This window comes from Populus alba, chromosome 5 (assembly GCF_005239225.2).
Source record: "Populus alba chromosome 5, ASM523922v2, whole genome shotgun sequence".
NCBI classification, from domain to species: Eukaryota; Viridiplantae; Streptophyta; class Magnoliopsida; order Malpighiales; family Salicaceae; genus Populus; species Populus alba.
The window spans coordinates 13,227,251-13,299,339 of record NC_133288.1 but is presented as its reverse complement, the minus strand read 5'-3'; the positions used below and the strand labels follow the sequence as shown (position 1 = coordinate 13,299,339).

At 34.1% G+C, this 72,089-nt stretch overlaps 1 protein-coding gene and 2 pseudogenes across 1 annotated transcript in view; 2 read left to right on the top strand and 1 right to left on the bottom strand.

Annotated features, from left to right (window-relative positions):
• LOC118042941 (uncharacterized) overlaps positions 1-4,703 on the bottom strand; it is a 5,300-nt gene extending 597 nt beyond the window's left edge. Inside the window, 2 exon segments of the mRNA XM_035050711.2 lie at positions 1-1,899; positions 2,298-4,703. The exon segment at positions 1-1,899 is cut by the window's left edge and continues 597 nt beyond it. Of these exon segments, the coding sequence (XP_034906602.2) occupies positions 1-1,899; positions 2,298-4,703 (4,305 nt within the window).
• A 19,317-nt stretch (positions 4,704-24,020) lies between these two features.
• LOC140955628 (uncharacterized) lies at positions 24,021-36,650 on the top strand (annotated as a pseudogene).
• Positions 36,651-58,205: 21,555 nt separating this feature from the next.
• Positions 58,206-61,397, top strand: LOC140955627 (uncharacterized; annotated as a pseudogene).
• Positions 61,398-72,089: the final 10,692 nt, after the last annotated feature.

The window sequence follows — 72,089 nt, the reverse complement described above, 5'->3', positions numbered from 1 at the left end:
AGCTGTGTTGTTTGTACAGCTAAAGTGTAGCTTTACTGAGATAGGATATTGCTTTTCTTCTGGGGAAATTATTACAGCACCTGCCCCGTTGCCTGATACATTTACTACGCCGTCAAAATACATAGACCACCAACCACTCTTCTCCTTCTTTTCCGTTACTAGCACATCTTCATCAGGAAAGTCAAAGTTCAATGGCTCATAATCCTCAATAGCATTATCGGCTAAATGATCCGCAATTGCGCTTCCTTTTACTGATTTTCTGGTCATGTAGATGATGTCATACTCAGCTAGCAGTACTTGCCATCTGGCTATTCTACTCGACATGTATGGCTTTTCAAAGATGTATTTCAGTGGGTCCATTCTTGAGATCAACCAGGTAGTGTAGTATAGCATATATTGTCGCAACCTCTTCGCACTCCACACCAGACTACAACATAACTTCTCAACCATACTGTAACGGGATTCGCACTCGGTGAACTTCTTACTCAAATAGTAGATGGCTTGCTCCTTTCTTCCTGACTCATTCTGTTGCCCCAACACACAACCCATAGCTGATTCGGTCACAGTTAAATACAGGATGAATGGCTTTCCGTGTACAGGCGGAACCAACAATGGTGGTTTTTGTAAGTACTGTTTGATTTTATCAAAAGCTTTTTGGCAATCTTCATCCCATGTTCCAGGATTCTTCTTTCGGAGTAATCAAAAAATCGGTTCACATGTCACTGTAAGTTGTGAGATAAAACGAGCAATATAGTTCAAGCGCCCCAAAAAACCTCGAACTTCCTTTTCAGTCTTTGGAGCGGGCATGTTTTGTATGGCTTTTACTTTGTCAGGGTCCACTTCTATGCCTTTATTACTCACCACAAATCCTAATAATTTGCCTGATTTCACCCCGAATGTACACTTTGCAGGATTCAATTTCAATTGATATTTTCTCAACCTCTCGAACAATTTCCTCAGAGTTGGGATATGGCTTTCTTCATCTTTGGACTTCGCGATCATGTCGTCCACATAGACCTCAATTTCCTTGTGCATTATATCATGAAAAAGTGCTACCATTGCCCTTTGGTACGTTGCTCCAGCATTCTTCAATCCGAATGGCATTACTTTGTAACAGTAAGTTCCCCATGGGGTGATAAATGTCGTCTTTCTCTTATCTGCTTCATACATTTTAATCTGATTATAGCCGGAGAAACCATCCATGAAAGAGTAAGTGGAACTCTTAGCAGCATTGTCCACCAACACGTTTATATGTGGTAGCGGAAAGTCATCTTTCGGGCTTGCCTTATTCAAATCCCGGAAATCCACGCACACCCTGATTTTGTTGTCCTTCTTGGGAACCGCAACAATGTTAGACACCCATTCAGAATATTCTACTACCTCCAAGAAACCTGCATCCCACTGTCTTGTTATCTCTTCTTTGACCTTAAGCAAAACATCAGGTCTTGTCCTTTTTAGCTTCTGTTTGACTGGACGACAACCCTCAATCAAAGGTAACCTATGCACTACTATTTCAGTATCCAAACCGGGCATGTCAACGTATGACCAGGCAAAAATATCCACATACTCCCGCAAAAGGGCAACTAACTCACTCCTCAAAGCTGTAGTGATCAACATCCCTATTTTCAACTCCTTTTTGTCATGCTCGATACTTACATTTATTAATTCTAACTTCTCTTTTGTAGGCTCCCATGTATGTTCGGATTGTTTTATAAGCTTCTTGAACTCCTCAATATCATCTTCACCATCTTCTTCCTCATCCATTGAAGTTATCGTTTTATCAAAATTTGGCCAATTATTCTCAATGCAATGGGTTTGTAAGTTTATCGTTGTCCCGCTTTCAGATTTCCTGAAAGCGGAAAGTGCCTTTGTTACGAGTGCATAATGCAATAGGTGAAACTAGAAGGCATGATGAAGGAAAAAACAAACCATGATCTCATTAAAACTTGAAATGATAGAAGGGCTCAAAACAAAATCTTGTTGCCAATATCTTGAGCCACGATTACTGGCAACGCAAATTTATTCAAACAAAATGCAGCAATAATAAAAAAAAGCAAGCAGCCATCAAATGTTTACTTTTTAAAGACAATTAGGACTTCTTGAATTTCCCAATTGTTCAACTCTTCCCCTTCAGCTAATCTTCTCACGAATCCAGATGGCTCATCTTCTAGAGCTCCCACAGTTAGTTGAGGTAGTGCTTCAAAGGGGCTCTCTTCATCTTCAACATCTCCTTGGGGTTCTTGTTAACTGGTTCCTTCCAGGTAGTGAATAGTAGCACCACTAAACTCCTTGCTCACCTTCTCAATTTCACCATCAACCTTTATCACTTGTGCAGGTCGTGGGAATGTCACGTGGATTGGTGGAATTTGTATCCGATCTTCATTAGGCTCCCTTCTTTCGATTCGAGCCAACCTTCTTTCCTTTTTAGACTCGATTTCTCTCTTGAAATCTGCCTTTCGTGGCTTAAAACCCAAACCGAATCTCTGATCAGCGCATTTCATTTTCATCACATTGATCCTCTCCGGCATTCCTGTTGTAGGGTCATACTGGAATGGCAGCCCATGCTTTAGAAAATATTTAGCAGCCATTTTTACTGCATCAGAAATTTCTGGCTTTCTTCGTGTAGTATTTTCTGGTACCCATTCAGCATTTACCACTTCAAATGCATGCAGATTTCCATATGTGCTTCCTTCAGCTTCTATGTAAGGGATCGATATATTTCTTGTCATTGACAGAGTTTCCTCAGCTTTTACTGTCACCAAATTCCCATTGATGATGAACTTAAGCCGCTGATGTAAAGAAGATGTGATGGCTCGGGCTGCGTGGATCCAAGGCCTCCCCAATAAAATACTATATGATGGATGGATATCCATTACTTTCAACATTACTTGGAACGGCCGAGGGCCAATAACCAGTTCAACATCAATATTCCCGATGATTGGTCTAGGTGACCCATCATATGCTCTGGCAGTCATAGTACTGGGCTTCATGTGAGAGGCATCAACAGGCATTTTATCTAGCACATGTCTTGGTAACACATTTAAAGCAGAGCCATTATCTATGAGCACCTTCGCAATAACACAATCTTTGCACTTTACGGTGATGTATAACGACTTATTATGGTCGGCCCCCTTAGGATCAAGTTCATCATCGGTGAAGTAAAGATAGTTGGTGGCTTGAATTCTACCCACCAAATGCTCTATAGAATCATATGTGATGTCTTGAGGAACATATGCCTCATTGAGAACCTTTTGAAGGGCATTCCGATGGAGTTCTGAACTTAATATCAGTGACAACAAGGAAATCCTAGATGGTGTCTTTTTAAGCTGTTCCACCATGCTATATTCACTATGCCTCATTAACTTCAAAAACTCATTAGCTTCTTCATCACTTACTGACCTATTAACTTCCTCTGTCTCTACCACATTCTTCCCTTTATCCTTTTTATAGTTTTCTAACTCTTCAGGAGTAAAGCATCTCCCACTTCTGGTGAGTCCTCCTACCTCGACATTGAAAACTAGAGTAGGATTCGGGCTATAAAAGGAATAACCATAATTATAAGGCAAAGCATTATAATTTCCGCTAACAGGATTCAGAGGCTTGGTTAGGATCATTTTAGGTGGACCCCCTTCAGTTGGTTGATATCGACAAACTTCCCCCTTATTGCCATAACCAGTCAATGTTCCTACCAAATCATCTTCTTCATGTTTCATTAATCTCAACACCCCTAGCGTCATCATGTTTTCCACCTCACAATTAAACTCCTCACAAGAGTCTATATCATGTCCAAGCTGCTGATGATATTTGCAGTATTTGCTCATGCCTCCTACAACTTGCACATTGACTGCTATTTTGAGATACCCAGCTTGTTTCAACATCTCATACAGGCTATCCATTGTGACTTTCAGCATTGTTGTACCCTCTTTTACCACCTCCAAGCTATTGACTCCCCCACTTCTTGAAGCGTGGTTTGGTAAAGGGTTGGATTTCACATTCGGGGAATCATCAAAAGAAATCCACCCCGCTTTGATAAGTTGGAGTATTTTCCTTTTGAATGCAATACATCCATCAATGTTATGTCCAGAGGCTCCGGCATGGTATTCGTATTTTTGATCAAGTTTATACCAAGCAGGGAACGGTGGCTGTAAAGGGGGTAAAGGAACAAGTGCTATTTGGCCGATGCTCAGAAGCCTTTTATGCATTTCGGCGAGAGTTAGAGGCAATGGCGGAAGTTGTACTTGTTCCTTTGAGAAATTTCTTCTTGGGCGGTAGGTATTGTTGTTTGGGTTATTTATGGGGTTATTTTGGTTGTGAGTAGGTGAAGCAAATTTTATGTTAGATATGGAAGGAGTAGGTGTAACGGTTTTGAAGTTAAAATTATCTTGGTAGACTTTCCTTCCTATTCCTCCCCTCTCGACATTATGAATTTCTAATTCTTTTTTCCTTCCAACGAAACCTCTTTTTTCAACTAGATCTACAATTCTCCCCGCTCGAATAGCATGTTCGATCTTTTCAGCTATGAAAACCAGATCGGAGAAATTTTGCGCGGCACTACCAACCAAGTACTCAAAATACGGAGCTTTGAAAGTGTTGGAAAATAAACCCGTCATTTCCCTCTCTAGCAATGGAGGGTTAACTTGTGCAGCTGCCTCACGCCATCTTTGGGCATACTCTCTTACAGACTCTTTATTCCCCTTTTCCATAGTTTATAGACTTGATCGATCTGGGGCAACATCCATATTAAACTTATATTGCTTAATAAAAGCATCCACCAAGTCCTTCCAACCTTTAATTTTCATGTTATCTAAACGCATATACCAGGCAAGAGCAGCATCACTCAGACTGTCTTGGAAAAAATGGATTAATAACTTCTCATCATGAACCACCTCCGCCATTTTATTACAATATGCTTTAAGATGGGTTATCGGACATTGAGTTCCAGTATACTTGACAAATTCCGGTACTCTGAATTTCCTGGGAATAACCACATTAGGCACTAAACACATTTCGGCAGCCTTTACCGGGTCGTACAAATTGTTTCCTTCGATGACCCTCATCCTTTCCTCTAAAGCAGCTAGTTTCTCCTGACCATCCTCGTCTACCATTCTATCCCTTTGGGGATCCTCTTCTCTTGGAACAATATGGGGAATCTTTATTAGGAATGCTGGTTGAGCAGGTAGGAAATGAGCAAAATCATGAGGTTCTGATGGCGGAATGAAGGAAGCTGTAGGCATTGGCTGGAATTGAGTTGTGAATGATGGTTGAGAAGATGTTCCTTCTCCAGATTTGGATTTCAAAGCTTGCTCGAGCATACTAGTAAGCCTTGCTACATCCTCCTTTAGGCTCTCCATCTCTTTTTTGTATTGTGTTTCTAATTGAGCTCTCTCTTCATTGTCCATTTGTGTCCGTAAACGGGTGTTATGGACACGTTTCAGTGGGGGACCTATATTTCACCTGGTATATGCAAAATGTGACATCTTATAAGCATATGCATGAATATGAATGCAACATATTGGGCATGGATTATTTCATGGGAGTGTGACATAACAATCGTTATTCTTTGGATGCTTGGTCAGATCTACATCTGATACTTATTGCAATGCCGAGAGGAGATCTGTTTAACCTTTTACCATCTGAGCTTTCAGCCTTGTATATGCATTTTAAAAAAATAGGTCTCCGCCTTTCTTTATTTAAACCATAAAACTTTCATTACAACAAATGATCATCTTAATCTATTACAGGGGGAAAGGCACTGCCTTTATTAGCTATAGCTTTTAGAAACATATCGGTGTTATTCATGCTCCCTCGATACTTTGCGATGTCCCCTCCAACTTGATGAGCCTCCACTCTTAGCCAATGAGCCTCGACCGCAGCTCGGTCAATTTGCTCTTGAAATTCCCTTATTCTTTCAGTATGGATCAAGTTGTTTCTGGATAGAGAATTATTAGTAGTATCTAATATTTGAATGTGACTCTCCATCATTTTCTGACTTGCTAGCAATTGTTCGGTCTTCGCTTCTCCCTTTGCCAATTTAATCCTCAATGCTTTTGCTTCAATTTTACTACTATTGAGTTCAGTTCTCAAATTATGCGTGGCTTTGATATCTTCTTGGATTTAACCAATTTCGATTCAACATCTTTTAGCTAGCTCTTGAGTTCTTTCAGATCTGTTAAACGCATGCTTGACACGGCTTGATTTTTTACGGCCAATTCCTCCCAATACTGGGCCTTCTCCACCTGAAGCGTCTTCTCCTCATTTATGACTTTTATGGATTCTAAGTCGTTCATTGCTTTCATCCGATCTCGCCCCAACGAGTCCCTTTCTTCTTCAGCCAATTTCCTCATCGCTTTTTCTTTGGCCAACTGATGCTCTAATGATAGTCTCAAATCCTCCTTTGCTTTAAGCTTGGCTTGCAATCGTTTTACTTGCTCTCTTAGTTCTTCTTCGCAACTCACCCTCTTTCTTCGGGTGCCCACAGATTCTGAAATTTCTACCATGTCGGAGACTCTTCTGTCACGCCATTCGGGATACTTTTCACTAACTGTGGGATTCCTTGATCCATTCTCCTTCTTTATCAGCAATAAAGAGTTCCAATCCTGCTTAATACTTTCTAACATTTCCATGGCGGCCCCTTTATAGACCCCAAAAAATTGAGCTATGTCAACTGTTCTAGGAACACTTTGTATGCCCCCAAACTGCCTTGCAACTAAAGTAGGTGCGTAACTGACGTATCCTGTTACTCCAATTAATGGTACCCAAGGCTTTTGACACGACCAAAAGCTTGATGTCTTTTCTCAAGTGCAGGAGTGTCGAAGTAATAAATAACCTGACAAGACCGGGGTCGAACCACAGAGAGGTTAATTGTATAAATTATAAATAACAAGACAACAATAACAATAACAATAATAATTATAATACTCAGTACGTGGCGTTGTTACACCTGAGAATGATCCAAAAGATCGGGTCATAGGTTTCCAGCCTATATACTGAGTTTATGAAAAGATCAAAGGGATATATTACAGAATGTAAATAACAACAACAACAACAATAATAATAACAATAGTAGTAGTAGTAGTAATAGAAGAAGATGAAGAAATTAATGAGAACTTTGAGTTGGAAGATTAATGTAAGGATTGAACAATGATAAAAACGAATGTCAAGGTTAGAGGATCCACTAACGGTACTTCAAACAAGTATAATATAAACTCTTATTACTCAATTGGAAACCACACATAAAGGAGGTTCCAATCAGATTATAAATTGTTAACATGATTACATTAGTTATCTTATTCGAATAAAGCTAATACTTGTAAATGTTGGCAGGAATTCATGATTATAACTTATGTTAACAACAAATCAAGTCCCTTTCATAGCTCAGGTGTCGGTTATACCATACAGTATGGGCTATGAAAGTACCAAGTATTTGTTGTACCAAGTGTTAGACAACATAAATCTAGATTAACCATTTAACAAGCAAAGTATTAAAACTGAACAAGATAACACATATAAAACATGTTAGTATCCAACGTTAAGGTCCATGTTAAGTTTATATTATACTTATTCTTACACCATTAGTGTACCCTTTTCACCTTGACATAATTAACTTAGCTAAACATAATGAAAGAAAGAAACATAGATGAACAGGATAAGAACATAAATGAGAAAGAAGTTAACTAAGTAAAGGAAAGGAAATTAAGTGCATAAACTTGATATTAATGAAAGCAAAACATAAGCAATACAAAGAGAGAAAGCAAGAGCATGATCTTGATCTGGAAACCAAGATGCCTCAATACATGGTAAGTGCCTCCTTTTATAGGCCAAAATTTGGAACTATTGATTTGTTAATTAATTGATGAGTGGGTGGCCACATCTTGACTTGGTGACAATCCTTATCTTCTTGTCTGAACAAGACGTCATTGCTAACATCATAATTTGCCTAGAATCCTCAGGAATGTTCTAGTAAATTGTCTCAGCTTTCCAACAAAAAGAAGATGAGGTCATTTGGACTTCTAGAACTCAAGATATGGGCTGAACACTAAATAGTGTCTGGGCTGCAGGACAACTTCGGACTTCTTCGTTGTTCCTTCAGTTTGGACTTCAAAACAGCCTTTTTAAATCTTGGGCTCCTCATGAAAGTTGTAGGCCTTTGTCTTACCTTTCAATCCATATAAATGGACCTAAATCCGAGATCTAGAGCTCCAGATATGATCCAATTACCGAGCAGTGTTCCGGTTTGGACTGCACCGACATCTCTTTTCTAAGTTTGGCCATCTCTTTGTCCTTTCACTTTCAATACTTAAACTCATCAATCAATCCTTTTATTTATGTGATAGGCCTGCATTTAAGATGAGCATTTACCATAAATTAAGGTATCTTATAGTATCAAACTTGTTATTATAAAACATGCTTTAGTTAAGGAGTTATTGATACTTCAAGTGCAAAATGATGATATAAAACCTTGATAAACATGCACTTTTAAGTACTAATCAGCTTTTCTCCACAACTCATCAAGCTTGTCATATTCCTCATCCAAGGAGCTTTCCAATTAAAAATGCTTAATGGAAGCCTTTGCAATTTTACCCTCCAATCATCTTCCGAAAAGCTCTCCCACTCTTTTGATATGAACAACTCGAGTGGCTTTTGGTCAAACCACCAGAAATTATTGAATATTGATGTCTCCGTTTCTATATGACTTAACAACCAGATGAATAGTAAAGAGACACAACACCTCATGGAACCTTTACCCGTTTTCTTGCAATGACTAAGAGATAGGAAGGTTTCCGCCAAAATCGCGGCACACGGGTTGATCTTTGTCTTTTAATATTCCACAAACAAATTGGCAGCTTCTAAACTGATAATTCCCGTAATAGAGGGGCATAGAACCAAACCAAATATTCCCAAAGCCAATATTCTATGTTTCTCTAATTTAGCATCCGGGTTAGCTTTTTTAGCAATTAGCAACTCCTCTAGCCGTTTCCATCTAAGACCCCCAGAGTTATCTTTTTCTCTATACGGTATTAGTTGAGGGATCCCTAGCAATTTGGCAAGCTCATCCATGGTGTTGTCGATTCTCTGGCCGAAGTACACTTTGTAGGCATCTTCGGGGAATTCAGTCAACACACTATACTCTTCGATGGTAGGTGTCATGTCAACATTTCGGAAAGTGAAGCATCGGTAATCGGGATCCCAAAAATGTATCATGGCTTTTATAGCTGATGGTAAAACTGGCACTTTCAAAAGGTGCAAAATCCTCCCATACTTCATAGCAAATTCTGCTTCATCTATCTGATACTTCGTGAGTGAAAACAATCTGCTAGTGTCATTTATTATGCACCTGACATCTTTGAGTGGCGGTGTCCCACTGGCATTTGGTCTAGGGCAGTCTCCCTCGGTCATTTGCAAGGATTCAGATTCGAGTCCATACTCAATAGTGGTTACCTCATGAATAACGATCATTATGTCACCCGAAAGTCCTGTGATGAAAATGCTTAAATGTTATGCTCATCTCAATGAAATTATATAGGGACCAACCTAAAGAATAAGTTCTAGTCATTAAATGCATCTGGGTAGTTTTGCTATCTAGTCTTAAAGGTCTTTCGCATGCTCAGTGATCATCCTCGAAAGGTTGATATGAGATTTACAAGCAGCGTGAAGATAGAGGCCCTGAGTAAAATCAGTTTGGCATATCAACCACTGTCGAGCAAACAAATCATGCGAGAGTTGGATAGTTTCACGAGCCTTACCCAGGCTAAAGCCATTGGGGTGCCGTTACTTCTCCACTTATCTTAAAATTGGTACCACACACGTATATATACAAAAACAAATGAGCTTGAATGATATTCATATTAACATATATGCATGATAAATGTGAATAATTATGCGTGCTAAAACAGTAAAAATAAATAAATAAATAAATAATAATAAAAATAAAAAATACACAAAAATACATAATAAATCATGATAAACAATAAATAAATAAAAATAATAACTTGATAAGCGCCAACAAAAACAAACAAAATAAATAAAAAATAGCAATAAAAGAAAACAAAAAAACAAAGCTTAGTCCCAGTCCCCAGTGGAGTCGCCATTCTATCACACCCGACATCGCGGCGACCACAAAAAATAATTCTCTAAATTATTAAAAAGAACAGATTTCTAGCATCCGGTTCTTTTGGGAAAAAATCTTGTTTAAGGAGTCGCCACCTAGTATTATGGTCACTAGGAACCCTAACTGGTCAAGAGAGATCCTATGATACGGGACTAGTTGAGGCTAGGGAAGGTATTAGCACCCCTAGCGCACCCTACCTGAGGTAAGCTGCATTGTTGTTTTAATCTTAACTTGCTAAAAACTTTTTGGTTTGTGTGTAAGAACGTACGATATTATTGACTCTAACTTCAATGAATATTTGATCTCGAATATTTCCAACTCTGGCGTCGGTAAATATTTCACCATGACTAATTCCAATTAAAAACTCGACCACGAATAAATCCAACTCTGGCGTTGGTAAATATTTCACCAAATAAATTCCAATTAAAAATTCCAACACGAATAAATCCAACTCTAGCGTTGGTAAATATTCCACCAAAAATAAATTCCAATTAAAAATTCCAACACGAATAAATCCAACTCTGGCGTTGGTAATTATTCGTGGCCTAAAACATAAGACATGCAAAATTTTTGTCTACACTTTTTATTATTTTTTTTATTTTTTATTATCTATATATTTTTTTTGGGGCTGGGCTGGGCCGGGCCCAGCCCACCATAATTTCTTTAGGGCTGGGCCCAGCTCAGCCTATATGGGCTGGGCTCGGCCCAGCCTGCCCGCCCACTGGCCCAAGCTAGTGGCCCGACAAATTTTAATTAAACTGCACGCGTGAAGCAAATTCATGCGTGCAGCAACTGTGCGAAGGTAATTAAATTACCTTCGCACAGTTCTTGCATTTGCACAATTTAAACAGAAACTGAAGAGAAAGACGAGAACGACTTACCTGTTTCTGGAGATTGCAAGGAGACTGGCCAGCACAGTGACTCCGCTCTCGTCTGTTGTATGATCTTCCCTTTCTTTTTTCCTTTTGTTTCAGCGATGGTGAAGCTGACAGCTCGCTGCTTGGGTTCCTCTTTTTTTTCTGATTTGCAGGCGAGAGGGATGATTGAGAGGATGATGATATTAACGTGGGATTTCTGGGTTTTCTGCTTGTATTGATCTCTGTTTTCGCTTTGGGTACTACTGTTTGTCTTTGTTTTGTGGGTTTTTTTGTTCTCTGTTCTGGGTCTCCAATTCGGTCCTGCCCTCCCCTTTTTTTCTTCGCGAGGTCTTCTTTGCTCAGCTTTTATAGAGACAGCGGCGGCCTCGGTGGTGGTAACGGCTGGCCTCCCCTAAATGCTTCGTAACCGACGCCTTTAATGGAGAAAACGTCCGCACCAATGGACGAAACGCCTCTGCCTTTAATGGCAGAGAGCCATTGCAGAGACGGTGAACAGTTGTTGCAAAACGACCCCGTTTTGCTTGGCTGCGAATTTGGTCCTTGTGATACTTCTAATTTTGCAATCAAACCCCTGATTAAAATATAATTGGACCCTTATATTTCTGTGCCATTTTCAAGTTGGTCCTTGGATTTTAATTTTTTCAATTTGGACCCCAATTAAACCCCAAACTTTGATATGTCTTCGATTAAGTCCCTGATTGGATTAATTAAATTAATTTCAAATTCAATTAAGTCCAAAAACTTATCAATTCTCCAATTAAACCCTTAATTGGATTAATTAAATTAATTTCAAGCTCAATTAAGTCTCAAAACTTATCAATCCTCCAATTAAACCCTTATTTGGAGTAATTAAATTAATTCCAAGCTCAATTAAGTCTCAAAACTTATCAATTTTCCAATTAAACCCTTGATTGGATTAATTAAATCAATTTTCGAACTTAATTAAGTCTCACAACTTATCAATCATGTTGCCCTTAACCCAAATTTTAATTAATTCTTCATTTATTTTATTTTTACTTGTTTTTCATTATTTTTTCAGCATTTTTTTCAGTAAATAAAATAATTAAAATAAAAGGGTCAAAATTTTGGTTATGACACCTTTAATTTATGGTAAATGTTCTTCTTAAATGTAGACCTATCACATAAATGAAAGGATTGATTGATGAGTTTAAGTACTGAAATTGAAAGGACAAAAAGAGGGCTAAACTTAGAAAAGAGATGTTGGTGCAGTCCAAACTGGAACACTGTTCAGTGATTGGGTCATATCTAGAGCTATAGAACTTGTTTGCTTTATATGGATGGAAAGGTAAGACATATATCTACAACTTTCATGTGGATTCCAAAATTTAAAAGGGTTGTTTTCAAGTTCAAATTATAGCAACAATGGAGAAGTCTGAATCTTTAAAATCTGTCATCCCTTGAGCAAGTTGAGTGTTGAATAAAAAGTCATTGCTAACATCAGAACTGGAACCACCTATACTCATGAAAGTTCAAGGAAATTCTCTTATCTTTTCAGGAAAAAACAATTGAGGTCATTTGGACTTCTAGAACTAGAGATATGGGCTGAATACTAAACAGTGTTCGGGCAGCAAGACAGATTCAAACTTCTTCGTTGTTGCTATAATTTGTACTTGAAAACGGCCTTTTTAAATCCTGGCCTCCACATGAAAGTTATAGGTATATGTCTTAACAAATCTGTGTAAAAATTTGAGATCATTTGGACATCTAGAATTCAAGATATGACCCAATTACTGAACAGTGTTCCAGTTTGGACTGCACCGACATCTCTTTTCTAAGCTTCACCCTCTTTTTATCTTTACAATTTCAGTAGTTGAATTCATCAATCAATCCTTTGATTTATGTGATAGGCCTGCATTTAAGATGAACATTTACTATATAGTAAGGCATTTTATAGTATCAGACTTGTTATTATAAAACATGTTTTAGTTAAGGAGTTATTGATACTTCAAATGCAAAATGATGATATAAAACCTTGATAAACATGCACTTTTAAGTACTAATCAAATATATATTATATACAAGCTATTTAAGAGCAAAAAGTACTTTAAAATCATCAATCCTAAATCATACTTATATTTATGCATTTAAGCCTTCATATTCTTACACAAAAATATAAATTCTCACACTCATTACACTTAAACATCTTCATACATTCTAAGTGTTATTGAGTGAGCTATAGAGATATAAGTTTCAATTGTATTATCTACTCTTGAAAAAAGTTTTGTTAAATTTCAAACAATTATAATCCTTCAAAAGTTGAAGTGAAAAACTCTTGGTCATTGGTGAGGTACGTCACCTAGGTGAAAAATCTTGAAGAAGGTATTTCTTCAAGCAATGAAAAAAAGCTTGGTGAGGATTCATCAAGGACATTGTAATATTTGGCTTGGATTAGTAAAGAATACAATACTTAAGACAAGTTTGGTGTTTGAGGTATGGATGTAGGCTTGCTAAACAACATTAAAAACCAAGTTTGCAATTTCTATCCCTATACTCTTTACTTTAAGCACTTTAATTGTTTTGTTGGCTAATTATGTTTAACTTAGCTAATTGCAATATTTATTATTATTATTATTAGTGAAACACCTAATTCACACCCTCTTAGATGTTATTGTTACCTCAATTGTAAAGCAACATTTATTTCTTATTCTCTACTTATTTTCTCTATGCATTGCTAGAGAGGTACCCCTTCATGATAAGTCTCTCTATATTTTTTTTAGAATGTAGCATTCCTCTGTATAATTCCCCTGTTTTTTTTAAGACTATTTTTTAGTAGCATCTCCCTTCATTGGTGGTGGATATCGAATATAGTTTTTTTAAAAAAAACTATGAGAACCTCAACTTTGGTGGTATTTAGAGTAATGGTGATTAATTCAAGATAAAGTTTATAGGAGGTTGCTTATATCTTATAGATTCTTCTCTTCATCTATGAATATTTGAGTGCTCATTTCTAGCTACATTTAATTCTTCCATCCAAAATGGCTTTCTATTAATTGCTTGACTTTAAGTACATTTTTATTATGGAGTACATATAGTCATTCCCATAAAGATTAGTTATACTCTTTATTGATCAAGGTCCCTATAGAAATAAGTTCAAGTAAGCTTTCTACTTTGAGCATCTTTTCATTTAATTATTTTAGGTATACCTTAATTCTTTCTCTTTCTTATTGAGTGGTGGTGACGAGCTCGATTAAGCTCTTTTTAGTAGGTATACTTGTACTAAAATGAGCAATCAATTTATTACACAAGTTAGAGAAGCTGAGTATATAACCATGTTCTAAACTATAGTACCAAGCTCACATTGATCCATGACACGTATTGGGGATAATTTTATATATGGTATTATTATCTTGCATTATTAAATCAAGATTACTTACATTTTGTACATGTTCTCTAAGGTTAGTGGGACCATCATAGTTGTTCATAATCATCTTGTGAAGATAAAATGCTTAGGAAGATGAGTTTTAATACATTAGCATAATAATGAATATCCTATGTAATGAGTAAGACTTTTATTCTCTTTTTATCATGCTCTTTTACATCTAGAACCATTTGAGTAGGACTCTTAAAAGAAGCGATGTTGATGGCAATGCTTATGGTCATGAATGGTTGTTACCTTACCCTTCGGTTCATAAAGATCATATTATAAAAACCATGAAAAATGAAGTTGTCTATATACAGGTTGAGCAAGTTATGAAGTCATAGGTTATATGGTACATAGTGGTAAGGAAATGACTCAAAGGTGCTCTTGAATGGATAAAATAACTTTAGTAAGTGCTTTCATTAATTAAGCAAGCCGTTTTAGATTTATAGAAGCTGTTATTGTAGTGGTAGGGAGATCAATCACTCTCCCTTCTAGAGTTTTTATATTGTCAGCCATGAAAATCTCTCAGATAATGTGGAAAAGAAAAGTGAACTAGCTTTTGTTCAATTCTCACAAACGACGACATTAATAAAGTCGTTGATACTTTATAGAGAAACTGGGCTTTCCATAACTGACTTTTGGGCTTGAGTGCTTGTTTGAGTTACTAGATTGAGAAGTTTGGCATAGTACTTTCATGCGGAAACAAATCCCCTATGTGATAAAAGAACCTTTCAGTGTTTAAGTTAGTGAATTGATAAGGAGAAAAATAAAAAGAATGAAAAAGACAGGAAAAGTTTTATGTAATGGTATATAGACTATCTTACCCTTATTATGTGGGTGATTTAGGGTATTTATATACTTGGTAACCCACCAAGGTCACATGCCTTGCATGTCAAATAGAGGTTTAATGGCAGCTCACCTAATAAGAGGGATATGTAGCAGTGATTCCATTAACGATGATCAGGTATGATGATTACTCACTTATTTTTTTGACCAATAAAAACAACATAAAATCACATGCAACCAATAAAAATATTTGACTTCAAGGTGAATATTATTTCACTGAGACATGAATCGATTAAGATACATGTCCATATGGAATATTTTTACAGGCACAATTACTTCAAAAATAAGCAATGAGAGGCATATATTGTCTATTGAAAAATGTTTGTCATAACCTTGTTTTGTGTGTTTATGATTAAGACCTGTGGTATGGTCAATTTCTAAGTTCCCTTGATTTGGAAGGTTTTTAGCCATTTGGGATGATATCCAGGATTTCTAGCTATTCAACCTTGGTCAAATGACTAGGATTTATAGTCATTTGAGCCTAGTACTAACGACTATAGATCTCTAATCATCAATGCTCTTCCAAATGGCTAGAATGGGTTTTTTTTTTTATCACCAATAAAGGCTTTATGAGTTTTTGCCTTATCTTTTCAAAAATGAAAAATATAATAATCATAAATTGTATGTATTTTGATGTAATTAAATTTGTCCCGTCTTTCTAAATGTCGTTCTTCTTTAAAAGAAAAAAAAATCTAACAATCTAACATTTACATTTTGTATTTTGTTTTCAATTTAAAAAGAATGATGTGTTTTATTGATTATAAATTTGTCAGAAAAATTATTTTTGCTATTCGATAAATAACAAAAAAGGCAATGTTTATGGTATCGTAAAACTATTATGATAATTATGCCTTTTAGTATAAAAAATATGATATAGAATTTACAATATATTTAAATACAAACATGTAAGTATTCATAGTTATATATAAAAAAGTGATTTTTAATCAATTAGAAAAGTTGTAAAGTGATAAAATACATTTACAATAGCACTTAAAAACTCATAATAACTTGTATTGTGAAATGTTAAAATGAAATATTATAAATAAAACTTGCGCTTTTTTATTTTAATCTAATCCTCTACAATACCGTAGAAATTAAGAATGACTTTGTTTCTTTTATCTTTTATATTTATATCTTCAAATAGGACAACATCATATTGTCAATTTTTTTTAAAAAAATAATTATGGTTATTGGAAAAGAAAAAAGGTTTTTTTTTCTTTATTTCTTAAAATATAAAAATAGAAAATAGAAACAACAAATAATATACCTCAATAATCCCTTCTTTTATTGTTAGGGATTTTATTGATGGATCAAATATATTCGACATTTCATTGTGGTGGGGCAAAGTTAACATGTTTTGAGCCCATTCTACTTATCTTTAATTAAACACAGTCCATACCTCTCTTTTTTTCAAAAATAGAAACAGTCCATACCCACTACTTCTTTTTAAGTATTACTCTAAAAGATGTGGGGTTTTCACTATGCAAGGCTCTATTGTTCATCCTCTCACACGTTACAGTGGATTGGTTGTCCAAAATTTTATGTTTTTTTTTTTTTAATTTGATCCTCAAATTTTTTTCCTAGCGATTTAATCCTAATTGAAGACAATTGATTTTGATTTCTTATGAAAAGGTGGGATTGAAAGAAAAGGGATCAAAATGAAAAGGATGTCAAACATGGATGGCATGCCATAAGATTATTTTTGTTATTTTTTAGTCCATAGTTGAGAGAGAAGAGAGGGAGGTCTCTGGATTTCAGCATTAAAGAGAAAAAAGTGTCGTTCACACCGATTTAGGCCACTAAAACGGACTATATTTGTGTTAAATGGTTCCATTTGATAAAGAGAGTTCATATTAGATGTTTTTGTGCATTTAAAGTTCGTGAAAAAAATAAATTTAAACTCGGGTTGATTTTGATTTTTGAGGTGGTTTTTTGTGTTTTTTTAGGCCATAAATAGTTTTATCACAGTTCCAGCTGTGTTTTATAGGTGTTTTGGGTAAACAATATGTTGAAAAATGGATTGTGGATAAAAAAAAAAAAAGTCAAGCCCTGATTTTTCAGTCATTATAATGACCGAAATTAAGACAAGTCACACGATGAGTTGTTTGATTTTTTTTCGACAAAATTTAAGGTGGACGACATGTCGATTGGGCCCTAACAAAATGGGTCGAGCGAGCTGGCCTAGCCTTTGCTTTTTTCTCCTAATTATTTTCTTAATTAATGATTCTTCTTTTATGGTTTTTTCTCTAATTTTTTTAATTTATATTTAAATTAGTTTCCCTTCTCTCTTTGATTTTATTTGAAGAGCCTCTTTTAAATGATGATTATTTTTTTAGTTTTGCATTTAAATTTGAAAAGTTTTTCTGATTTATATATAATTTTTTTTTTATCTTTTGTACGGAAGAACATTATTTTTTAAAATAAAAAATTATTTTCAAGTAATATTTATAATATGTACAACATTGCATGATGTTCTTTTTCCCTTTTATTTTATTCGATCAATTTAATTTGTGTCTCTGTTTGTATTATTGTTTGCTTAAATTAAAAAATATATATATTTTAATAAATAAATTTAGCAAACACAATCGAGTAAATATATGGTCTTTCTAAATTAAATATTTTGATATACACATCTTTTGATTTTTCAAGTTTTATTTTTAAATATCATTAATAATTTTTTATTTATTTATTTGCACATATAGTTTTTTGATTTATTTGATTACATGTATATATTAAAAAAATTAATTTGAACTTAATTTTTTTAAACTATAGAAATGCGTTGAAAATACTTGCATATATAATCATTTTACAAGAAATAAAAATATTTGACCTGCGACAAAGCATAAGTCACATGATGCAAAACTCGTAATCTTCGAGTCATGCAACCTATAATCAAGATTAACATCCGATCTCAAAAAACCAAAAAAGGTCTAATATGAGTGTGCCACAGTGGAAACATGTTTCAAGGCACCAACACTATTGAAGTGAAATTGAATGACGCCACGAAGCCAATTAATCTTTGATAAATCAGATTTAGTTTGTTCAAGAACCACAGAATGAAAGAATCTCTCTCACATATTAAACTAAAATATTCAGAAATATTATTAACCAAAGGTGCTGAAATTTAGGCTTAACATGTGTTTAAATAGTTTTGAGAAATTAACCTTAATTAATCTACCCTTGTAGGCTAAATTGATTCACATACAAAAACTGACTCAAAACCTTTACTAGTAAGCTCAAACTTTTATCCAAATAAGCCTTGGATACTAGCTTAAATCCAAAATATCAATTAAGCTCAAACATAAAAATGATAACGAAAACAACAAGTTTGGACAATAGATTATTGATACCATATTTAATAGAAAGAAAAACAAGATAAATATCTTAATTCCCTAGCTTAAATAACCCTTGACCGAGATCCACCTTCTTAAATACTCTAGAATTTCTTAGCCAACTTTTAAAGTCCTTAAAATGCCAAGAAATATGTTCTTAATAGGAATTTAATTAAGGAAATTTGATCTTAATAGGAATTTAATTGGTGAAGCCTTCTTTCCCTGTAGAACTAGGATTTCCCTTTAGAACATGGAAATAATCTTGGAATTTAATTCTCCTTGTAGTCACCCATCACTTTCCTTCTTTAACTAGGAAAATCATATCTTTAGCATTAAATAATCCTTCCAAGTCTAGGATTTAGATATGACAACCCCTTTAGTTTCCTTGCATGAATAGAAAACTTCCTCTTTTATTACTAAATATTTTTCTAAATAATTGGAATAATAATGAACGAATTTCCCTTTCAATTTTAGAAGAATATTTTGTTGATCCTTGTACGAAAATGATCTTAACATCTTAATTAGCCCAAGTCAACTTTGAACCTTATATGGCCCAAACACATACTCATTAATATAACTTGATACAAGTTTCCAACAAGCCTACTTTGTTGCCCAAATCAGGCCATATGTGGGTGATCTAATTTGACCAAATGAACCATCAAAGAGATTGGACCAAACTCATCATTATGCTTAAACAAAGGCTGGGTAAAACTATACCATGTCAAAAACTCATCATGGCCGAATGGAACAAAAGTTAAATTTCAAGGAAAAACACAATCTTGGCCGAATGGCCTCCCTATCAAACCCAAGCACAAAATTAAAGGTCCTTTATGAGAAATTCATGGTTGAACCGTATCATTTTCCCTCTCTCTTCAAGAAGATTTACTCTCAAATATTTAATAGGAATAATGGTTGTTTTATAAGCTTATTGTTTGAGCCTTCAGAATTCTCTTCTAGCTAACATTTGCCTCCAATAACAATGTATGGACATAGTGGCTAATAAAGATTTCAAATAAGCACATTTTACTAACCACTTACTCCATGCTTTTGAATAATAATCAAGGCTGCCCTCCTTTGTTTTTCATGCTTGCAGCGTTCCTCCTTTTTCATTGAAGCTTGAAAGTCATAGAATAATATTCTTCACTTATCAACTTCTCTTTCTAAAACTCCTACATCCTGCCTTAGTTTTTTCCATTCTTGCTCTGAAATCCTTCTATGTTCCCTTGCTAAATACTTGACATTTTTTTATATACCAAAAGACTCAATTCTACGCAACCAATTAAGGTTAGAGGCTTTCATAACGCAATCCAAATATGAATATAAATTCAATAATCAATAAATATATTTAAAAAAAAGTAAAACAAAATTATGATTATAATTTTATGAGTAGCAATGCAAATTCGTATGAATTGTGGACGAAACAAAACACAAAATAAAATATAAGCAAAAATTAATGAACACTTATTTAAATCCTAAATAACCCTAATAAAACATTAATAAATTGATTTGATCAAAACAAATGGTAAACAAATACGTTTTGAAACTTGATGTAAATCTGACATGTTAAGCAATTTTCAAGCACTAGATTTGAAATTAAAACCTAACGATAATGGAATGACCTAAAATTCAATATATAGTATCCTAATACCCAACAAACTACATATCTCAGTTTATAGGTCATTTTTTTATACCTAGGTATTGAAACCCATGTATGATCTATTTACAACAGAATTAAACCCTGAATCGAAACCTCAAGAAAATGATATCGAAATAATCTCAAATTTAATATATAGTGCGATTTCACCCCTAATAAGTAATATAATCCTACATTTTATTTAGGGTTCTCTATGAATTGTGTTTCTATGACAGAATTGCAACAAGCTTTGAATAACATCTTTTTTTAACTTTTATACTACTGATATGTTTAGAGACAGTAACAAAACAAAATATTAATTTTTTTACTAGTATGCCGCAAACATAAAAAAGAAGAATGAGGCAAATACTGAAAAAAAAACTTAACAAACACTAGGAAAACAAAATTTTCAAAAGGATATAACTTGTTCTTGAAGCCTAGCTTTGATACCAATTAATGCAAACCTCGTGATCACATGGTCACGAAACCCATAATCAATATGAAGATCAACCTACAAGCATTATATAGTGGAAAAGGCACTTTCCTACCCCTTTCACTTTATAATGCTTTTTTTTTTCCTATTATTTTATTAGAGGGGCTAACAACCCTCTGAAACAACATGAAGTGGTACACCTCCCTAGTCAATCGGTTTCTTCAGTTCCGCCTCTTGTTGTTGTTTTCTTGTTGTGGTATGTTGTATTGTAGTTTTTTATGTTTGTTTGCTACTGTTTGTAATATTGGTCTACTTGAAATGGCGATGTAGCTGATGGTTTCATCCTATCGCTATTTTTTTCTCTTTGGTTTGCTACATTTGTTTGGCTTGTGTTTTGTTACTCTTTTTGTGGTGCTAAGCTAGGATATTAAAGTGGATGGGTTTATGGGTATGTTATGCCTCTTATCTCAAACACTGGTGGTCACTACTACTAGTTGAAGTAGTTGTTGGTGCGTAGAGGTTATTGTTGCCACGCCCCTACTTGGTTTTGCTTCTGTTAACTTTTAGTTTGGTTGAGGTTGTCTCTTTATGTTTGTTTCTGGGTTTTGTTTGGTTAAGGCTTACTCGTTGCTACAGTTGGTGCTTTGTCAGCCTCTGTTGCTGGTTGGGCATGTCTTGTTGCTCTTAGGTTTGTTGTTGTCCTCAAATATATGTCCTCTCATTAGTACTTAAAGTGCATATTTATCAAGGTTTTATATTATCATTTTGCACTTAAAGTATCAATAACTCCTTAACTAAAGCATGTTTTATAATATCAAGTCTAATACTATAAAATGCCTTAATATATGGTAAATGTTCATCTTAAATACAGTCCTATCACATAAATCAAAGGATTGATTGATGAGTTCAAGTATGGAAATTGAAAGGAAAAAGAGAGGGTCAAACTTAGAAAAGAGATGATGGTGCAATCCAAACTGGAACACTGTTCGGTAATTGGGTCATATCTCGAGTTCTAGAAGTCAAAATAATCTCAAATTTTTACACAGATGTAGTAAGACATAGGCCTACAACTTTCATGTGGACACCAAGATCTAAGAAGGCCGTTTGCAAGTCCAAATTATAGCAACAACGGAGAAGTTCGAATCTATCCTGTAACCGAACATTGTTTAATGTTTGGCCCATATCTGGAGTTCTAGAAGTCCAAATGACCTCCATTTGTTTTTCTGGAAAGCTGAGACAATTTCCTACAACTTTCATGTTTTCAATTGGTCTCATTTCTGATGCTAGCAATTTTGTTTTATTCAGACAAAAAGATAAGGATTTTCACCAAGTCAAGAGTTGGCCACCCACTCAACAATTAGTCATCAAATCAATAATTCCGAATTTTGGCCTATAAAAGGAGGCATTTGCCATGCATTTAGGGGTTTGGTTGTTCAGATCAAGATCATGCTCTTTATTTCTCTCTTTATATTTTTTTTTTTGTAATTCTTAAGTTTTGCTTTCGTTAATATCATGTTTATGCTTTTCATTTCCTTTCCTTTCCTTAGTTAACTTGTATCTTATTTGTATTATTGTTTTGTTTATTTATGTTTCTCTTCTTGATTTTTTTTAGCTAAGTTTATTACGTCAAGTTGAAAAGGTTACACTAATGGTGTAAGAATAAGTATAGTGGAAACTCAACATGGACCTTAATGTTTAATATTAACATGTCTTATCTTTTTATCTTACTAATTCTTAATACCTTGCTTGTTAAAAGGTTAATCTAGATTTGAGTTGTATAACACGTGGTACAACAAATGCTTGGCACTCTTATAGCCCAATCGTATGGTATTACCTACACCTGTGCTATGAAAGGAACTTGATTTGTTGTTAACATAAGTTAGCATCATGAATTCCTGATAATATTTAAAAGTTTGGTGTTACGTAAATAAGATAATTAATATGATCATGTTAACAATTTATAATGAGCTATTAATGACAAATCATCCGATTGGAACCTCCTTCGTGAGTGGTTTCCAAATTGAGTAATAAGAGTTTATACTATACTTGTTTGAAATACCTTTAGTGGATCCTCTAACCTTGACATTTGTTTTTATCATTGTTTAATCCTTACAGTAATCTTCCATCTCAAAGTTCTCATTAATTTCTTCCTTTTCTTTTTTTTTACTACTACTACTACTACTACTACTATTAGTATTATTATTATTATTTACATTCTTGTTATATTTTATGTACGTTAAGTATGCTCTGTGTTTGATCAAGGATCCTGACATTGTTGGTCTTGCCTTGTTCATTCGTATCAGAAAATCTGTTTATATTATATAATATATCTCTTTGATCTTTTTAAAAATTCAGTATATAGGCTGGAAACCTGTTACCCGATCTTTTAGATCATTCTCAGGCATAATAACGCCACATACTGGTTATTATTATTATTATTATTACTATTAATATTATTATTACTATTACTATTATTGTTATTATTGTTGTTGTTGTTGTTGTTGTTGTTGTTGTATTGTTATTTATCATTTATACAATTAACTTCTCTATGGTTCGACCTCGGTCTTGCCGGGTTATTTATTACTTCGACACTCCTGCACTTGGGAGAAGACATCAATCTTTTGGTTGTGTCAAGTTTTTGGCACCATTGCCGGGGAAGTAAATTCTTGTACAAATTATAGTATTTATTTTATTTTCTCTTTTCACTTTTCTTGTATCTAACTTTGTTTCTTTTCTTTTCTTTTGTTCTTCCTTTTATTCTCTTTCTACACGTGCATGAGTGTTTGGTCACATACATTAAGTGGTAGACTTTGTACAGTATCCTCATCATTTTCAGAAAATATGGCTGAAAAACATAACCAGTCACTTCATAATGAGAATAACCGTGTTAGGACACTTAGAGACCATATGAATCCCACAAGAACAAGTGCACCCTCATGCATAGTTTTCCCTCCTGATGCATCTCGTTTTAATTTTAAGCTAGGCATTATTCAACTTTTACCTTCTTTTCATGGCTTAGATCTAGAAAATCCATACTTCCATTTGAGAGAATTTGAAGAAGTTTGTAACACCTATAATGACTTAAATTGTAACATAAATACCATTAGATTATAGCTTTTTCCTTTTTCATTAAAAGATAAAGCTAAAACATGGCTACAAAATCTTAGGTCAGGATCCATTCTTGCTTGGGATGAAATGCAACAACAATTTTTAAAGAAGTTTTTTCCATCTCATAGAGCCAACTCTTTCAAAAGACAAATCACCACTTTCACTTAAAAACTAGGTGAAACATTTTACCAATGTTGAGATAGGTATCGAGACTTGCTTAATACTTGCCCTCATCATGGTTTTGAAACATGGAGATTGGTTTCACAATTTTATGAAGTGTTAACACCTAAAGATAGGCGAATGGTTGAATTGATGTGCAATGGAACTTTTGAAGATAAAGACCCTAATGAAGCAATGGAGTACCTAGACTTGCTAGCTAAAAATGCGCAAAATTAGGACACTACGGGCACTTATGAGGCACCAAGTAAAACCCAACCTCATACATCTAGTGGAGGTATGTATAACCTTAGGGAAGATCATGACCTCCAAACCAAGTTTGCATCTTTAGCTAGGAAAGTCGAGGCACTAGAATTGAAAAAGAGTGGTCAATTAAAATCTATTCAGGATATTATGTGTCAAATCTGTGAAACAAATGAACATGCAACCAACGACTGTCCAACTTTGCCTTCTTTCAAGGAATGCCTCCATGAACAAGCCCATGCTTTAAACAATTTCCAAAGGCCCAATCATAACCCATACTCGCAAACATACAATCCTGGTTCGAGAAATCACCCAAATTTTAGTTGGAAGAGTGATAACAATAATGCACAAACTTCATGACCACCATTTCAAGCACACCATAATTTCTAAAATTCTCATAGATATGCACCTCCTTATGCTCCACCTCCTAGAAGAAATCTTGAGGAAACATTGCATGCATTCATTGAAAAGCAAGAGACAATCAACATTCAACTTGCTTATAGCATGACAAATTTTAAAGATGCTCTTGCAAAATTCACATCTGCTCTTAGTTTTCAAAAGAAAGGTAAGTTTTCATTTCAACCACAGCAAAATCCAAAGGGGCAATACAATGCAAATGCAAGTAGTTCTGGAAGCTAACACATGGATAAAGTTAAATCAGTTATCACTCTTCGTAGTGGTAAGGTTATTGAAAAACCCACTCTTGAACCTTGTGAGAAAGATGATGAGTCAATCACAATTTTGAAATCCTTGAAACTTTCAAACAGGTAAGGATCAATATACCTTTGTTGGATGCTATTAAACAAGTACCTTTCTATGCTAAAATTTTTAAAGATCTATGCATTGTGAAGAGAAAACTGAATGTGAAAAAGAAAGCATTTTTAGCCGAACAAGTAGGTGTTATTCTTCAGAACAATAATGCTTTGAAATATAAAGACCCTGGTTGTCTTATAATTTCTTGCTTTATTGGAGAACATAAAATTGAAAGAGCATTACTTGATCTTGGAGCTAGTGTGAATTTACTTCCATATTCAGTTTTTCAAAGTCTCAATCTAGGTGAGTTAAAACCAACTTCTGTAACTCTTTTACTAGTTGATAGATCAGTAAAAGTGTCTAGAGGAATAATTGAGGTTGTTTTAGTACAAGTTGATAAATTCATTTACCCTGTAAATTTTATTATCTTGGATACACAACTTGTTGAAGCATGTAATTCAATTTATGTCATTTTAGGACGTCCATTTCTTGCCACTTCTAATGCATTGATTAATTGTAGAAATGGACTGATGAAGCTATCATTTGGAAACATGACATTGGAAATGAATATTTTCAACATTTACAAGCAACCTGGAGATGATAATGATTTACAGGAAGTGGACTTTATTGAAAAATTAGTTCATGATCAATTTCAAACCACTTCCAGTGAAACTAAGATTGATGAACCTGACGAGTTGCAAATGATCTATTTTTAAGAAGAAGCAAAGGCATGTAATTGAAGACCACAAATTGAAGAATTGCCACCACGATCAATTGAGTTTATACCTTCAAGTGTTCAACCACCAAAACCTGATTTGAAGCCGTTACCATTCAATCTCAAATACTCATTTTTGGGAGAAAATGAAACTTTTCTGATAATAATCTCTTCCAAACTTAATGCACATCAAGAAGGTAAGTTATTACAAACTCTAAAAATGCACAAAAATGCATTAGGATGGACCATAGCTAACATAAAAGGAATTAGTCCTTTGATTTGCACACACAGGATTTATTTGGAAGAAAATGCTAAACCATCTAGAGAAATGCAACGAAAACTTAATCCTAATATGAAAGAAGTAGTGAAAAATGAAGTCATTAAGCTTCTAGATAATGGAATCATTTATCCTATTTCTTACAGCAAATGGGTAAGTCCTACCCAAATTGCACCCAAAAAGTCTGGAGTCACTGTGATAACAAATGAGAAAAATGAGTTAATTCCAACTAGGACTATTACTAGTTGGCGCATGTGCATTGACTATAGGAAACTTAATTCAATGACTAGAAAAGATCATTTCTCTTTATCTTTCATGGATCAAATCCTAGAAAAAGTTGTAGGTCATAAATTTTATTGTTTCCTAGATGGCTATTCAGGTTATAATCAAATTGAAATTGCATTGGAAGATCAAGAGAAGACTACTTTCACATGTCCATTTGGTACTTTTGCATATCGAATAATGCCTTTTGGATTATGTAATGCACCAACCACATTTCAAAGATGCATGCTTAGCATATTCAGTGATATGGTTGAACATTTTTTTGAGATTTTTATTGATGATTTTTTTTTGTTTTTGGTGATTCATTTGATGATTGTTTAACTAACTTGGAAAATGTTTTGAACATGTGTGAAGAGAAGAATCTTGTACTGAATTGGAAAACATGTCACTTTATGGTAACAAACGGCATTGTACTTTGTCATATTGTTTCATCGAAAGGAATTGAGGTTGACAAATCTAAAATCGATTTAATTGCCAACTTACCAACACCAAAATCTGTTAAAGATAGATCATTCTTAGGACATGCTGGTTTTTACAGAAGGTTCATCAAAGATTTTAGTGTAATATCTAAACCATTGTGTAACCTTCTAACTAGGGAAAATGTTTTGGAATGGACTGAACAATGTGAAAAAGCCTTTGTTAAACTTAAAAGCTTGCTTACTTTTGCTCTTGTCATTCAACCTCCTCATTGGTCATTACCTTTTGAAATAATGTGTGATGTTAGTGATTATATTGTGGGTGTTGTCTTGGGATAAAGAAAAGATAAAAAACCCTATGTGATTTACTATGCAAGTAAAACTTTAAATAATGCTCAAATGAATTACACCACCACTGAAAAAGAATTACTTTCATTAGTATTTGCATGTGATAAATTCAGGTCTTATCTTGTTGGCTCACCTGTTGTTGTTTTTAGTGATCATGCAGCATTAAAATATCTTCTCTCTAAGAAAGATTCCAAGGCTAGATTGGTGCGGTGGATTTTGTTACTTTAAGAATTTGATATCACAATCAAAGACAAGAAAGGCACCGAAAATGTTGTCGTAGATCATTTTTCAAGATTGACAACCGATTTGAGATCTGATATCACACTAATCGATGACTACTTTCCTGATGAATCTTTATTTTATGTCTCTATAATGCCTTGGTTTACTAATATTGTTAATTTTCTTGTTTCAGGACAATTGCTAGCTCATTGGAGTACCCAAGACAAAAGAAAGTTCTTGAACGAAATGAAGAGCTTTTATTGGGATGACCTTTATTTATTCAAATATTGTCCTAATCAAATATTTTAAAGATGCATTCCTGACAATGAGGTAAGTAGTGTCAATAAATTTTATCATTCTGAGGCATGTGAGGTCATTTCTCATCAAGAAAGACAACTGCAAAAATCTTACAAAGTGGATTTTACTGGCCCACCATGTTCAAAGACTCACATGCATTCTGCAAGACTTGTGAAAATTGTCAAAAGTTGGGATCTATTTCAAAACATCACATGATGCCTTTAAATCCTATTCTTGTCATTGAGATCTTTGACTGTTGGGGTATAGATTTCATAGGTCCATTTCCTCCATCATTTGGTTTCTTGTACATATTGGTCACAGTAGATTATGTTTCAAAATGGATAGAGGCAATTTCAAGTCGAAACAATGATCACAAAACAGTGATAAAGTTTTTTAAAGAAAACATTTTAATCGATTTGGAATCCCTCGAGCCATGATAAGTGATGGTGGAACACATTTCTGCAACAAGCCATTTGAGTCTTTAATGAAGAAATATGGAATCACACACAAAGTTACCACCCCTTATCACCCTCAAACGAGTGGACAGGTAGAACTTGCTAATAGGGAGATCAAACAGATCTTGGAGAAAATAGTGAACCCTAATCGGAAAGACTGGTCTTTAAGACTTAATGATGCACTTTGGGTTTATCGAACTGCATATAAAACATCATTAGGTATGTCACCTTATAGACTAGTCTATGGAAAACCTTGTCACTTGCCTGTGGAAATTGAACATAAAGCTTATTGGGCTATTAAAGCTTTCAATTCAAACATTGATGATGTTAGTCAGCTGCGAAAATTGCAAATAAATGAGCTTGAGGAAATAAGAAATGATGCATATGAATTGAGTGATCCTGTATATAAAGATTGATTCTTTTTCTCACATTGTTTTGTGTTTGTTTTGGTGTATCTTTTGTTTTGCTAGTTTCTCTCACCCCGGTCAAATGGCGGATAACGGTACTTCGTGACTCTTAAGTCAGTTCTTTCAGTTTCCCATGATAACTGATATTTGTGTATATAATTATGCAATTCTCTGCTCTTTCTTCTTTCTTTGAATGCCAGGTTTGTATGATGGAGTTGATGAAATTTCAAGCTTTATTTGCTATTGATTTTCATAGTCGGTCTGTTGTTGGTTAGTTGATTGGTTGTTGCAACCCTAGTTACTACTAACCACAGGTTTGGTATGTTGGAGTTGATGAGATTCCAATCATTGTTTTTTGTAGAAGGCTCTCTTGGGATTTGATTAGTACTTAAAAGTGCATGTTTATCAAGGTTTTATATCATCATTTTGCACTTGAAGTATCAATAACTCCTTAACTAAAGCATGTTTTATAATAACAAGTTTGATATTATAAGATACCTTAATTTATGGTAAATGCTCATTTTAAATGCAGGCCTATCACATAAATAAAAGGATTGATTGATGAGTTTAAGTATTGAAAGTGAAAGGACAAAGAGATGGCCGAACTTAGAAAAGAGATGCCAATGCAGTCCAAACCAGAACATTGCTCGGTAATTGCATCATATCTGGAGCCCTAGATCTCGGATTTAGGTCCATTTTATATGGATGGAAAGGTAAGACAAAGGCCTACAACTTTCATGGGAGCCTAAGATTTAAAAAGGCCGTTTTGAAGTCCAAACTGAAGGAACAACGAAGAAGTCCGAAGCTGTCCTGCAGCCCAGATACTATTTAGTGTTCAACCCATATCTTGAGTTCTAGAAGTCCAAATGACCTCATCTTTTTTTTGTTGGAAAGCTGAGACAATTTCCTAGAACATTCCTGAGGATTCTGGGCAAATTATGATGTTAGCAATGACGTCTTGTTCAGACAAGAAGATAAGGATTGTCACCAAGTCAAGATGTGGCCACCCACTCATCAATTAATTAACAAATCAATAGTTCCAAATTTTGGCCTATAAAAGGAGGCACTTACCATGTATTGAGGCATCTTGGTTTCCAGAACAAGATCATGCTCTTGCTTTCTCTCTTTGTATTGCTTATATGTTGCTTTCATTAATATCAAGTTTATGCACTTAATTTCCTTTCCTTTACTTAGTTAACTTCTTTCTCATTTATGTTCTTATCTTGTTCATGTATGTTTCTTTCTTTCATTATGTTTAGCTAAGTTAATTATGTCAAGGTGAAAAGGGTACACTAATGGTGTAAGAATAAGTATAATATAAACTTAACATGGACCTTAACGTTGGATACTAACATGTTTTATATTTGTTATCTTGTTCACTTTTAATACTTTGCTTGTTAAATGGTTAATCTAGATTTATGTTGTATAACACTTGGTACAACAAATACTTGGCACTTTCATAGCCCATACTGTATGGTATAACCGACACCTGAGCTATGAAAGGAACTTGATTTGTTGTTAACATAAGTTATAATCATGAATGCCTGCCAACATTTACAAGTATTAGCTTTATTCGAATAAGATAACTAATGTAATCATGTTACCAGTTTATAATCTGATTGGAACCTCCTTTATGTGTGGTTTCCAATTGAGTAATAAGAGTTTATATTATACTTGTTTGAAGTACCATTAGTGGATCCTCTAACCTTGACATTTATTTTTATCGTTGTTTAATCCTTACATTAATCTTTCAACTCAAAGTTCTTATTAATTTTTCCTTCTCTTCTTTATTATTGTTGTTGTTTTTATTATTATTATTATTATTATATGTTCATAAACTCAGTATATAGGCTGGAAACCTGTGACCCGATCTTTTAGATCATTCTCAGGTATAACAACGCCACGTACTGAGTATTATTATTATTATTACTAGTACTACTATTGTTATTATTATCGTTATTATTGTTATTGTTGCGTTGTTATTTATAATTTATACAATTAACCTCTCTGTGGTTCGACCCCGGTCTTGCCGGGATATTTATTACTTCGACACTCCTACACTTGGGAGAAGACATCAAGCTTTTGGTCGTGTCAAGTTTTTGGCGCCGTTGCCGGGGAGGTAAATTCTTGTATAAATTATAATATTTAATTTATTTTCTCTTTTCACTTTTCATTTTATCTAACTTTTGTTTTCTTTGTTTTGTTTTGTTTCTTTTTCTTCTATTTTCTTTTCTTCCTTTTATTCTCTTTTTACACGTGTATGCGAGTTTGGTCACGTACATTAAGTGGTCGACTTTGTAGGGTATCCTCATCATTTTCAGAAAATATGGCCGAAGAAGATAATCAATCGCTTCATAATGAGAATAATGAGAATAACCGTATGAGAACACTTAGAGACCACATGAATCCCACAAGAACAAGTGCACCCTCATGCATAGTTTTCCCTCCTGATGCATCTCATTTTAATTTTAAGCCAGGCATTATTCAACTTTTACCTTCTTTTCATGGCTTAGACCTAGAAAATCCATACTTGCATTTAAGGGAATTTGAGGAGGTTTGTAATACCTATAATGACTCAAATTGTAGCATGAACAACATTCGATTAATGCTTTTTCCTTTTTCATTAAAAGATAAAGCTAAAACATGGCTACAAAATTTAAGACCAGGATCCATTCGTGCTTGGGATGAAATGCAACAACAATTTTTAAAGAAGTTTTTTCCATCCCACAAAACAAACTCTTTCAAAAGACAAATTATCACTTTCACTCAAAAGCCAGGAGAAACATTTTACCAATGTTGGGATAGGTATCGAGATTTGCTTAATACGTGCCCACATCATGGTTTTGAAACATGGAGATTGGTTTCACATTTTTATGAAGGTTTAACACCTAGAGATAGGCAAATGGTTGAATTGATGTGAAATGAAACTTTCAAAGATAAAGACCGTAATGAAGCAATGGAGTACCTAGACTTGCTAGCTGAAAATGCTCAAAATTGGGACACCACAGGTACTTATGAGGCACCAAGTAAAACTCAACCTCATACATCTAGTGGAGGTATGCACAACCTTAGGGAAGATCATGACCTCCAAGCCAAGTTTGCATCTTTAGCTAGAAAAGTTGAAGCACTTGAATTGAAAAAGAGTGGTCAATTAAAATCTGTTCAAGACATTGTGTGTCAAATCTGTGAAACCAAGGAACACTCAACAAATGATTGTCCAACTTTGCCTTCTTTTAAGGAATGCCTCCATGAACAAGCCCATGCTTTAAACAGTTTCCAAAGACCCAACCATAACCCATACTCCCAAACGTATAACCCTGGTTGGAGAAATCACCTAAATTTCAGTTGGAAGAGTGATAGCAAAAATGCACAAACTTCACAGCCATCGTTTCAAGCACACCATAATTTTCAAAATTCTCATGGATATGCACCTCCTTATGCTCCACCTCCTAGAAGAAATTTTGAGGAAACATTGCATGCATTCATTGAAAAGCAAGAGACAATCAACACTCAACTTGCTCAAAGCATGACAGATTTTAAAGATGCTCTTGCAAAATTAACATCTGCTCTCAGTTTCCAAGAGAAAGGTAAGTTTCCATCTCAACCACAACAAAATCCAAAGGGGCAATACAATGCAAATGCAAGTGGTTCTGGAAGCCAACACATGGACCAAGTCAAATCAGTCATCACTCTTCGTAGTGGTAAGGTTATTGAAAAACCCATTCTTGAACCTTGTGAGAAAGATGATGAGTCTATCTCTGAGGGTAAGGAAGGGGTTGAACCTGAACATTGCAAAGAGAAGGTTGATTCCCCGCCAGCACTTCCATTTCCTCATGTCATGACCAAACAAAAGAAAGTCAATCACAACTCTGAAATCTTTGAAATTTTCAAACAGGTAAGGATCAATATACCTTTGCTAGATGCTATTAAACATGTTCCTTCCTATGCTAAATTTTTGAAAGATTTGTGCACTGTGAAGAGAAAACTGAATGTGAAAAAGAAAGCCTTTTTAGCCGAACAAGTAAGTGTCATTCTTCAAAACAATAATGCTTTGAAATATAAAGACCCTGGTTGTCCTACAATTTCTTGCTTTATTGGAGAACATAAAATTGAAAGAGCCTTACTTGATCTTGGAGCTAGTGTGAATTTACTTCCATATTCAGTCTTTCAAAGTCTCAATCTAAGTGAGTTAAAACCAACCTCTGTAACTCTTTTACTTGCTGATAGATCTGTAAAAGTGCCTAGAGGAATAGTTGAAGATGTGTTAGTACAAGTCGATAAATTCATTTACCCTGTAGATTTTGTTGTCTTGGATACACAACCTGTTGAAGCATGTAATTCAATTCCTGTCATTTTAGGATGTCCATTTCTTGCCACTTCTAATGAATTGATTAATTGTAGGAATGGACTGATGAAGCTATCATTTGGAAACATGACATTGGAGATGAATATTTTCAACATTTACAAGCAACCTGGAGATGATAATGATTTACAAGAAGTGGACTTTATTGAAAAATTAGTTCATGATCAATTTCAAACCACTTCTAGTGAAACTGAGATTGATGAATCTAATGATTTGCAAATAGTCTACTTTCAGGAATCAAAGGCATGCAATTGGAGACCATAAATTGAAGAATTGCCACCACGATCAATTGAGCCCATACCTTCAAGTGTTCAACCACCAAAACCTGAATTGAAGCCGTTACCATTTAATCTCAAATACTTATTTTTGGGAGAAAATGAAACTTGTCCGGTAATAATCTCTTTCAAACTTAATGCACATCAAGAAGGTAAGTTATTACAGATTTTAAAAATACATAAAAATGCATTAGGATGGACCATAGCTGACATAAAAGGAATTAGCCCTTTGATTTACACACACAGGATTTATTTGGAGGAAAATGCTAAACCCTCTAGAAAAATGCAACGAAGGCTTAATCCTAATATGAAAGAAGTAGTGAAAAATGAAGTCATTAAGCTTCTAGATAATGGAATCATTTATCCTATTTCTGACAGCAAATGGGTAAGTCCTACCCAAGTTGTACCTAAAAAGTCTGGAGTCACTGTGATAACGAATGAGAAAAATGAGTTAATTCCAACTAGGACTGTTATTGGTTGGCGCATGTGCATTGACTATAGGAAACTTAATTCAATTACTAGAAAAGATCATTTCCCTTTACCTTTCATGGACCAAATCCTAGAAAGAGTTGCAGGTCATGAATTTTATTGTTTCCTAGATGGCTATTCAGGTTACAATCAAATTGAAATTGCATTGAAAGATCAAAAGAAGACTACTTTCACATGTCCATTTGGTACTTTTGCATATCGAAGGATGCCTTTTGGATTATGTAATGCACCAGCCACATTTCAAAGATGCATGCTTAGCATATTCAGTGATATGGTTGAACGTTTTCTTGAAATTTTTATGGATGATTTTTCTGTTTTTGGTGATTCATTTGATGATTGTTTGACTAACTTAGAAAAGGTTTTGAGCAGGTGTGAAGAGAAGAATCTTGTATTGAATTGGGAAAAATGTCACTTTATGGTAACAAACGGCATTGTACTTGGTCACATTGTTTCATCGAAAGGAATTGAGGTTGACAAATCTAAAATCGAGTTAATTGCCAACTTACCAACACCAAAATCTGTTAAAGATGTTAAGATCATTCTTAGGACATGCTGGTTTTTACAGAAGGTTCATCAAAGATTTTAGTGTAATATTTAAGCCCTTGAGTAACCTTCTAACAAAGGATAATATTTTTGAATGGACTGAACATTGTGAAGAAGCCTTTGTTAAACTTAAAAACTTGTTTACTTCTGCTCCTGTCATTCAACCTCCTGATTGGTCATTACCTTTTGAAATAATGTATGACGCTAGTGATTATGTCGTGGGTGCTGTCTTGGGACAAAGAAAAGATAAGAAACCTTATGTGATTTACTATGCAAGTAAAACTTTAAATAGTGCTCAAATGAATTACACCACCACTGAAAAAGAATTACTTGCAGTAGTATTTGCTTGTGATAAATTCAGATCTTATCTTGTTGGCTCACCTGTTGTTGTTTTTAGTGATCATGCAGCATTGAAATATCTTCTTTCTAAGAAAGATTCTAAGGCTAGATTGGTGCGGTGGATTTTGTTACTTCAAGAATTTGATATCACAATCAAAGACAAGAAAGGCACCGAAAATGTTGTTGCAGATCATTTGTCAAGATTGACAACAGATTCGAAATCTGACATCACACCAATCGATGACTACTTTCCTGATGAATCTTTATTTTTCGTTTCTACGATGCCTTGGTTTGCTAATATTGTTAATTTTCTTGTTTCAGGACAATTGCCAGCTCATTAGAGTACCCAAGACAAAAGAAAGTTCTTGAACAAAGTGAAGAACTTTTATTGGGATGACCCTTATTTATTCAAATATTGTCCTGATCAAATATTTCGAAGATGCATTCCTGACAATGAGGTAAGTAGTGTCATTAAATTTTGTCATTCTGAGGCATGGGGGGGTCATTTCTCATCAAGAAAGACAATTGCAAAAATCTTACAAAGTGGATTTTACTGGCCCACCATGTTCAAAGACTCACATGCATTCTGCAAGACTTGTGAAAATTGTCAAAAGTTGGGATCTATTTCAAAACGTCACATGATGCCTTTAAATCCTATTCTTGTCATTGAGATCTTTGACTGTTGGGGTATAGATTTCATGGGTCCATTTCCTCCATCATTTGGTTTCTTGTACATATTAGTCGCAATAGATTATGTTTCAAAATGGATAGAGGCAATTCCAAGTCGAAACAATGATCACAAGACAGTGATAAAGTTTTTGAAAGACAATATTTTGAGTCGATTTGGAATCCCTCGAGCCATAATAAGTGATGGTGGAACACATTTCTGCAACAAGCCATTTGCTTCTTTAATGAAGAAATATGGAATCACACACAAAGTTGCCACCCCTTATCACCCTCAGACAAGTGGACAAGTAGAGCTTGCTAATAGGGAGATCAAACAAATCTTGGAGAAAACAGTGAACCCTAATCGGAAAGACTGGTCTTTAAGACTTAATGATGCACTTTGGGCTTATCGAACTGCATATAAAACATCATTAGGTATGTCACCTTATAGACTAGTCTATGGAAAACCTTGTCACTTGCCTGTGGAAATTGAACATAAAGCTTATTGGGCTATTAAAGCTTTCAATTCAAACATTGATGATGCTAGTCAGCTGCGAAAATTGCAAATAAATGAGCTTGAGGAAATTAGAAATGATGCATATGACAATTCAAGAATTCATAAAGCAAGAATCAAAGAGTTTCATGACAAGAAAATACTGAGAAAAACATTCAATGTTTGTCAAAAAGTCTTGCTTTATAATTCTCGACTCCATTTATTTCCTCGAAAACTAAGATCAAGATGGAGTGGTCCTTTTATTGTGAGACATGTGTATCCATATGGGGCCTGTGATATCGAGAATCCAAAGAATGGCAATGTTTTCAAGGTAAATGGGCATCGGTTGAAAGTTTATTTTGATAATTTTTCAGTTGAAAATGACTCTACTGAATTGAGTGATCCTGTATATAAAGATTGATTCTTTTTCTCACATTGTTTTGTGTTTGTTTTGGTGTATCTTTTGTTTTGCTAGTTTCTCTCACCCCGGTCAAATGGCGGATAACGGTACTTCGTGACTCTTAAGTCAGTTCTTTCAGTTTCCCATGATAACTGATATTTGTGTATATAATTGTGCAATTCTCTGCTCTTTCTTCTTTCTTTGAATCTCCCATCAAATTCTCATTTGAAAATGGACACCACTCTTGAAAAATTGAAAAAGTATTTTCCCGCTCTGCCTCAGAATGCGATTACAAAAATTTACCGTGTTAGGTGTGAAAGATTGAGGTTGTTAATGAACCATGGAATTCCTGAAGATATTTGTTGGCTGATTGAAGCAAAGGTCCGATTATCAGGTGAGTCCTCCAATTCTTTCATTTCACACATGCCTGGAACAGGTAAAAGCACTTTCGCAAAGAAACGTCGTGCAAAACGACTAAAAGTCTGTCACAGATGTGCCAGATGGACTTGTAATGCGACATGTCGTTCTTTAGGAATGGTATCTATAAACCGTGAAGATAAAATACAATTCATTAAGGATGGCCTGAGTAAGGGGTCTTTAGATAATCTTTTATTGACCCTTGAGACGCATCCTAGTGGAGATGTGCATCGTGCAATTCATGACCACAATTCTATAAAGAACATGATCGACTTAGTCTTAGGAATCTGACTAAAAAAGACCCTGTTTGCCAGTTTTTAAGAAAACTGGATGGGAAGCCTATCCCCGACCCATAGAGGGCGTTTAAGCCGTTCTTGGACGTAAAACCAAGGGAAGATGTGAGCCACAATCACAACTACCTGTACATACATGCTTTGTCATAATAAATAAATAAAGAGAGAGAGTGTGAGACTACAGCTGGCCTACATGTAGGTGGTATGATTGCATTTTCACTTTTTCATTTATAAATTCTTCTCTTCCTTCCCTTCATTTCTACTCATCCCATACATTCATCAAATATAGAAGTGTGTAGAAATGGCAGGTTCCTCAAGTCATCACATAAGAAATATTTGTGTTTTCGGTGGATCCAGTCCTGGGAAAGAAAAAGAGTTTTTAGAATCAGCAAATCATCTTGGTCAGGTACTAGCTTAGACTAGATTTGAGCCTTCATTTGTGAAACTTATGTCTTTTGGTTTTATTAATAGCATATTATATTGTTTTGTTACTTCTTATATTTGTTTAAGTGTGTTTCAGGTTTGTCATTGTTCGCTGTTTCAGGTGATTTCTTCTATACTCTATCTTTCTACCTTAGGACATTAAAGACAATGTCTCGTTTTGGTTGGGGGGAGAGGGTAGTAGTTAAAAAAAAAACTAACTTACTAACTATTTTTGCTATTATTAAAACCATTAACAAAATTGTTATTAGGATGGCAGAGTAAGGAGTCAGTTTTATTAACTCTTGAGACGCATCTTAGTAAGTATCCTTATTAGGATGGCAGAGTAAGAAGGAAATTTTATTGACTCTGGAGATGCATCTTAGTAAGCATCATTACCAAGGTCTATCATAATACTTCTTGAAATATCCAGGTTTACAATCAGATTGTTATCACTTGATTTTGCTCATAAACTCATTTAACAAGTATTCTTAAACCTTCATTTTCACACAAACACTTTAACATATGATTATGGGTTGCACATTGAATTATTATATTAATTATGTTCTTTTGTTGAAGGTAACAACTAAGGGAAAGGGATAGTATATAGTTTGCAAAAAAAAAAAAAGAATTGATAATATTGATGATAATAAAAACGTAGATAAGTTTGGTTTCGTAGCCTCTCTAACCTAAGCAATTAAGCTCAAAGGGGTGTTTTAACACCTAATACCCTAAACTCAACTGACTTGGGAGCTATTGGCCTAAAGCTTGTTACATGGGTTAAGGAGAAAAGCTTAAGGGAATCAAACATTGCATTATTGACACGACCAAAAGCTTGATGTCTTTTCCCAAGTGCAGGAGTGTCGAAGTAATAAATAACCCGGCAAGACCGGGGTCGAACCACAGAGAGGTTAATTGTATAAATTATAAATAACAACACAACAATAACAATAATAATAACAATAGTAGTAATAGTAATAGTAATAATAATAATAATACTCAGTACGTGGCGTTGTTATACCTGAGAATGATCTAAAAGATCGGGTCACAGGTTTCCAGCCGATATACTGAGTTTATGAACATATAATAATAATAATAATAATAATAATAATAATAATAACAACAACAATAATAAAGAAGAGAAGGAAGAAATTAATGAGAACTTTGAGTTGAAAGATTAATGTAAGGATTAAACAACGATAAAAACAAATGTCAAGGTTAGAGGATCCACTAATGGTACTTCAAACAAGTATAGTATAAACTCTTATTACTCAATTGGAAACCACATATAAAGGAGGTTCCAATCAAATTATAAATTGTTAACATGATTACATTAGTTATCTTATTCGAATAAAGCTAATACTTGTAAATGTTGGCAGACATTCATGATTATAACTTATGTTAACAACAAATCAAGTTCCTTTCATAGCTCAAGTGTCGGTTATACCATACAGTATGGGCTATGAAAGTTCCAAGTATTTGTTGTACCAAGTGTTATACAACATAAATCTAGATTAACCATTTAACAAGCAAACTAATAAAAGTGAACAAGATAACAAATATAAAACATGTTAGTATCCAACGTTAAGGTCCATGTTAAGTTTATATTATACTTATTCTTACACCATTAGTGTACCCTTTTCACCTTGACATAATTAACTTAGCTGAACATAATGAAAGAAAGAAACATAGATGAACAAGATAAGAACATAAATGAGAAAGAAGTTAACTAAGTAAAGGAAAGGAAATGAAGTGCATAAACTTGATATTAATGAAAGCAAGACATAAGCAATACAAAGAGAGAAAGCAAGAGCATGATCTTGATCTGGAAACCAAGATGCCTCAATACATGGTAAGTGCCTCCTTTTATAGGCCAACATTTGAAACTATTGATTTGTTAATTAATTGATGAGTGGGTGGCCACATCTTGACTTGGTGACAATCCTTATCTTCTTGTCTGAACAAGACGTCATTGATAACATTATAATTTGCCCAGAATCCTCAGGAATGTTCTAGGAAATTGTCTCAGCTTTCCAACAAAAAAAACGATGAGGTCATTTGGACTTCTAGAACTCAAGATATGGGCTTAACACTAAATGAAAGTTGTAGGCCTATGTTTTACCTTTCCATCCATATAAAATGGACCTAAATCCGAGATCTAGAGCTCCAGATATGATCCAATTACCAAGCAATGTTCCGGTTTGGACTGCATCGGCATCTCTTTTCTAAGTTTGGCCATCTCTTTATCCTTTCACTTTCAATACTTAAACTCATCAATCAATCCTTTTATTTATGTGATAGGCCTCCATTTAAAATGAGTATTTACCATAAATTAAGGTATCTTATAGTATCAAACTTGTTACTATAAAACATGCTTTAGTTAAGGAGTTATTGATACTTCAAGTGCAAAATGATGATATAAAACCTTGATAAACATGCACTTTTAAGTACTAATCACACCCCCCAACCAGCTTATTACTAGTCCCTAGTAATCTAAAGCGTTAAAATAGAGAAACAATTTGCAAGTATCACAAAGCAAGGCATTCATCATTCAACTTCCATTAATCTATCCAGATAAACAAACTCTCATTAAATTTATATTACTGCTTTATACTTCTTAAACAAGATATTAATAAACCTTCTTTTTATGTGCTCAATATATGGAAACATAGATGATGGGGCTTTTGTTGGAAGAAAACAATATTATGTTCAAATGTTTAAGGTGAACTTCCTTGGGTTGGGATTATTATTATTATTACTTTTTTTTTTCTTCTTTTTTTTTATTTTTTTTTTATTTTTTTTTATTTTTATTTATATGCACATACAACATAATGTATCTTTAACCCATGTAACGAGTTTTAGGCTAATGACTCCCAGACCAGTTGGTCTTAGGGCATTAGGTGTTGAGACACCCCTACGAGCTTAACAACTTGGGTTGTAGATACTGATACGTAGATAGTGCAATGTTTGATTCCCTTAAGCTTTTCTCCTTAACCCATGTAACAAGCTTTGGGCCAATAGCTCCCAAGTTAGTTGACTTTAGGGTATTAGGTGTTAAAACACCCCTTCGGGCTTAATTGCTTAGGTTAGGGAGGCTACGAAACCAAACTTATCTATGTTTTTATTATCATCAATATTATCATTTTTTTTTTGTTGCAAATTATATACTATCCCTTTCCTTTAGTTGTTCCCTTTAACAAAAGAACATAAATAATGTAATAATCCAATGTGCAACCCACAATCATATGTTAAAGTGTGTGTGTGAAAATGAAGGTTTAATAATACTTGTTAAATGAGTATATGAGCAGAATCAAGTGATAACAATGCGAGAGTTTGTAAACCTGAATATTTCAAGAAGTATTCTAATAGGCCTTGTTATGAATATTGCAAATAACCATTAGAAAATTTTTACTACAATGCGTCTCAAGAATAATTCCTCTTTACTCTGCCATCCTAGTAATAACAGTTTTGCCAAATGGTTTTTTTTAAAAACAACAACAGTTAGTTGGTTAGTTTTTTTTTTTTTTTAACTACTACCCTCTCCCCCCAACCAAAACGAGACATTGTCCTCAATGTCCTAAGGTAGAAAGATAGAGTATAGAAGACATCACCTGAAACAACGAACAATGACAAACCTGAAACACACTTAAACAAATATAAGAAGTAACAAAACAAAATAATATGTTATTAATAACACAAAAGACACAAGGTTTCACAGATGAAGGCTCAAATCTAATCTAAGCTTTTTACGGCTTTCCTTAGCTGACCAATCTAGGCGACTCATGCAAGGATCAATGACAGGGATGAAAGATTGTAGTTGGTCAATCAATTGTTCAGCAGTAGCAACAGAGATTATGATTTGTCGTGCCGAAGATGTTAGAAATTCCTGTTCCACAGCTTGATCAAGGAAAGATAGCAACTTATCATAAAAACCATTAACATTTAACAAACCTATAGGTTTATGGTGAATGTGCAGTTGGGCCCAAGATGAAATATGAAAGATCTCTTCCAATGTGCCCAGACCACATGGTAAGGCAATGAAGGCATCAGCATGGTTAAACATGGTATTCAGTCGGTCAGACATTGTTGGGACCTGTAGTTCCTCTCCAATTATTTTTCCAATGATGTCCCCATTTGCTAAAGCTTTGGGGACAACCCCCAAAACTTGACTGCCTCCTAAAAATGCAGCCATTGAAACACCTCCCATTAACCCAAGGCTGCCTCCCCCATACACTAAATGAATCTTTCTCTCAGCTAGTACTTGACCAAGATGATTTGCTGATTCTAAAAACTCTTTCTCTTTCCCAGGGCTGGATCCACCGAAAACACAAATATTTCTTATGTGATGACTTGAGGAACCTGCCATTTCTACACACTTCTATATTTGATGAATGTATGGGATGAGTGGAAATGAAGGGAAGGAAGAGAAGAATTTATAGATGAAAAAGTGAAAATGCAATCATACCACCTATATGTAGGCCAGCTATAGTCTCACACTCTCGCTCTTTATTTATTTATTTTGACAAAGCATGTATGTACAGGTAGTTGTGATTATGGCTCACATCTTCCCTTGGTTTTACGTCCAAGAACGGCTTAAACGCCCTCTATGGGTCGGGGATAGGCTTCCCATCCAGTTTTCTTAAAAACTGGCAAACAGGGTCTTTTTTAGTCAGATTCCCAAGACTAAGTCGATCATGTTCTTTATGGAATTATGGCCATAAATCATGAATTACATGATGCACATCTCCACTAGGATGCGTCTCAAGGGTCAATAAAAGATTATCTAAAGACCCCTTACTCAGGCCATCCTTAATGAATTGTATTTTATCTTCATGATTTACAGATACCATTCCTAAAGAACGACATGTCGCATTACAAGTCCATCTGTGACAGACTTTCAGTCGTTTTGCACGATGTTTCTTTGCAAAAGTGCTTTTACCTGTTCCAGGCATGTGTGAAATGAAAGAATTAGAGGACTCACCTGATAATCGGACCTTTGCTTTAATCAGCCAACGAATATCTTTAGGAATTCCATGGTTCATTAACAACCTCAATCTTTCACACTTAGCACGGTAAATTTTTGTAATCGCATTCTGAGGCAGAGCGGGAAAATACTTGACACGACTACCTGTACATACAAAAGTATTATAATACTAGAAAATATTATGTTTAAGGTGAACTTCCTTGGGTTGGGATTATTATTTTTATTACTTTTTTTATTTTATTTTTCTTTATTTTTCTTTTTTTTATTTATATACACATACAACATAATGTATCTTTAACCCATGTAACGATTTTTAGGCTAATGACTCCCAGACCAGTTGGTCTTAGGGCATTAGGTGTTGAGACACCCCTACGAGCTTAACAACTCGGGTTGTAGATACTGATACGTAGATAGTGCAATGTTTGATTCCCTTAAGCTTTTCTCCTTAACCCATGTAACAAGCTTTGGGCCAATAGCTCCCAAGTCAGTTGACTTTAGGGTATTAGGTGTTAAAACACCCCTTCGAGCTTAATTGCTTAGGTTAGGGAGGCTACGAAACCAAACTTATCTACGTTTTTATTATCATCAATATTATCATTTTTTTTTTTTGCAAATTATATATTATCCCTTTCCCTTAGTTGTTACCTTTAACAAAAGAACATAAATAATGTAATAATCCAATGTGCAACCCACAATCATATGTTAAAGTGTGTGTGTGAAAATGAAGGTTTAATAAACTTGTTAAATGAGTATATGAGCAGAATCAAGTGATAATAATGCGAGAGTTTGTAAGCCTGAATATTTCAAGAAGTATTCTAATAGGTCTTGTTTTGACAAAGCATGTATGTACAGGTAGTTGTGATTGTGGCTCACATCTTCCCTTGGTTTTACGTCCAAGAACGGCTTAAACGCCCTCTATGGGTCGGGGATAGGCTTCCCATCCAGTTTTCTTAAAAACTGGCAAACAGGGTCTTTTTTAGTCAGATTCCCAAGACTAAGTCGATCATGTTCTTTATGAAAATGGAGTCATAAGTCATGAAATGCACCATGCACATCTTCACCGGGATATGCCTCAAAAGTCAATAAAAGATTATCTAAAGATTCCTTATGTTTTGAAATGAATCCTGACTTTTGACAATTTTCACAAGTTTTGCAGAACACATATCCATCTTTGAACATGGTGGGCCAATAAAATCCACATTGTAAGATTTTTGCAGTCGTCTTTCTTGATGAGAATTGACTCCCACATGCTTCAGAATGACAAAGTTTAATGACACTACTTACCTCATTGTCAGGAATGCATCTTTGAAATTTTTGATCAGGACAATATTTAAATAAGTTAGGGTCATCCCAATAAAAGTTCTTCACTTCGTTCAAAAACTTTCCTTTGTCTTTAGTACTCCAGTGAGCTGGCAAATCTCCTGTTACAGGAAAATTAATATGTTTAGCAAACCAAGGCATTGAACTATGAGAAAGTAAGGATTCTTCAGGAAAGTAATCATCGATTGGTGTGATGTCAGATGTCAAATCTGTTGTCACTCTTGACAAAAGATCGGCATTAATATTTTTGGTGCCTTTTTCATCCGTGATTTCTTCTTGAGAATAAATCATTTGCAAATCTTCATATTCATCCAACTCAATTTTACTCAAAGTAGATTCAAGTTGATCATGAACTAATTCTTCAATATGATCTACTTCTTGTAAATCATTATCATCTCCAAGCTGCTTGCAAATGTTGAAAATATTCATCTCCAATGTCATGTTTCCAAATGATAGCTTCATCAGTCCATTCCTACAATTAATCAATGCATTAGAAGTGGCAAGAAATGGACGTCCTAAAATGACAGGAATTGAATTACATGCTTCAACAGGTTGTGTATCCAAGACAACAAAATCCACAGGGTAAATGAATTTATCAACTTGTACTAACACATCCTCAACTATTCCTCTAGGCACTTTTACAGATCTATCGGCAAGTAAAAGAGTTATAGAGGTTGGTTTTAACTCACCTAGATTGAGACTTTGAAAGACTGAATATGGAAGTAAATTCACACTAGCTCCAAGATCAAGTAAGGCTCTTTCAATTTTATGTTCTCCAATAAAGCAAGAAATTGTAGGACAACCAGGGTCTTTATATTTCAAAGCATTATTGTTTTGAAGAATGGCACTTACTTGTTCGGCTAAAAAGGCTTTCTTTTTCACATTCAGTTTTCTCTTCACGGTGCACAGATCTTTCAAACATTTAGCATAGGAAGGAACCTGTTTAATAGCATCCAACAAAGGTATATTGATCCTTACCTGTTTGAAAGTTTCAAAGATTTCAGAGTTGTGATTGACTTTCCTTTGTTTGGTCATGGCATGAGGAAATGGAAGTGCTGGCGGGGAATCATCCTTCTCTTTGCAATGTTCAGGTTCAACCCATTCCTTACCCTCAGAGATAGACTCATCATCTTTCTCACAAGGTTCAAGAATGGGTTTTTCAATAACCTTACCACTACGAAGAGTGATGACTGATTTGACTTGATCCATGTGTTGGCTTCCAGAACTACTCGCATTTGCATTGTATTGCCCTTTTGGATTTTGCTGTGGTTGAGATGGAAACTTACCTTTCTCTTGGAAACTGAGAGCAGATGTTAATTTTACAAGAGCATCTTTAAAATCTGTCATGCTTTGAGCAAGTTGAGTGTTGATTGTCTCCTGCTTTTCAATGAATGCATGCAATGTTTCCTCAAAATTTCTTCTAGGAGGTGGAGCATAAGGAGGTGCATATCCATGAGAATTTTGAAAATTATGGTGTGCTTGAAACGGTGGCTGTGAAGTTTGTGCATTGTTGCTATCACTCTTCCAACTGAAATTTGGGTGATTTCTCCAACCAGGGTTGTACGTTTGTGAGTATGGGTTATGGTTGGGTCTTTGGAAACTGTTTAAAACATGGGCTTGTTCATGGAGGCATTCCTTAAAAGAAGGCAAAGTTGGACAATCATTTGTTGAATGTTCATTGGTTTCACAGATTTGACACACAATGTCTTGAACAGATTTTAATTGACCACTTTTTTTCAATTCAAGTGCTTCGACTTTTCTAGCTAAAGATGCAAACTTGGCTTGGAGGTCATGATCTTCCCTAAGGTTGTGCATACCTCCACTAGATGTATGAGGTTGAGTTTTACTTGGTGCCTCATAAGTACCTGTGGTGTCCTAATTTTGAGCATTTTCGGCTAGCAAGTCTAGGTACTCCATTGCTTCATTAGGGTCTTTATCTTCGAAAGTTCCATTGCACATCAATTCAACCATTTGCCTATCTCTAGGTGTTAAACCTTCATAAAAATGTGAAACCAGTCTCCATGTTTCAAAACCATGATGTGGGCAAGTATTAAGCAAATCTCGATACCTATCCCAACATTGGTAAAATGTTTCTCCTGGTTTTTGAGTGAAAGTGATGATTTGTCTTTTGAAAGAATTTGTTCTGTGAGATGGAAAAAACTTCTTTAAAAATTGTTGTTGCATTTCATCCCAAGCACGAATGGATCCTGGTCTTAAATTTTGTAGCCATGTTTTAGCTTTATCTTTTAATGAAAAAGGAAAAAGCTTTAATCGAATGGTGTTCATGCTACAATTTGAGTCATTATAGGTATTACAAACCTCCTCAAATTCCCTTAAATGCAAGTATGGATTTTCTAGGTCTAAGCCATGAAAAGAAGGTAAAAGTTGAATAATGCCTGGCTTAAAATTAAAATGAGATGCATCAGGAGGGAAAACTATGCATGAGGGTGCACTTGTTCTTGTGGGATTCATGTGGTCTCTAAGTGTTCTCATACGGTTATTCTCATTATTCTCATTATGAAGCGATTGATTATCTTCTTCAGCCATATTTTCTGAAAATGATGAGGATATCCTACAAAGTCGACCACTTAATGTACGTGACCAAACTCGCATGCACGTGTAAAAAGAGAATAAAAGAAAGAAAAGAAAATAGAAGAAAAAGAAACAAAACAAAACAAAGAAAACAAAAGTTAGATAAAATGAAAAGTGAAAAGAGAAAATAAATTAAATATTATAATTTATACAAGAATTTACCTCCCCGGAAACGGCACCAAAAAACTTGACACGACCAAAAGCTTGATGTCTTGTCCCAAGTGCAGGAGTGTCGAAGTAATAAATAACCTGGCAAGACCGGGGTCGAACCATAGAGAGGTTAATTGTATAAATTATAAATAACAACACAACAATAACAATAATAATAACAATAGTAGTAATAGTAATAGTAATAGTAATAATAATACTCAGTACGTGACGTTGTTATACCTGAGAATGATCTAAAAGATCGGGTCACAGGTTTCCAGCCGATATACTGAGTTTATGAACAGATAATAATAATAATAATAATAATAATAATAATAATAACAACAACAATAATAAAGAAGAGAAGGAAGAAATTAATGAGAACTTTGAGTTGAAAGATTAATGTAAGGATTAAACAACGATAAAAATAAATGTCAAGGTTAGAGGATCCACTAATGGTACTTCAAACAAGTATAGTATAAACTCTTATTACTCAATTGGAAACCACACATAAAGGAGGTTCCAATCAGATTATAAATTGTTAACATGATTACATTAGTTATCTTATTCGAATAAAGCTAATACTTGTAAATGTTGGCAGGCATTCATGATTGTAACTTATGTTAACAACAAATCAAGTTCCTTTCATAGCTCAGGTGTCGGTTATACCATACAGTATGGGCTATGAAAGTACCAAGTATTTGTTGTACCAAGTGTTATACAACATAAATCTAGATTAACCATTTAACAAGCAAACTAATAAAAGTGAACAAGATAACAAATATAAAACATGTTAGTATCCAACGTTAGGGTCCATGTTAAGTTTATATTATACTTATTCTTACACCATTAGTGTACCCTTTTCACCTTGACATAATTAACTTAGCTGAACATAATGAAAGAAAGAAACAAGTGCCTCAATACATGGTAAGTGCCTCTTTTTATAGGCCAAAATTTGGAACTATTGATTTGTTAATTAATTGATGAGTGGGTGGCCACATCTTGACTTGGTGACAATCCTTATCTTCTTGTCTGAACAAGACGTCATTGATAACATCATAATTTGCCCAGAATCCTCAGGAATGTTCTAGGAAATTGTCTCAGCTTTCCAACAAAAAAAAAAGATGAGGTCATTTGAACTTCTAGAACTCAAGATATGGGCTGAACACTAAATAGTGTCTGGGCTGCAGGACAGCTTCGGACTTCTTCGTTGTTCCTTCAGTTTGGACTTCAAAACGGCCTTTTTAAATCTTGGCCTCCTCATGAAAGTTGTAGGCCTTTGTCTTACCTTTCCATCCATATAAAATGGACCTAAATCCGAGATCTAGAGCTCCAGATATGATCCAATTACCAAGCAATGTTCCGGTTTGGACTGCATCGGCATCTCTTTTCTAAGTTTGGCCATCTCTTTGTCCTTTCACTTTCAATACTTAAACTCATCAATCAATCCTTTTATTTATGTGATAGGCCTGCATTTAAAATGAGCATTTACCATAAATTAAGGTATCTTATAGTATCAAACTTGTTATTATAAAACATGCTTTAGTTAAGGAGTTATTGATACTTCAAGTGCAAAATGATGATATAAAACCTTGATAAACATGCACTTTTAAGTACTAATCAATCTACCTGTGGTTCGACAAAGATTAATGTAATTTATATAGTTCATCTTCATCTCCCTGTGGTTCGACCCCGGTCTTGCTGAGTTATTTATTACTTCGACACTCCTGCACTTGGGATAAGACATCAATATTTTGATCATGTCAAGTTTTTGGCATCATTATCGGGGAGGTAAATTCTTGTATAAATTATAATATTTTATTTTATTTTCTCTTTTCATTTTCTTATATCTAACTTTTGTTTTTTTTTTTGTTTCTTTTGTTTTCTTTTTCCTTTATTCTATTTCTACACGTGCATGCGTGTTTGGTCATGTAAATTAAGTAGTAGACTTTATAGGTATCCTCATCATTTTCAGAAAATATGGCCGAAGAAAATAATCAGTCGCTTTATAATAAGAATAACCAAGTTATAACACTTAGAGACCACGTCCTACAAGAACAAGTGCACCATCATGTATAGTTTTCTCTCCTGATGCATCTCACTTTAATTTTAAACCAGGCATAATTCAACTTTTACCTTCTTTTCATGACTTAGATCTTGAAATCCATACCTGCATTTAAGAGAATTTGAAGAAGTCTGTAACACCTATAATGACTTAAATTGTAGCATGAATACCATTAGATTAAAGCTTTTTCCTTTTTCATTAAAAGATAAAGCTAAAACATGGCTAAAAAAACTTAGGTTAGGATCCCAGACACTATTTAGTGTTCAGCCCATATCTCGAGTTCTATAAGTTCAAATGACATCAAATTTTTTTCCTGGAAAGATAAGACAATTTTCTATAACTTTCATGCATACAATTGGTTCCAGTTTTGATATTAGCAATGATGTTTTATTCAGACAAGAAGATAGGGATTTTCACCAAGTCAAGAGTTGGCCACCCACTCAACAATTAGTCATCAAATCAATACTTTCAAATTTTGGCCTATAAAAGAAGGCATTTGCCATGCATTTAAGGGCTTGGTTGTTTAGATCAAGAACTTGCTCTTGCTTTCTCTCTTTATATTTTTTTATAATTCTTAAGTTTTGCTTTAATTAGTATCTTGTTTATGCTTTTCATTTCCTTTCCTTTACTTAGTTAACTTCTATCTTATTTATGTTCTTATTTTGTTTATTTATGTTTCTCTTCTTCATTATGTTTAGCTAAGTTTATTATGTCAAGGTGAAAAGGTTACACTAATGGTGTGAGAATTAGTATATTGTAAACTCAACATGAACCTTAATGTTTAATATTAACATATCTTATCTTTTTATCTTACTAATTCTTAATACCTTACTTGTTAAATGGTTAATCTAGATTTGTGTTGTCTAACACTTGGTACAACAAATGCTTGGCACTCTCATAGCCCAACCGTATGGTATTACCTACACCTGTGCTATGAAAGGAACTTGATTTGTTGTTAACATAAGTTAGCATAATGAATTCCTACCAATATTTAAAAGTTTGGTGTTACTTAAATAAGATAATTAATATGATCAAGTTAACAAATTATAATGAGCTATTAATGACAAATCATCTAATTAAAACCTCCTTTATATGTGGTTTCCAGTTGAGTAATAAGAGTTTATGTTATACTTATTTGAAATATCATTAGTGAATCCTCTAACCTTGACACTTGTTTTTATCATTATTTAATTCTCACATTGATCTTCCATCTCAAAATTCTCATCAACTTCTTCCTCTTCTTCTTCTTCTTTAATATTGTTGTTGTTGTTGTTGTTGTTGTTGTTGTTGTTGTTATTGTTGTATTATTGTTATTTATAATTTATACAATTAACCTATTGCTTAACCGCTATTTATGATCGGCTTGTTTTAACTCGCAAATGCACGAGTGTGCGATGTAGCAATTAACTCGGTAAAATCGAGCTCATATCCACAAAGAGCTAAATCTAGAAATTAAGCTAGGTAACAAAAAAAAACTTGAGAGAAATTAAATTAACAATAACTTGGTTGAAAAATAATTGCTGAATTTGTTTTCAAAGATGAAAACATGTAAATAGATTTTAAAAGACAAGAAAAAGTAAGTCTTGGTCCAAATCAATTTTAATGGTGATGCATTTGTGATTCCTTCAACATATATAAGATAACTCAACCTAATATCAACGATGGTGATATTAGATCGGAAGATATTACAATGAAGTTTTAAAAAGATGAAGATTAGTTATTGCTTAAGAATGAACAAAGTACTTTCATATTAAGTAAGACATTGAATCAAACAATCTGTATACCAAAACTAAGGTTTGTGCATAAAAATTCAAGATTATAACATTACCTAAATGATTTCTAAAATTTCTTTGCAATAATAAAACATGCATGAAGAAAAATAAAAAGATAAACATTAAGATTCATTCATATCTTAAAGAACTCACCTCAATCACCATCATCCTTGATTTGGATCCAAGAAAGAGATTAGCCAACCATGATTATATATAAGAACACTTTAATAAACATGAATAACTTGAATCAAACTGAAATAATGAGTTTTACAAACTAAAGAACTGAAATCTACAAAGAACACAACACAATTTCAGTAAAAATTCGGACACAAATATTACACTAACTTTGGACAGCAATTCAACCCTCCTAGAAGCCTCATTATGGGGGAGTGTCAAATTTTTGGCGTCGTTGCTAAGGAGGTAAATTCTTGTACAAATTATAGTATTTATTTTATTTTCTCTTTTCATTTTTCTTGTATCTAACTTTGTTTCTTTTCTTTTGTTTTCTTCTTTCTTTTATTCTCTTTCTACATGTGCACGAGTGTTTGGTCACGTACACTAAGTGGTAGACTTTATAGGGTATCCTCATCATTTTCAGAAAATATGGCCGAAGAAGATAACCAGTCACTTCATAATGAGAATAATGAAAATAACTGTGTTAGAACACTTAGAGACCACATGAATCCCACAAAAACAAATGCACCCTCATGCATAGTTTTCCCTCCTAATGCATCTTATTTTAATTTTAAGCGAGGCATTATTCAAATTTTACCTTCTTTTCATGGCTTAGATATAGAAAATTCATACTTGCATTTGAGAGAATTTAAAGTTTGTAACACCTATAATGACTTAAATTATAGCATGAATACCATTAGATTAAATCTTTTTCCTTTTTCATTAAAAGATAAAGCTAAAACATGGCTACAAAATCTTAGGTCAAGATCCATTCGTGCTTGGAATGAAATGCAACAATAATTTTTAAAGAAATTCTTTTCATCTCACAGAACCAACTCTTTTAAAAGACAAATCACCACTTTTACTCAAAAACCAGGTGAAACATTTTACCAATGTTGGGATAAGTATTGAGACTTGCTTAATACTTGCCTTTATCATGGTTTTGAATCATGGAGATTGATTTCATAATTTTATGAAGGGTTAACACCTAAACATAGGCAAATTGTTGGATTGATATGCAATAGAACTTTTGAAGATAAAGATCCTAATGAAGCAATGGAGTACCTAGACTTGCTAGCTAAAAATGTGCAAAATTAAGACACTACAGGCACTTATAAGGCACCAAGTAAAACCTAAACTCATGCATCTAGTGGAGGTATGTATAACCTTAGGAAAGATCATGACCTCCAAGCCAAGTTTGCATCTTTAGCTAGAAAAGTTGAAGCACTAGAATTGAAAAAAACTAGTCAATTAAAATCTGTTCAAGAAACTGTATGTCAAATCTATGAAACAAATGAACATGCAACCAATGGTTGTCCAACTTTGCCTTCTTTCAAGGAATGTCTCCATGAACAAGCCCATGCTTTAAATAGTTTTCAAAGGCCCAATTATAACCCATACTCGCAAACATACAACCTTGGTTGGAGAAACCACCCAAATTTAAGTTGGAAGAATGATAATAATAATGCACAAACTTCACAGCCACTGTTTCAAGCACGTTATAATTTCTAAAATTATCATGGAAATACACCTTCTTATGCTCCACCTCCTAGAAGAAATCTTGAGGAAACATTGCATGCATTCATTGAAAAGCAAGAGACAATCAAAACTCAACTTGTTCAAAGCATGAAAAATTTAAAACATTCTCTTGCAAAATTCACATTTGCTCTTAGTTTTCAAGAGAAAGGTAAGTTTCCATCTCAACCACAGCAAAATCCAAAGGAGCAATACAATGCAAATGCAAGTAGTTCCGGAAGCCAACACATGGATTAAGTCACATCAGTCATCACTCTTTGTAGTGGTAAAGTTATTGAAAAACCCACTCTTGAACCTTGTGAGAAAGATGACGAGTCAATCTTTGAGGGTAAGGAAGGGGTTGAATCTAAACATTGTAAAGAAAAGACTGATTCTCAACCAACACTTCCATTTCCTCATGCCATAACCAAACAAAGGAAAGTCCATCACAACTTTGAAATCTTTGAAACTTTCAAACAGGTAAGGATCAATATACCTTTGTTGGATGCTATTAAACAGGTACATTATTATACTAAATTTTTAAAAGATCTGTGCACTGTGAAGAGAAAATTGAATGTGAAAAAAAAAAGCCTTTTTAGCTAAACAAGTAAGTGTCATTCTTCAGAACAATAATGCTTTGAAATATAAAGACCCTGGTTGTCCTGCAATTTCTTGCTTTATCATAGAACATAAAATTGAAAAAGCTTTACTTGATCTTGGAGCTAGTGTGAATTTACTTCCATGTTCAGTCTTTTAGAGTTTTAATCTAGGTGAGTTAAAACCAACTTCTGTAACTCTTTTACTTGCTGATAGATCTGTTAAAGTGCTTAGAGGAATAGTTGAAGATGTGTTAGTACAAGTTGATAAATTTATTTATCCTATGGATTTTATTGTTTTGGATACACAATCTATTGAAGCATGTAATTTAATTCCTGTAATTTTTGGACATACATTTCTTGCAACTTCTAATGCATTGATTAATTGTAGGAATGGGCTATTGAAATTATCATTTGGAAACATGACATTGGAGATGAATATTTTCAACATTTGCAAGCAACTTGGAGATGATAATGATTTACAAGAAGTGGACTTTATTGAAAAATTAGTTCATAATCAATTTCAAACCACTTCCAGTGAAACTGAGATTGATGAACCTGATGAGTTGCAAATGATCTATTTTCAGGAAGAAGCAAAGGCATGTAATTGGAGACCATAAATTGAAGAATTATCACCACGATCAATTGAATCCATATCTTCAAGTGTTCAACCACCAAAACCTGATTTGAAGTTGTTACCATTCAATCTTAAATACTCATTTTTAAGAGACAATGAAACCTTTCCGGTAATAATCTCTTCCAAACTTAATGCATATCAAGAAGGTAAGTTGTTACAAACTCTGAAAATGCACAAAAATGCATTAGGATGGACCATAACTGATATAAAAGGAATTAGCCCTTTAATGTGCACACACAGGATTTATTTAAAGGAAAATGCTAAACCCTCTAGAGAAATGTAATAAAGACTTAATCCTAATATGAAAGAAGTAGTGAAAAATGAAGTCATTAAGCTTCTAGATAATGGAATCATTTATCCTATTTCTGACAGCAAATGGGTAAGTCTTACCCAAGTTGTACCCAAGAAGTCTGGAGTCAATGTGATAACAAATGAGAAAAATATGTTAATTCCAACTAGGACTATTACTGGTTAGCGCATGTGCATTGACTATAGGAAACTTAATTCAATGACTAGGAAAGATCATTTCCATTTACCTTTCATGGATCAAATCTTAAAAAGAGTTGTAAGTCATAAATTTTATTGTTTCCTAGATGGCTATTCAGGTTACAACCAAATTGAAATTGTATTAGAAGATCAAGAGAAGACTACTTTCACATGTCCATTTGGTACTTTTGCATATCAAAGGATGCCTTTTTGGATTATGTAATGCACCAGCCACGTTTCAAAGATGCATGCTTAGCATATTCAGTGATATGGTTGAACGTTTCGTTGAGATTTTTATGGATAATTTTTCTATTTTTGGTGATTCATTTGATGATTGTTTAACTAACTTCGAAAAGGTTTTGAATAGGTGTGAAGAGAAGAATCTTGTACTGAATTGGGAAAAATATCACTTTATAGTAAAAAAACGGCATTGTACTTGGCCAAATTGTTTCATCGAAAGGAATTGAGGTTGACAAATCTAAAATCGAGTAAATTGCCAACTTACCAACACCAAAATTTGTTAAAGATGTTAAATCATTCTTAGGACATGCTGGTTTTTACAGAAGTTTCATTAAAGATTTTAGTGTAATGTCTAAACCATTGTGTAACCTTCTAACAATGGAAAATGTTTTTGAATGGACTAAACAATGTGAAAAAACCTTTCTTAAACTTAAAAGCTTGCTTACTTCTGCTCCTGTCATTCAACCTCTTGATTGGTCACTACCTTTTGAAATAATGTGTGACACTAGTGATTATACCATGGGTGCAGTCTTGGGACAAAGAAAAGATAAGAAACCTTATGTGATTTGCTATACAAATAAAACTTTAAATAGTGCTCAAATGAATTACATTATCACTGAAAAAGAATTACTTGCAGTAGTATTTGCATGTGACAAATTCAAATCTTATCTTGTTGGCTCACTTGTTGTCGTTTTTAGTGATCATACAGCATTGAAATATATTCTCTCTAAGAAAGATTCTAATGCTAGATTGGTGCGGTGGATTCTATTACTTCAAGAATTTGATATCACAATCAAAGACAAGAAAGGCACTGAAAATGTTGTCGTAGATCATTTGTCAAGATTGACAACCGATTCGAGATCTGACATCACTCCAATCGATGACTACTTTCCTGATGAACCTTTATTTTCTATCTCTATAATGCCTTGGTTTGCTAATATTGTTAATTTTCTTGTTTCAAGACAATTGCCAGCTCATTGGAGTACTCAAGATAAAAGAAAGTTCTTCAACGAAGTGAAGAACTTTTATTAGGATGAACCTTATTTATTCAAATATTATCCTGATCAAAGATGCATTCCTGACAATGAGGTAAGTAGTGTCATTAAATTTTGTCATTCTGAGGCATATGGGGGTCATTTCTCATCAAGAAAGACAATTGCAAAAATCTTACAAAGTCGATTTTACTGGCCCACCATGTTCAAGGACTCGCATGTATTCTGCAAGACTTGTGAAAATTGTCAAAAGTTGGGATCTATTTCAAAACATCACATGATGCCTTTAAATCTTATTCTTGTCATTGAGATCTTTGACTGTTGGGGTATAGATTTCATGGATCCATTTCCTCCATCATTTGGTTTCTCATACATATTAGTCGCAATAGATTATGTTTCAAAATGGATAGAGGCAATTCCAAATTGAAACAATGATCACAAAACAGTGATAAAGTTTTTGAAAGAAAATATTTTGAGTCGATTTGGAATCCCTCGAGCCATGATAAGTGATGGTGGAACACATTTCCGCAACAAGTCATTCGAGTTTTTAATGAAGAAATATGGAATCACACACAAAGTTGCCACCCCTTATCACCCTCAGATGAGTGGACAGGTAGAACTTGCTAATAGGGATATCAAATAAATCTTGGAGAAAATAGTGAACCCTAATCGGAAAGACTGGTCTTTAAGACTTAATGACGCACTTTGGGCTTATCAAACTGCTTATAAAACATCATTAGGTATGTCACCTTATAAACTAGTCTATGAAAAACCTTGTCACTTGCTTGTAGAACTTGAACATAAAGATTATTGGGTTATTAAAGCTTTCAATTCAAACCTTAATGATACTAGTCAGCTGTGAAAATTACAAATAAATGAGCTTAAGGAAATAAATAAAAAAATGATGCATATGAAAATTCAAGAATTCATAAAGCAAGAATCAAAGAGTTGCATGACAAGAAAATACTGAGAAAAACATTCAATGTTGGTCAAAAAGTCTTGTTTTATAATTCTCGACTCCATTTATTTCTTGGAAAACTAAGATCAAGATGGAGTGATCCTTTTATTGTGAAACATGTGTGTCTATATGGGGCTTGTGATATTGAGAATCCAAAGAATGGTAATGTTTTCAAGGTAAATGGCCATCGTTTGAAAGTTTATTTTGATAATTTTTCCGTTAAAAATGACTCTATTGAATTGAGTGATCATGTATATAAAGATTGATTCTTTTTCTCACATTGTTTTTGTGTTTTTTATTTATTTTTATTTTTTTTGTGACTTTTGTTTTGCTATTCTCTCACCCCGGTCAAATGGCGGATAACGGTACTCCGTGACTTTTAAGTCGATTCTTTCAATTTCCCATGATAACTGATATCTGTGTATATATTTGTGCAATTCTTTGCTCTTTCTCTTTTCTTTAAATCTCTCCTCCAATTCTCATTTGAAAATGGATAGCACTCTTGAAAAATTGAAAAAGTATTTTCCCACTCTGCCTCAAAATGTGATTACAAAAATTTATCGTGCTAGATGTGCTAGATTGAGATTGTTAATGAACCATGGAATTCCTGAAGATATTCGCTAGCTAATTGAAGCAAAGGTCCGATTATTAGGTGATTCCTCCAATTCTTTCATATCATACATGCCTGGAATAGGTAAAAGCACTTTTGCAAAAAAAAAATCATGCAAAACGACTAAAAGTCTGTCACAGATGTGCCAGATGGACTTATAATGCAACATGTCATTCTTTAGGAATGGTATCTGTAAACTATGAAGATAAAATACAATTCATTAAGGATGGCCTGAGTAAGGGGTCTTTAGATAATCTTCTATTGACTCTTAAGATGCACCCTAGTGGAGATGTGCATTGTGCAATTGATGTAACCATATTATTCGATAGTTTCACCCGCATTTAACTAGTGTTTTGCATATGTTATTTATATAAAATGCCTTGATATTCTTTGTTTTATGTTTTAAAGGCATTTTTGGATGAAAGATGCAAAAAGGAGTAAATTGGAGGTAATTGGCAGATTTGATGTTCAGTCGGTATTTTGTGCAGAGCGTGAGTTCCAGAGATCGAAATGAAGTGATTCCAGTGGCATTAAAAAGCTAACATCCATACCTTTTTGGAAATGTAATGCAAGAAAAATAAAAAGAGAAAGATCATGGAAATCACATCCTTCAAAGTCAAATCTCGCAGTCTGCCAATGTTGACCTTTGCCCATTCAAAATTCAATATCTGGAGCTTCAGAAGTCCAATTGATGCAAACTCAATTTTTTTGGATTCCTTACTCAAAGATCTATAAACGCTCCAAATTTCAGCCAAAAACGATGTCATATGAGGTATATATGATTTTTCAAAGATGACAGCTGAATTCTGCCAGCAAGCAGGTTGCGTGAAGAAACGAATCCAAATTTCATCTAGAAGCATCCAAACCCACCAGCAATTTAGCTCCTCTAGTAAATATTCTAGAAGGTCAAGGAAGGCAGCCACCAACCTCATGGCAGCCACCAACCTCATGGCAGCCACCAACCTCAACCCAGCAGCCAGCAGCCAGCAGCCAGCAGCCTTCACACTACCACCATCTATTGATGTTCACACTTGAGCTTTGATATTTTCTTACTTACAATTTGTGTATAAATAGAGGGTGAGTAGAAGGAGGTAAGAAGAGAGAAGAAGCAAGAAGAAGAAGGGAGGAAACACAAACTCTCCTCTCTACAAATAAGAAATTATGTATTCTTTCATCTTTAGGAGTAGTTGTTCAATAAATATGCAAGGCTAAGCTCGTTTTCTTGGTTGCAAGGACACAACAAACCTTCGGATTTCAAGAACCGTGAGATTTATTCTTCCTTTTATTTTCAGTTTATGTTATGAATGAGTATGTTTGTTTTCCTATGCATATTTCCTATGATTGTTTATCTTAATTGCTAGAGCGGACTCTAAGTTATTATTGTGAACAATCTATTGCTAAGTTTGATATCAAAACCGGAGTTGTGGTATATAAACTTGTGAAGCAACTAAGCTTGATAATTGTAGCGGAACTACGTTATTAAACTTAGGGAGAACATTCGATCATAGCAACACAAATTGACAACTTGGTTGTTAAGATTAATGAATTTATCTGGATCTTAAGGCTGCCATTGGATTAAATCATCAGTGCGGACACTGTGATTGTTTGTTGGTTAGGGATAGTTATACGGCGGATCCGTTAATTAACCAATATTAAGAAAAGATAAAATTCATAATATAAACTGGAGTTTCGTTTCAAGGATCAGTTCTAATTTCCGTTGGTGGATGTGTGCTTGCAACCAAGGTTTGTTTTCTTGATATATTTCAGTTTCAATTGATTTTGTTTGCTAGTTTAATTTCTTCTATATTTTAGATAATCACAAACCAAACCCCCCTAATTACATAACGTACAACATAAAAATCTGACTTCAAACTTCCTCGTGGGATCGACCCCTTGCTTGCTCTATACTATCTTGTGTTGTGTGTTTTAAGCTAGGGTAATTAATTTGTGCGACCGCGACATCGCAACAAATTTTGGCGTCGTTGCCGGGGAGGTAATTTTAGTTTATTCTTGTGCTTGTACTGTTATTTTTAGTTTATGTGATTGTTATTTACATTTCTGAAAAAAAAAACAAAAAAGAGACAGAATTTTTGCTTGCGGTGTTACTGTTCACTTGCCGCAGCGATACTGTTGAAGACAGAATTGTTTGTGGAATTAGGTTTCTAACCTTCGTTTTCTGAAGTGAAATGACGTTCTGAACAAGACTAGTGGTGTACCACTAGCCCCACCCTATCGAGGCCAAATTCCACTGTTTTCTAAGGTTTTTAGGTAGTTTTAGTTTTCTAGCATAGGATTTTCATATAATTTGCATTATTATTATTATTATTATTATTATTATTATTATTATTATCGCTTGTGTGGTTGCTTTCTTTTGAGTTTTCTTAGCGATTGATGCCAGTAACCCGTTCTACTAATCAGAGTCTAGTGCAGGTTGATCTTGAAATAGAAAGCACTTTACGCAAGTTAAGAAAGGAAGTTCACCTCAACACCATGGCGGTTGCACGACAACAAACACTCAAGGAGCTTGCTGCTCCTAACGTGGAGAATCAACCATTGTGCATAAACATTGACAATAATGTAAACTTTGAGCTCAAATCTGGTTTTATACATTTGTTACCAACATTTAATGGTCTTGCAGGAGAAGATCCTCATACTCATCTCAAGGAGTTCCATATGGTTTGTGTTGGCATGAAACCGAATGGAGTTGATGAAGAACAAGTTAAGTTGAAAGCTTTCCCTTTCTCTTTAAAAGGGGCAGCAAAGGCATGGCTTTTCTCTATTCTCCCAGGATCTATTGGAACTTGGAATGCCATGAAGAAGATTTTCCTTGAGAAGTATTTCCCAGCATCTCGAGTTGCCAACATAAGGAAAGAAATATGTGGGATTCGGCAATCTCATGGAGAGACACTTTCAGAGTATTGGGAAAGATTTGAGCAATTGTGTATTCAATGCCCTCATCATCAAATACCCGATCAGCTACTCATTCAATATTTCTATGAAGGATTGATGCCTACTGACCGTAGTATCATTGATGCTGCAAGTGGAGGCGCATTGGTAGATAAGACACCTGAGGCTGCACGCCAATTGATCTCAAACATGGCAGCCAACTCAAAACAATTTGGCACTCGTGGAGACTTCTCCAACAAACGAGTAAATGAGGTAAGTATTTCTAACCTTGAAAATAAAGTTAATGATCTTACTTCTCTTGTGCGTTCTTTGGCTTGTGGAAATGTGCAGCAGGTGAAAGTTTTGTAGCATATGCTCCTCACAAGGACATGCTTCGAATATGTGCCCAACAATGCAAGAAGATTACATTGAACAAGCTCATGCAATTGATGGAGCATTCAACGGACAACCTCAGCGTAAGTATGATCCTTTTTCCCACACGTACAATCCTGGATGGAGAGATCATCCTAACCTACGATATGGGAACCAACCTCAACAAGGCAATCAAGGCCAACAATTCCATCCCAATGGATTTCAACCCCAACAGAATTATCAAGCAAGACAATCGTCATCCAATGATGATCTTCGTGAGATGATGAAAACTTTGGCTTCTAATACTGTTACTTTGCAACAAAATGTCATGTCTTTTCAACAGGAAACAAGGTCAAGTATTCACAACTTGGAAAAGCAAATGGGGCAAGTAGCTTCAAGTGTGGGGAAAATTGGAAGCACAAATGAATGGAAAATTGCCCTCCCAAGCATTGAATCCAATAGAGCATGTTAGTGCGATCATGTTGCAAAGTGGGAAAGAAATTGAAGAGAAAAGGTCAAAACAAATTGAGATGGAGGAAGAAGAAGAGATAGAAACTGAATTGAGTACAAAGAAGATACATCATCCTTCTCCTCCACAAACTGAAACAAAGACCAACACTCCAAAGGTAACTCCTCACTCAATGAATTCCAGTTTTACAACAATTCCACCCTTTCCCGTGAGTTCTTCTAGGTCAAAGAAAGAGGACAAGGAAAAAGAGATTCTAGAGGTTTTTAAGAAAGTAGAACTCAACATTCCTTTGCTTGATGCTATCAAGCAAATTCCCAAGTATGCCAAATTCTTGAAGGAGTTGTGTACTACCAAGAGAGCTTTCAAACTGAAAGGTCATGAAACGGTAAGTATGGGTGAAGTTGTATCAGCTGTTGTTCAAAAGAATCTGCCTTTGAAACAAAAAGACCCAGGTGCGTTTACTATCCCATGTGTTATTGGTAATGCTAGTTTTAAAAGTGCTTTATGCGATTTAGGTGCATCCATTAGTGTTATGCCTAAACATGTTTATGATTCTCTTAGTCTAGAGCCTTTGAATAAAACTAGTATTGTAATACAACTTGCGGATCGTAGTTTTGTTTACCCACTTGGTGTGATTGAAGATGTCCTAGTCAAGATTGATAGTTTGGTCATTCCATGCGACTTTTATATTCTTGATATGGAACATGATTCTTGTGATTCATCAAACAGCACTCCTATATTGTTTGGGAGACCATTCTTGAAAACTGCTAACATGAAGATTGATTGTGGTAAGGATACCTTGTCTATGGAGGTAGGAGATGAAAAAATTGAATTTAATTTTCATGATGCAATGACATATCCTTATAGCAATGTTTATTCTATCACATGTTATGACCAAGTTGATAAGTGTGTGCAGCAAGTTTGTGATTTTGATGATGAGTATGGATTAAGCATGGCTTTGAGCAATGACTATGATTTTACCAAGATAGAAGAGATGGAAAGGCATATATGTGTTCCCCAAAACATGCATGAATCAACATTGGATTTGCAAGCTTTGCAAATTGTCCTTCATGATGCAGGAGTCATTTACTCCATCACGGATAGTGAATGGGTGGCGCCTATCCTTTTGGTGCCTAAAAAGATTGGAATTACGGTGGAAGAGATTCAAAATGATGCTTACGAGAATGCAAGGATTTACAAAGAAAAGACTAAGAATCTTCATGACCGAATGCTTACAAGAAAGGAGTTTCATGTTGGAGACAAAGTCCTTCTTTATCATTCGCGTTTGAAACTTTTTCCTGGAAAGTTAAGCTCTCGTTGGATTGGACCATTTGTTGTTTCTAATGTTTTTCCTTATGGTGCAGTTGAAATTACAAGTTTAGAAACGAACAACATACTCAAAGTCAATGGGCATCGTTTGAAACCTTTCTATGAAGGTTGGACGGCAGAACTCACCGCTTCTGCAGAGTTAGTTGAACCAATCTATGAAGAATGAGCATGCAACATGTCGAGCCAATGACATAAAACAAAAGCGCTTACTGGGAGGCAACCCAGCACAAAAAGAAAAAAAAATCAGATTTGCTTTCTTTTTCCTTATCTTTTATTTTTCATATTTTACTTTATCTTTGTCATTCTCTTATGTTCCTTTGCTTTTATTTCAACATTGAGGACAATGTTGTGTTTTAAGTGTGGGGGTATTGAGAGAATTTTGGTTTTCTTATATTTTAATTTTCTTTGTTGTTCTTAAAAAAAAAAAAAAAAAAAAAAAAAAAAAAAAAAAAACAAATTTTGATCTTTTTAACTCCCATTGGTTTTTGAGAATATGAGTATTATGTATGAGAATTAATTGAGATAGATGAAGATATAAATCAAATGAAGGAGTATGCATGCAAATTTTAAGGTTTAATTGGTTTAGGGATTGACTTTGAGAATATGCCATGTTGACTTTATAGTGTTATACAAATGCAAGCTTTTGAGCCTTCAAAATTATATTCTTTGAGTGTGCATTCTTTCAATGATAAGTATCTCTAGAACTTGCTTCATATCTTATTGAGATTATATCCCATTACAAATATACATGAAGATGATAAAGGCATTAGGAATTTTTACCCCTCGAGCCAAAAAGCCAACCTAAAGCATATTATCCTTAGTGAGCCCGTTTTGAGCTTGTTTATCTTTTCTTTGCTTTATCCATGTATAAGCCTTAACTTTATATATGTTTTTCTTTTCCCCTGGCCAAGGATTAGTAGAGCATATACTTGTAATATTTAATGGAATTATGGTTGGAAATTATATGAAAAGAAAGAAGTGATGCTTGATGAAAAAATGGGCAAAGTTGCCGAAGAAAAAAAAAAAAAGAAAAAGAAAAAAGAAAAAAAAAAGTATTCCTTTATGTTCTTAAGGTTTTATGTTGAAAGAGCTTAAAATCAAAAGGAGTTAAGCATTTGTGATTAAAGATGAAAAATTTATGTGCTTTAATGGAATTATATTGTTTGAAGTATTATTTTTCAAAATGCTCTACTTTCTTTGGTTTGAACCTTTCCTTTTACTTTCTTTTACCTCACCTTAACCTCAGCCCTATTACAACCGGAAAATAAGACCTTTTGATTCATATAATACTTGTAATAAGTTGCTAATGGAGATGAGATTGAAAAGCAAGCTTATGGTAGAACATACTCTTTGATTGAATTTGAGAGATTTAAACACATAAACCCTAAACACATGAGTGTTGGAGTGTATATCAATGAGAGGACCTATCACTTTGGCATGGCATAGATTTCATTTAAATCCAGACGATTGATTGAGTTTTGAAGTTTGCATGTAAATAAATTCATGAGAATTATATTATTTATCCTTCATGATTGTATTCTTGTTTTATAATGCTTGTACTCTTAGACATTGATGGGAGATTAAGAAATTGATCATAGTTATTTTCAATTTAATTTTATTTATCCTTTCTCGAGGACGAGCAAGAGCTAAGTGTGGGGGTATTTGATGTAACCATATTATTCGATAGTTTCACCCGCATTTAACTAGTGTTTTGCATATGTTATTTATATAAAATGCCTTGATATTCTTTGTTTTATGTTTTAAAGGCATTTTTGGATGAAAGATGCAAAAAGGAGTAAATTGGAGGTAATTGGCAGATTTGATGTTCAGTCGGTATTTTGTGCAGAGCGTGAGTTCCAGAGATCGAAATGAAGTGATTCCAGTGGCATTAAAAAGCTAACATCCATACCTTTTTGGAAATGTAATGCAAGAAAAATAAAAAGAGAAAGATCATGGAAATCACATCCTTCAAAGTCAAATCTCGCAGTCTGCCAATGTTGACCTTTGCCCATTCAAAATTCAATATCTGGAGCTTCAGAAGTCCAATTGATGCAAACTCAATTTTGTTGGATTCCTTACTCAAAGATCTATAAACGCTCCAAATTTCAGCCAAAAACGATGTCATATGAGGTATATATGATTTTTCAAAGATGACAGCTGAATTCTGCCAGCAAGCAGGTTGCGTGAAGAAACGAATCCAAATTTCATCTAGAAGCATCCAAACCCACCAGCAATTTAGCTCCTCTAGTAAATATTCTAGAAGGTCAAGGAAGGCAGCCACCAACCTCATGGCAGCCACCAACCTCATGGCAGCCACCAACCTCAACCCAGCAGCCAGCAGCCAGCAGCCAGCAGCCTTCACACTACCACCATCTATTGATGTTCACACTTGAGCTTTGATATTTTCTTACTTACAATTTGTGTATAAATAGAGGGTGAGTAGAAGGAGGTAAGAAGAGAGAAGAAGCAAGAAGAAGAAGGGAGGAAACACAAACTCTCCTCTCTACAAATAAGAAATTATGTATTCTTTCATCTTTAGGAGTAGTTGTTCAATAAATATGCAAGGCTAAGCTCGTTTTCTTGGTTGCAAGGACACAACAAACCTTCGGATTTCAAGAACCGTGAGATTTATTCTTCCTTTTATTTTCAGTTTATGTTATGAATGAGTATGTTTGTTTTCCTATGCATATTTCCTATGATTGTTTATCTTAATTGCTAGAGCGGACTCTAAGTTATTATTGTGAACAATCTATTGCTAAGTTTGATATCAAAACCGGAGTTGTGGTATATAAACTTGTGAAGCAACTAAGCTTGATAATTGTAGCGGAACTACGTTATTAAACTTAGGGAGAACATTCGATCATAGCAACACAAATTGACAACTTGGTTGTTAAGATTAATGAATTTATCTGGATCTTAAGGCTGCCATTGGATTAAATCATTAGTGCGGACACTGTGATTGTTTGTTGGTTAGGGATAGTTATACGGCGGATCCGTTAATTAACCAATATTAAGAAAAGATAAAATTCATAATATAAACTGGAGTTTCGTTTCAAGGATCAGTTCTAATTTCCGTTGGTGGATGTGTGCTTGCAACCAAGGTTTGTTTTCTTGATATATTTCAGTTTCAATTGATTTTGTTTGCTAGTTTAATTTCTTCTATATTTTAGATAATCACAAACCAAACCCCCCTAATTACATAACGTACAACATAAAAATCTGACTTCAAACTTCCTCGTGGGATCGACCCCTTGCTTGCTCTATACTATCTTGTGTTGTGTGTTTTAAGCTAGGGTAATTAATTTGTGCGACCGCGACATCGCAACAAATTGTGCAATTCATGATTTATGGCCACAATTCCATAAAGAACATGCTAGACATAGTCTTGGGAATCTGACTAAAAAAGATCTTGTTTGCTAGTTTTTAAGAAAATTGGATAGGAAGCCTATCCCCAACCCATAAAGGGCGTTTAAACCATTCTTAGACGTAAAACCAAAGGAAGATGTAAGCCACAATCACAACAACCTGTACATACACATGCTTTTTCAAAATAAATAAATAGAGAGAGAGAGAGAGAGACTACCTGTGTTTTCTATTTCATAAACTATTTGCAAAACTGTTGTTACTAGGATGACAGAGTAAAAGGAGTTCTTTTGTTAAAATAACTCTTGAGATGCATCTCAGTAAACATTCTTAACAAGATCTATTAGAATACTTTTTGAAATATTCAAGTTTACAAACTCTCGTATTGTTATCACTTAATTCTACTCATATGCTCATTTAACAAGTATTCTTAAATCTTCATTTTCACACACACACTTTAACATATGATTGTGGGTTGCACATTGGATTATTACATTATTTATGTTCTTTTGTTAAAGGTAACAACTAAAGAAAACGGATATTATATAATTTGCAAAAAAAAAATAAGAAAAGCACAAAAAAATAATGATAATAAAAACGTAGATAAGTTTTGTTTCATAGCCTCCCTAACCTAAGCAATTAAGCCCGAAAGGACGTTTTAACACTTAATACCCTAAAGTCAACTGACTTGGGAGCTATTGGTCAAACGCTTATTACATGTGTTGAAGAGAAAAGCTTAAGGGAATCAAACATTGTACTATCTACATATCAGTATCTGCAACCCGAGTTATTAAGTTTGTAGGGGTGTCTCAACACCTAATGCCCTAAGACCAACTAGTCTGAGAGTCATTAGCCGAAAACTCATTACATGGGTTAAAGATGCACTATGTTTTAAGTTATATGTATATATATTTTAAAAAAAAGAAGAAGAAGAAGAAGAAGAAAAGAAAAAGATAATAATCTTAACCCAAGGAAGTTAACCTTAAACATTAGAACAAAAATTTTGTTTCTTCCAAGTAAAGCCCTATAACTATGTGTTGATATATTGAGCATAAAAGGAAGGTTTATTAATATCTTGTTTAAGAGGTATTGAGCAAATATATGAATTTAATGAGAGTTTGTTTATCTGGATAGATTAATGGAAGTTGAATGATGAATGCCTTGCTTTGTGCAATTTGCAAATTGTTTTTCTATTTTAACGCTTTGATTACTAGGGACTAGTAATAAGCTAGTTGGGGGTGTGATTACTACTTAAAAGTGCATTTTTATCAAGGTTTTGTATCATCATTTTGCATTTGAAATATCAATAACTCCTTAACTAAAGCATGTTTTATAATGAGCTATTAATGACAAATCATCCAATTAGAACCTCCTTTATGTATGGTTTCCAGTTGAGTAATAAGAGTTTATATTAGACTTGTTTGAAATACCATTACTGGATCTTCTAACCTTGACACTTGTTTTTATCATTGTTTAATTCTCACATTGATCTTTCATCTTAAAATTCTCATCAACTTCTTCTTCCTCTTCTTCTTCTTTATTATTATTATTATTATAGTTAACCTCCCTGTGGTTCGACTTCGGTCTTGCCGGGTTATTTATTATTTCAACACTCCTGCACTTGAGAGAAGACATCAATCTTTGACAATATTTATAAAACAAAACTTATATATGTTTTTATTATATACTTTTGGTCGTGTCAGTTGAACCAAGTGTTATACAACACAAATCTAGATTAACCATTTAATAAGCAAGGTATTAAGAATTAGTAAGATAAAAAGATAAGACATGTTAATATTAAACATTAAGGTCCATGTTAAGTTTACACTATACTTATTCTTACACCATTAGTGTAACCTTTTAACCTTGACATAATAAACTTAGCTAAACATAATGAAGAAGAGAAACATAAATAAACAAAATAAGAACATAAATAAAATACAAGTTAACTAAGTAAAGGAAAGGAAATGAAAACTATAAACAAGATATTAATGAAAGCAAAACTTAAGAATTACAAAAAATATAAAAAGAGAGAGCAAAAGCAAGTTCTTGATCTCAACAACCCAGCCCCTAAATACATGACAAATGCCTCCTTTTATAGGCTAAAATTTGGAACTATTGATTTGATGATTAATTGTTGAGTGGGTGACCAACTCTTGACTTCGTGAAAATCTTTATCTTCTTGTCTCAACAAAACATCATTACTAACATCGGAATTGAAACCAACTGTACTTATGAAAGTTCTAGGAAATTGTCTTATCTTTCTAGGAAAAAAGATCGAGGTCATTTGGACTTCTAAAACTCGAGATATAGGCTGAACACTAAACAATATCTAGGCTGTAGGACAAATTCATACTTCTCTATTGTTGCTATAATTTGGACTTGAAAACGACATTTTTAAATCTTGGACTCCACCATGAAAGTTGTAGGCCTATGTCTTACCTTTCCATCCATATAAAGCACACCTAAATTCAAGATCTACAGCTCTAAATATGACCCAATTACCGAACATTGTTCTAGATATGACCTAATTACCGAACATTGTTCTAGCTTGGACTGCACTAACATCTCTTTTCTAAGTTTGGCCCTCGCTTTGTCCTTTCAATTTCAGTATTTAAACTCATCAATCAATCCTTTCATTTATGTGATAGGCCTGTATTTAAGATGAACATTTACCATAAATTAAAGGTATCTTATATTATTATAAAACATGCTTTAGTTAAGGAGTTATTGATACTTCAAGTGCAAAATGATGATATAAAACCTTGATAAAAATACATTTTTAAGTACTAATCAGTAGATATAGAGATGGTAATAATTTCCCTAATAGTTCATAATAGTACCTTATCATTTTGGCTTGATTTTCCTTGTACTAATAATCAAATTGACTATGTGTTGCAGGAGAGTTTTTCCCTAACATGCAACCTTATATTAATGGGTATAACATTTGACCCTACTACTAAATCAAGTTAAAGTTTTGCTAAAAGATTTTAAAGGCCTTGTTTTATATAGGGTTAAAATCTCATAGCCATTTGATATCATTTGAGATTTTCTAGTTATTTTTGGACTATTTTCCCTATTTAGTTTTTAATAATTTTATTAGTTTTCTAGATTTATCTAGGACATTTTTTCTAGTATATAAGTTGCATATAATAGTTGTAATATTGAGTCTTAAGTAGAGAAAATATTGAATAATAAAATTTTGAATTAGAATTTTTGTGTGGTTACCCTATTTGAAAGAATCTTGTGTTGCTTATGCTTGTTATCTTTCTTAAGTTATTTCCATTGTTTTAGTCAGTAATTGAGTCAAATAATTCATGGTATTTAGTTATTGCATGCCATTGAATAACCATGACTAGAAAGGTTAGTCATAAAACAAGATGAGCTCGTGTAGGAGGGGATAAAGAAGTTAGCCATCAGAAAAGAGATGTGTCAAAAACTAGTGATATAAGACATATATAGATAAACTACAAAATTAATCACTCAATTAGCAATGATAAACTTATAGAGCCAAGTTAAAAAATTGTCATGTCGATTAAAAAAATGAAGAGAAAACTAGAGGATCATAAGAAGAGTGATTACGAATCCATGGCTAGTTTTAAGAACTTATTTTAGAGGCATAAGCAAATGAGATAGCTTTTTGATTGGGATAGGTATCATGATATTTTTGGTGATCTAGTTTATAATGAAATAGAAATAGATTGATACTATCCACCAATTTATGATATTTATTTTGATGATGATTATATCGATAATAATAACATAAACAATGATAGTAATGACAACAATGATGTCATAAATAATATTCTCATTAATAAGTTAAAGGTGATTTTTGATGAAGCATATTATGAAGGATAGTCCTCACATATGCTAAAGAGAATTATAGAATCGATGGGTTAAAGTTGATGTTCTTAGACTTTAAATAAAATTTATGAAATAGTTGTTCAAAGGTTCTTTGTGTGACAAAACCGGCACACATCTTGTTGGTGAAGATACAAAAGATATAGGGAAGAGGTTGTTTGATCTTTATAGAACTACATTTCTAGTTGAGTTAGAGTTTGAGAAGGTTGATGCAAAGTTATCGTATATGGTCTTCAACATAACTCTAAGATTGGTTATATTGCTAGGAAGGATGAGCATGTTACTAACAAGTATAATGTTTATAACAAAAAAGATGAGCATATAAAAGGTTGAGAACTTTTGATTGGATAACCATGCAATTAGGGAAAAAATTGTTTGAACTCAAGGACAAGTTCTTTCTAACATAAAGAGATTGATGTAGGAGATTTCCCCCCCTAATATGTAGCCTTATGTTAACAAGTGTAACTTTCAATTTGAGTATTCAATCGGGTTAAAGTTATGCTAAAAGATTTTAAATGCCTTATTTTATATAAAGTTAAAATTCCTTAACTATTTGATTTCAAAAAAGCCTTCAAATAAGTTTCAGAAGTTACTATTTGAGATTCGTCGTTTTTTTGTATTTCGTTTATGATAGTTTTTTTCTATTTAATTTAGAAATTTTTTATTATATTTCTAGCTTTGCTTAGGATTTTTTTTATATAGTATATAAGCAAACTAAAAAAGCACAATATTGAGTTTTGATTAGAGAAAATATCGAGTGATAAAATTTTGAATTATAATTTTTATGGGGTGACTTTATTCGGCAATAATTTTATGTCACTTTTACTTGCTATCTTTTTTTATATGGCCTCTATCTACATTAGTTGGTATTAGAGCTCAATAATTATTTATAGTTAGTTGTTATATATGTTGTTGAATAGTCTAAACTACCATTCAACTTAAAACATCCACCCTCATACACTAAAGCAACAAAAACCAAAACCAAACCTCGTTTTACCCAACACTACTAAAACTCCCCTTGTTACAACCACAAAACCTAGCCAAAACACCATTATTCAATCACTCAACAACTTAAAACAAAAATCAAACATCAAGTCTTGTTAACTTAAATCGCATGCTAATTCAAACAAATTAACACACACCCAAGCACAAATCATGAATTAATGTTCAATTAGCAATCATAATTCTAAGAAAATAAACTTAAAATCCACCATAACATGATCAAGTCATTTCAAAATCAAAACACACATCAAACCAAATAAATGTCCAAACAATCTAGTATTGTACATGATAATAAATATTTGTCCCAAATTTCACAACATTATAGCACTTTGTCCAAAAAATATTTTGAGATTATGAATCGACCTTCTAAGGTGTTTAGCATATCTAGGGACTACTAAAATCAAGACTGTAGGATCGTTGAAACAGTGGCGGTGCATGTATTCACACACCACTACCACTAGCAGTGCGTGACTTCATGTGCCACTACAGGTGAAACCAAGAAATGTGTGGATTTGAAACTTCTTCTTCTTCTTCTCTTTGTTCCTGTATTAGTGGTGAGGGACACCACCACTTGCAAAACTAAGAAAAACTCACAACAATGCTTTGGTTCTCTCTATTTTTTTTTATCTATAGATTTACTTCTCTTTCTCTATCGATCTTCTCTTTTTCTTCTTCATAGGCGGCTACCATTGTTATTGCCACAAGTGGTAGAGGAAGTGGCTAGAGGTGTCATGTTGGGTTATTGCGGGTTAGGTTAAGGAATAACTACTGTTTGAAGAAGCTCACGACTACTAATTTAGCTATTGGTCATGTTGCTATGGTGGTAGTCTGCTGCCACTTGCAGTTGGAAAAAAAAAAGGAATTAGTATTGGGCTTTGCTATTGTCATCCGTGATTGCAGCTCCAGTCCAAGAATGACAAGCAAGAAAGTTGTTGTAGAGGAACACCGCTATTGTGGTGGCTATGGCTAGGCTAGCTAAAGAGAGGGTCGTGTGATTTTCAACTAGAAGAAGAGTTATTGTTAGAGGGGACAGTTTGGGTATAAGGCTATTGACAATGGTGGAGAAAAGAGTTGCTCATCGTGGCTTGTTCTTGGTTGTCATAAGGAGGGGTGATTGTTGTGGTGGTGAAAGAAAACAAGACAAATGTAATAGCCATGTCTAATGATAATGATTATAGTAAAGCCATGGTCATGCCTTAAGAGCCTTCCAGTCTAGTTCTTTTTAGGTTTTGGACTTATGGATTTTTAGATAAAAAGATAGAGTGAGAGGGAGATATAGGTGGCTGTAAGGGTTGGTTTTTTATGAGGGTTCATTGGGTTGTTCACAATGGAATTTGTTGGATTTTTAATGGTTGATGGCTACTTGTTTGTGGGAAAAAATGGAGAGCGACCGATGATAGAAAAGTTATGGACTTGATACGTAAGGGAGCTACTAAGGTTGAAAATGGTGGCTTTGGGTGCAATGGAATGGTAGCGGTGCTAGGCTATCATAGTGGAGCTGAAGGATGGTCAGTGGTGTGTTATTAAAGGAATTAGTTATTTTGGTTTTTGAGGATAAAATAGAAGACTTTGTTTTATTTGTTTATTTGCATATGTGTACTAGAGAAAGTGAAGGTTATGGATTTATGATTTTTCAGGAGAGAGTGTTTTATGAGAGAAATAGAGAGTGCAATTATGTGTGGGTTTTTTTTTTTGTGCTATACATTTTTTTTTTCTTGGTTAATGCCTCTTTCTCTCTCTCTTTCTCTCTCTTTTTAATATGTGAGATAACCATTTATTTTATAAGCAAAATGATTTGTTTTTTTTCTTTTTCTTTTTAATTGCTTAGTCTCCAAACAAATTTGGTGACAAAGCAAACCAAAATCACTTTGGTCTTTCGTTTCTTTTCTTTGCACTTTTGATCCTCTTATATATATATATTGCATTTTGATTTTTTTTTTTTAAAATGACAATGTCAATGCCGACTTGATAAGAAAAAATAGATAATGATTTTAAAACGGGCGCTCTAAAATTGAACATGTTGAAATTGTTTTTTGAATTTAAATTTTTGAAAATATGCTGAAAATATTGTAAAAAATATATTTTTTAGATTTAAAAAAATCAAATTATGACATATTAATGCACTTAATAGCCAGATTTTTTAGGAAAAGGCAAGATTATGAAAATATTATTCTGAACAGTGTTTTCACTAATTGTTTTCTTTTTACGAGGATACAAGAGTAAAATAATGGTAAGGAAAGAGGAAGCTCGCCGCTTGCATCATTGAAAATGACAAAATTAGTAAGCATTTGGAATTTTTGATCCCATTTGAATATGCATATCCAAATTCCTTTTCCAAATGAATGAAAGCCATCACACTATTCCCATAAATACTAATTTCTGGGCCCTCTTTGGACTGTAAGCCTGAGGGCATTAGCACCAGCCGTTGGATCCTCATCCAAAAACCAGAGGGTGGGTTCCACACACACATATCATCCGTGTCGCTCGATAACAGCTTCGAACATAAAAATCATAATGATGGCACATCCTAACATCATGATCCCGCGCAACTCCAGATCACGCCCAAGAGAAATTGTTCTATCTAGACAAGACAATTTCGCTTTCAATCAGAAAAAAATAATAAAATAAATTTCCAAATGGAGGCTCTCCAAGGAAGGAACACGAGCCACTACACCACGCTACACACCCCTGCAAAGTGCAAACCTTAGCTAT